At 36.9% G+C, this 72,089-nt stretch overlaps 1 protein-coding gene, 1 long non-coding RNA gene and 1 other non-coding gene across 3 annotated transcripts; 2 read left to right on the top strand and 1 right to left on the bottom strand.

The window, feature by feature from the left end:
• The first annotated feature begins 23,317 nt into the window (after positions 1 to 23,317).
• Positions 23,318 to 23,424, top strand: LOC141589284 (small nucleolar RNA R71). Its single transcript, XR_012520230.1, has one exon. It is a non-coding gene; the product is annotated as a small nucleolar RNA R71 (small nucleolar RNA).
• Positions 23,425 to 44,124: 20,700 nt separating this feature from the next.
• Positions 44,125 to 46,754, top strand: LOC141658726 (uncharacterized). Its single transcript, XR_012549375.1, has 3 exons — positions 44,125 to 44,328; positions 44,428 to 44,495; positions 46,666 to 46,754. It is a non-coding gene; the product is annotated as an uncharacterized LOC141658726 (long non-coding RNA).
• Positions 46,755 to 54,241: 7,487 nt separating this feature from the next.
• Positions 54,242 to 63,762, bottom strand: LOC141586762 (pentatricopeptide repeat-containing protein At3g59040). The gene is made up of 7 exons (XM_074408080.1): positions 63,548 to 63,762; positions 62,520 to 62,832; positions 61,419 to 61,709; positions 60,391 to 60,639; positions 58,340 to 58,464; positions 56,487 to 56,585; positions 54,242 to 55,016 (listed from the first exon to the last, which is right to left on the bottom strand). The coding sequence occupies exons 1-7, from the start codon at positions 63,604 to 63,606 to the stop codon at positions 54,458 to 54,460; spliced, it is 1,695 nt and encodes a 564-aa protein (XP_074264181.1). The 5' UTR covers positions 63,607 to 63,762; the 3' UTR covers positions 54,242 to 54,457.
• Between the last annotated feature and the right edge of the window lie 8,327 nt (positions 63,763 to 72,089).

Here is a 72,089-nt window from a genome sequence, read left to right as displayed (position 1 = left end):
CTAGACTTGGGCTCTTTAGCTTGAAAGATAGCCCCGCTATTATCACAGAAGATCGTGATAGGATCTTTGACGGTAGGAACTATCCTTAGCCCCTCTAAAAATTGCCTAATCCACACGGCTTCCTTAGCAGCTTCAGATGCTGCAATGTACTCAGCCTCCGTCGTAGATTCCGCAATGACCGACTCTTTGAAGCTTCTCCAGTTAACCACCCCACCATTAATTATGAAAACAAAGCCAACCTGGGATTTCAAATCATCCCTATCAGTTTGAAAGCTCGAGTCAGTGTAACCCTTCACACTTAGCTCGGAATCCCCTCCAAACACCAAGAATGAATCCTTAGTTCTTCTCATGTACTTAAGGATATTCTTGCCGGCTATCCAGTGACTCTCACCTGGATTGGCTTGATTTCTACTTGTCATGCTCAAAGCATACGATACATCAGGACGAGTGCATATCATGGCATACATGATTGATCCAACGGCGGAAGCATAAGGGATTAATTTCATGCGTTCAACATCTTCAGGTTCTGTGGGTGACTGAGACTTGCTCAATGTAACCCCACTACCCATTGGAATAAAACCCCTCTTGGAGTTGTCCATGTTAAAACGTCGAAGAACCTTATCAATATAAGACTCTTGACTTAGTGCCAATATCCTCTTAGATCAATCTCTATAGATCCGGATACCCAATATGCATTGTGCCTCTCCTAAATCTTTCATTTGGAAATGATTCCCTAGCCACCCCTTAACAGAGGTAAGCATTGGTATATCATTGCCAATGAGAAGTATGTCGTCTACATACAAGATTAGAAAGATGACTTTGCTCCCAATAAACTTCATGTATAAAAATGGTTCTTCGACACTTCGAGTGAAACCATTCTCTTTTATTACATGATGAAAATGATGATTCCAAATTCTCGATACTTGCTTAAGACTATAGATGGATCTCTTAAGTTTGCATACCATGTTAGGATTTTTAGGATGTACAAAACCCTCAGGTTGTGTCATGTAAACTTCCTCCTCTAAATACCCATTTAAGAAGGCGGTTTTGACATCCATTTGCCATATTTCATAATCATGAAATGCGGCAATCGCTAACATAATCCGAATTGATCTAAGCATGGCTACGGGGGCAAAGGTTTTGTCATAGTGTAAACCATGAACTTGGGTGAAACCTTTCGCAACTAGCCTCACTTTGTAGACATCGGCATGGCCTTCTATACTATTCTTTACCTTAAAGATCCATTTGCATTGAAGGAGTCTCACACCTTTAGGCAAATCAACCAAGTCCCATACTTGGTTTTCATGCATAGATTTTATTTCGGATTGCATGGCCTCTTGAAATAAAGTTGAATTTGGACTAGAAATTGCAGCTTTGTAGGTTGCGGGTTCGTCACTTTCCAAAAGTAAGACGTCCAATTCGTCGTCCATCTCGATGATGCCCACGTATCGATCGGGTTAGCGACTAACCCTACCTGGCCTCCTAGGTTTGGAAGGAACAATAACTTGATTAGACGATGAAGGAACATCTTCTTGCACCTCTTCTCCAGTTTGTGGTTCTTGAACTTCGTCAAGTTCAAATTTTCTCCCACTCTGTCTTCTAGAAATGTAATCCAATTCTAGAAAGACAACCTCATAAGCCACAAACACTTTGTTCTCATGACGGTTGTAGAAGTAATATCCACGAGTGTTCTTTGGATAACCTACAAAGTAACACTTGTCAGATTTGGGTGATAGCTTATCGGTAGATTTATTCTTGACATAAGCATCACAACCCCAAATTTTCATATATAACAAGTTTGGGACTTTTCCTTTCTATATCTCATATGGAGTCTTATCTGCAGCTTTGGTTGGACATTGGTTTAAAGATTTTATGGCCGTCAGAATTGCAAAACCCCAAAACGAATCTGGTAGATCTGTTTGACTCATCATAGATCGAACCATATCTAGTAGGGTTCGATTCCTCCTTTCGGCAACACCATGGAGTTGAGGTGTCCCCGGTGGAGTGAGTTGTGATACAATACCACAATATTTTAAGTGAGAATCGAATTCATTGCTAAGATATTCTCCACCACGATCGGATCATAGTGCTTTAATCTTCTTGTTCAATTGGTTCTCTACTTCTTTTTGAAATTTTTTAAATTTCTCAAATGATTCACTTTTATATTTGATTAAGTAAACATACCCATATCTACTTAAATCATTGGTAAAAGTGACGAAGTAGTTATAATTTCCCCTAGCGGTGATACTCATTGGATCATATACATCGGTATGTATTAGTCCCAACAAATCACTCGCTCGTGTCCCTTTACCACTAAAGGGAGCACGAATCATTTTGCCAAGGAGATAAGCTTCACATAATCCATATGATTGAAAATCAAATGGTCCAATAATTCCAGTCGACACTAGCCTTTTGATGTGTTTCTCATTTATGTGACCTAATCGACAATGCCAAATGTATGATTTATTCGGATCACTTATTTTGAGTCTTTTGGATTGTATGTTATAGATATTTTTGCTTGAGTCAAAAGTTTCAAGAATATAAATGCCATTAATTGAAGTGCCTTGGCCTATGGCCAAGTTATTCCTAGAAATTTCACAACAATTATTCTTAATAGCAAAATAAAATCCTTCCATGTCTAACATGGCAACGGAGACGATGTTCTTTGATAAAGAAGGTACAAAATAACAATTCTGTAAGTACAACTCTAAGCCATTAGCTAAAACAAGTACATAAGTTCCTCTTGAAGTGGCGGCTACCCTTGGACCATTTCCTAGTTGGAGATCTACATCACCCTTGTTTAGCTTTTCCACGTTTCTAAGCCCCTGTAAATGATTACAAAGGTGAGAACCACAACCGGTATCCAATACCCACGTTGAGGCGGAACTATAATTTATATCAATAACAAAAATTTCGGAAGAAATATTACCAAGTGGAACGTCAAGTCCATCATTGATATCTCTAAAAAAGATGGGGCAATTCCTTACCCAATGGCCCATGCCATGACAATAAAGGCATACATTATTGGTATTCCCACTAGCCAATAAATCCCTATGGTTTGAATTAGACCTCTTACTTCTCTTCCTCTTCTTGAACTTCCTCTTCTTGATGGCAAACCTTTTACGAAAACTCCCACTAGCTTTCTCATTTCTCCTTGCTTTCAAAGACAAGGATTCCATGGTGTTAGTAAGGTTGTTTTTACAAGACTTATTCACTAAGTTGCTAGTTATGATAGGAGGTGAGGAAGTAGTAATGAAGTTAAGACTACCATCAGAACCAATGCCAAAATGAAGTTCTCTAGTCGTATCAAGGTTGTTAAGAGAGCAAATTTCGTCGAACGATTTGTGACATGATTCAATAGTGATCGGTGTTAATGAGTTGGATGAATCCATTGCGGTAAAGATAACTACAAAACGGATATGAAGGAAATTAATTAACATTTATCGTTATAATACTCGTAAATATTAATACAAGTATAGAATTTATATAGTGACCTCTACCCAACTATAATAAATGATTCTGAGATCCGAAATTCATATTAACTTGGATGTGAGCCAACGGGCCCTCTACACCTTTACTAATATAACTTGGTGGGTTAACCCTCTTAACCGATTCTACAATTAGAACTCAAGGTCGATGAATTTACGCTAAGTTAATCTTTAGCCCGAACTTATTGCGGCTACGGTCGCAAAATACCTTCGTTGAGATCAACCGAACTTTTGAAGTGTAATAACTATTTATTACCCCACTTACTCAACGTCAATAGAAGTACCCCGAAAAATCGTATTGTACCCCTTATGAAATTGAGATTCATAGGCTTCTACTATTTGGTAAGGCTAAGTCTCAATCTTTTAAAAGTAAAGGCCTTGTCAATTTATTATCTATCAATTTTAAGTGAGCTAAAAGTCGAATTATCGATAATTATAATTGACACGGTCGAAGACTCGATAAGATATGCATATGTTGTTATGGCGATTTGGCAATACATGCAACATATTAAAAGAAATGGAAAGCAAAATAAAATTCCTAGTATGGCCTTCCTAAAATAGAAAATCAAATAATCTATTACAAATTCGGAAACCAACTCCTTTGGTTCCTTGAATCTTCAAGTGGCACGCCTCCCAAGAACAACGTCTTCGTCGGAATGCCTTTCCGAATGGCACCGTCTTGAAGGAACTTCGGAATTATAAATAATAATAAAATACATAGCTATTCCTATTATACATTTTTAATATGAAAAACTAGTAAAAATAAAAGTGATACGAGATCACATTAAATTACAACCGAATCAATATCCCCTTACATTACGGGAAATATCGATTAAAACTAAGGTCATACTAAGATAAAATTACATAATTCAAAATTACATAAATAAAATATGACATTCAACAATGAAATATGCAGCATTATCATATGTATCTAACATGCCAAATTATGTGCCAAATCGCCCTATTTAACTTATATTGATCATATAACCCGGTTTTATGGAAATTCACGATTTTTAACTTATTAAAATCGTAAAGTAATACTAAAATCTAATTTTAGTCCAAGTTAATTATCCTAACTCTCTTAGGACTTAAAAATTAGTCATTACTCAATTTTCGACAATAATTCAGCTTGATATAATTTTAAGCTCATTTTTTACCCTAAAATCATAACTTTTATGAAATAAATCCAAACTAAATTACAATAATTTTAAAACTTGAATTTTAAATTTTTGAACATTCTGGAATATATCCATGATACTCATAATATCAAAAATCATGGTTTAAAATTTTCGAATTTAGTTCGAGAAAATGTAGTTGCGGTTTATCGGTTTTATCAAATAAAATATCTAACACATACGAAAATTAATCTAATCAATTTTATAACTTTAGATCTGATACGTGGGATAAAAATTCAACCTAAAATAATTTTCTCATGCCATGTAATTTGTTTTAGCTATTTATGCTAAAATAGTCACTATTTATGTCATTTTTACACTAAAAATTCATAAATCATGCAAAATGAATCAAGTTCATCTTAAATTTTACGCATTGTGAGTAAAATGTGCATTTGACAACATATAAAAATTTTATGGCCTGTTTCAAAGTTTAACTATTTTTAACCATTTTACTTCTTTTTAATTCATTTTTATCTCATAAAAAGTATAAATCCATGCAAAATAAATCAAATTTATACGAAATTTTACATACAATAATTAAAATATGAATGTGAGGTCTTATAAAAATTTCAAGGTTAGAAACTATTTCTAACTATTTTTAGCATTTTAAATACCATTTTAGTCATTAAAATGTAATAAAATAACTAAGAATCATTAAAATGAACAATAAAATACCATAAATCATCAAAATGACCTAAATACATTTTAGGACCAGAATATATAACATGTAATATGATTTCGTGACTTTATCTAATAAATCAAAAAAAATTAGTTTTAATTAAGTTACTAATAACTCGAAAAAAATATAAATCAATTATGGATGCAACATCCTATACTCTGATACCAATTGTTAAGTTTAAATACCTCCTATCAGACATTTCTTATGGTGAACTAATTAACATTTTAACATAAGTTCATTATGATCTAGTGCATGCATAACTAAAGTAGAAATAAGAGAGAAAAACAATGTTCCTTACATTGTTAATGGTTCGAAATTATAGGCACAAATAAGGACACTTTCCTTATTTATTCTTGAGCTTAAAATATGGATGATCCTCCAACCTCAAGTATAGAGATACTCCTTAAAATTGCACCCAAGACTTTCCCTTAAAACTAATATATTAATAAACTAGATTAATATACTAGTTACCTCTTAAAATGATTCTAATAATATATATATATATATATATATATATATATATATATATATATATATATATATATATATATAGAGAGAGAGAGAGAGAGAGAGAGAGAGAGAGAAGAGATCAAGTGAGTCCACCCTTTTACATTGAGTCCATAAGTCCTCTTTAGGACCCTTGAAAAGATGAGATGAAGGGCTGAGATTGAAGGGAAAAAGGAAGGGATTATTGCAAAAAAAGGGATTAATGCTAATGTAAGACACACTCTCTCTACCTCACTAATCCACCTAATTAAAATTTAATTCACTATATATCAATTATTTTTCCATCCACTTCTCTCTCATCTCACAAATATCCTTCCTCTCATCTCTCTAAAAACCCAATAATTCAAAACCCAAAAAAATAAAAAACCTCACCCTCTCTCACAATACAAGCCCGCCACCACCACCCACCAACCACCTCGTCAACACCCCAATACGTGCAACCACCATCCCGACCTCCCTCACTTGCCCCACCGCTACTACCCCACCTCTTCCTCTTTCCTCTCGGCACCACCACGCTCTTCCACTCCCTCCACCAGACACACAACCCTTCTTTTTTGTCCAGATCTGGCCCCACCACAACCCGCACCACCACGGCTCACGCTCTTTCTGACCACCATTTCTGTCTACAATCCACCACAACCCGCCTTCCACCCAGTCCCCTTGCACCCTCCCGACCACCATTTCATTCTCGCACCATCCCCGACAACATAACACCACTGCAACAAACATATCCGACGACACCATTGCAACCACCAACGACGATCTACCACTCCCATGGTTGCCAGATCTGAAACAAAAAAACCATAGAAAAGCTTTGTTTTAAAGAAAGGAGAGGGGTTTGTTTTCTCTCTGATTTTTAAAGAAATGGCCTGGTGGACTAAAAGCTTTAATTTGTGTGCATTTTTAAGCTTTAAAATGCACATTTTTTTTGTGTGCATTTTTTAAGCTTTAAAGAAATGGTGGACGAAAAGCTTTAAAGAAATGGTGGACAAAAAACCATGTCTTCTCTTGATTCTTTGTGTGCATTTTTTAAGCTTTAATTTGTTGTAGACGAAAAGCCTTCGTGTGTCGTTCTGATTTTTTTTTTTTTTTTTTTAAAAAAATTTCTATTTTCGAGATCTATCATTTTTTAGATCTATAAGTATATTTTCTTCAAATATCGTCTTATAAAAATTCGTCTTGTATTTCGTGTTTGTGTCCTTGCATTTCATGTTGATCGTTATTGTTTTTATTGTTGTCCTTGCATTTCATGTTTGTGTCTTTTTTTGTTTGGCATTTCATATTCATTTTTCAAATTTACATTCGTAGATCTCATAAATATATAGTAGATTTTTGAAAAAAAATCGTACTATCATGATTTTTATTCTTAGATCTAATAAATATATTTATTATACTCATATTTCTTTACATTTACACTCGTATTCCTTTACATTTACACTCATATTTCTTTACATTTACACTCATTTTTCAGATTTACACTCATATTTCTTTACATTTACACTCGTATTTCTTTACATTTACACTTATTTTCCAGATTTACACTCGTAATTCTTTACATTTACACTTGTATTTCTTTACATTTACACTTATATTACTTTACATTTACACGCATTTTTCAGATTTACACCCTTATTTCTTTACATTTACACTCGTATTTTTTTACATTTACACTCATATTTTTTACATTTACACTCGTATATCTTTACATTTACACTCGTTAAAATTATATAGATTTGCACTCATATTTTTTGTGGATATGAGTTGGTGGTGGAGGACGACGGTGGTGGTGTTTTTTGGTAGTCGGACTAAAGTTTTACTCCTAAAGGACAAAAGTGACACTTATAAAGGACCAAAGTTACACTCAAAGGACCAATTTACTCTTAAAATACTACATTTACACTCTTAAAACATTACATTTACACTCGTAAAACATCACATTTACACTTGTAAAACGTTAAAATTATGTAAATTCAAAATTTCCGTCACAAAAAATCAAATTTACACTCTTAAAATGTTACATTTACACTCGTAAAATTTCACATTTACACTTGTAAAATGTTAAAATTATATAAATTCAAAATTTCCGTCACAAAAAATCAAATTTACACTCTTAAAAATGTTACATTTACACTCGTAAAACTTCACATTTACACTTGTAAAATGTTAAAATTATATAAATTCAAAATTTCCGTCACAAAAAATCAAATTTACACTCTTTAAAAATGTTACATTTACACTCGTAAAACTTCACATTTACACTTGTAAAATGTTAAAATTATATAAATTCAAAATTTCCGTCACAAAAAATCAAATTTACACTCTTAAAAATGTTACATTTACACTCGTAAAACTTCACATTTACACTTGTAAAATGTTAAAATTATATAAATTCAAAATTTTCGTCACAAAAAATCAAATTTACACTCTTAAAAATGTTACATTTACACTCGTAAAACTTCACATTTACACTTGTAAAATGTTAAAATTATATAAATTCAAAATTTCCGTCACAAAAAATCAAATTTACACTCTTAAAAATGTTACATTTACACTCGTAAAATTTCACATTTACACTTGTAAAATGTTAAAATTATATAAATTCAAAATTTCCGTCACAAAAAATCAAATTTACACTTTTAAAAATGTTACATTTACACTCGTAAAACTTCACATTTACACTTGTAAAATGTTAAAATTATATAAATTCAAAATTTCCGTCACAAAAAATCAAATGTACACTCTTAAAATGTTACATTTACACTCGTAAAACATCACATTTACACTTGTAAAACTCATACACTCGTAAAATATCACATTTACACTTGTAAAACTCATACAACATTACATTTACACTTCTGAAATCTTAAACTCAAAACTGATTAATTAGGGGCTAGAGAGAGAAAGAAAAATTAATTAGTGTATAGAAATTTGATTAGTGGTAATTTTTTTTGGTAATTTTCGATCTCAACCACCCATCTCAATCCAACCATCCACATTTTTTTCCTTTTCTTTTTAATAGCCCTTAATCAAATGCATCTCAACCATTCATTGAGCCCATCCAAAGGCCCTTAGAGGGACTTATGGACTCAATTTGAGAGGAGGACTCATTAGATCTTACCTCTCTCTCTCTCTCTCTCTCTCTCTCTCTCTCTCTCTCTCTCTCTATATATATATATATATATATATATATATATATATATATATATAAAAGAGAGTTTTTTCGAGCGAACTTAGAGCGTCCACATCATCAAAAATCAATTTAGGAAAGTATAATTTTTGATGTAAAAATAAAGTGGAAAATCTTTTAATTATTATAATATGTATATTTCCTAAATTATATTCAAGTGATATTTTCAATTTTTATATCAAACTTTTACATTTCATTTGGCAAAAAAATATCGTTAAAAAAATTATGAAAATAATATAATTAGCTTTGTGGTAAAAAATGCTATCATTAGAGTATAGATTTCATATTATTTGCACATATTAAAGATTGTGTACTTCTTAATACGTAAAATTGTGTACTTTTTAGTACGTTTTGTCCCACATTGGAAAATAAGTAGGTGTGGTGAATATACTACATATAAATAGTAGAATTGTCCTACATCGAAAGATTAGTATAAGTTGATGTGATCCTATGATTATAAATAGGAGGCATATTTTGAACTTATGTATCCACCCAAAAATTTTTGAGTCTCATAAATATTGTTTTGAAGAGCTCTTAAGATTTTCTATCATTATCTATGATATGATATAAAAAATAAAACTAAAAATGTTACTAATGGTTGTTTTCTGAATGCAGTAATAGAGCGTTAACGAGTCGTTATATGTACGATGAGAGATTTCTATCTAATGATCGAGATTAAGTGGTTTTACCTTCAAAGAAAAATAATATGTATACAATAGTGGTTTTTTTTAAGAAGAGACATGTATTTCTTAGTATGTTATATCTTTCACATTGAAAAATAATGTAGGCATGATGAACATAATACGTCTAAATAATTAAATTATGTATCTTACATTGAAATAATAGCATACGGTAAGGTGATTCTATAAATATAAATAGGAGGCATCCTTGAAACTTAAGTATTAACCCAAAATTTTAAGGTAAAATAGCAGAACATTTCATTCAATCATCGTCTCATTACACTATAACAATAAGGAGCAATGCTAATTATTTAGAATTACACATATAATTGTTCATCATTAAGCTATTATAAAATATTACGAGTAATACAATATGTAGAAGTTGTGTAGAAGTGATCTAGATAACCCGTCCACGAGACCACGAGTTAGTTAAATATGTAGAAGTTGTATAATTGATGTGTATTTCATTAATTAACAATAACGTACATATATAGGAGAGGCAATACAAAAACCTAAAGATACAAAAATTCTAGGGCAAGCAAAGCATACAAAATACAATAGGCTGGCATCTGTTCGTCCCCTCCCACCCCATAAGTCCATTCTATAAATATAAAAGATATGTACTTTTTAGTATGTTATATGTCTCACATTGAAAAATAATGTAGGTGTGGTGAATATATTATGTATAAATAATAGAACTGTCCCATATATATACATTTTCTATATTATATAAAAGTGATGTTTATAATTTTGATATCAAAACTTTATATTTCATTTGACAAATAAGTATCGTATGAAAATTATATAATTAGATTGTGACAAAAAAATGTTATCATTAGAGTACAGATTGTATTGTATTGTATTGTATTTTCTCATTATTAAATCGGGTTGATGTAAAAGTAGATGCATAAAAAATGGTGTACTTAGTATGTTATTTGTCCTACATTGAAAAGTAACGTAAGTGTGGTGAATATACTATGTATAAATATTAGAATTGACCCACATCGGAATATTACCATAAGGCAGGGTGATCTTATGATTATAAATAGAAGTCATAACACAAAATCTTTTGATTCTTTTAAGTATTGTCATAGAGAGCTCTTAAAAGAGTTTGTATTATTGTCTCTACAATAATGATTTCTAACCTAAGTTAATCTTTGGAAAATCTTTTAGTTATTATAATATATACTCTGTATTTCTTATTTTATATTCAAGTGATGTTTCTAATTTTTATATAAAAACTTTACATTTTATTTGGCAAAATAATGTCGGTAAAAAAATTATGAAAATAATATTATTAGATTCATGGTAAGAAATGCTATCATTAGAGTATATATAGATTTCATATAATTTCCACATATTAAAGATGGTGTATTTCATAGTATGTTATATGTCTCACATTGAAAAATAATATAGGTGTGATAAATATACTACATATAAAAAATAGAATTTTCTCACATCGAAATATAGCATAAGGTGGGTGATTCTATGATTATAAATAGTAGGCATCCTTGGAACTTAGGCATCAACCCAAAATCTTTTGAGTCTCTTAAGTATTGTCTTAGAGAGCTCTTAAAAGATTATATCATTATATTTTCTACCTATAGATTTTATATGTCTCATATTGAAAAATAATGTAGGTGTGGTAAATATACTACTTTTAAATAATATAATTAGAATTGTGTTAAAAAAAATTCTATCATTAGAGTATAAGTTCATATCACTTGCACATATTTTAATTATGATAAAAAAAATAGAAAATAAATGTCCATGGTAGCATGTGTAATCTATCAAAGTTCAAGGTTACCATGAGAAATTTCCAATATTATAATGATATAGTTAATTAAATTTTCATTTAAAAGAGAGAGATATCCGTACCAATAAAATAATAAATGGGGTATTATTTTTTAATTGTTATTTTATTGTCACGGCATCAAACATAACGTCTATTTAACAGCCTTTACATTAGGGAGTACCATGGGCAAAAAAATGAAACCTCAAGGGTACCATATGCAGATTCTTAAAAGTAGGAGTAACATGGAAAATCTGACAAAATTAAGGGGTACCACGGGAAATTTCCATATCTCAATTATGTTAATTTTTTTTTGAAGAAAAACAGCGTACAAATATTAATGGAGAGTACTTGATCATATTATTAAATTTAAATATAACTATTAGATATAATGAGTAGCAATTGTCTGTATTCGGTATTCGAGATCTGATTGGATGTTGAACTAAGTGCAAAAAAGATGGTGTAATTCTGAATATATTATTTGTCCCACATTGAAAAACAATGCAGGTTTGATGAATATATATTACGTATAAATAGTAGAATTGTCCCACATCAGAAAAAAATCCAAGTTTTGTGAATATATTACTTATAAATAGCAGAATTGTCCCACGTCGAAAGATTAGTATAAGGTGGGGTGATTATATGATTATAAATAAGAGTTAACCCACGTATATATTAATCTTTTATTTTTTTTTGAAAGAGATATTTTAATAATATGTAAACAAGTCATAAGACATAGAATGTACCCATCTACAATAGGTGGGTAGCATTACAACCTTAAGACATTTGATCATGACTTTCTAAGACATATAATGTAAATATTAAACCCTTATAAAGTTTTTTTTTGCATTATAAATACGTTAATTACCCCGTTGCAACGCACGGGCATTCAAACTAGTAATATATATATTACTACACTAGTAATTTTGTATTGTAATATTAGAATTTAGATGAACAATTTTAGAGATTCTAAAACTATTTTGGAGAGATGAGAAAGAAAACTATACCATCAATATTGTATGAATGAATCATATAAAAATAAGAGGCAAACCCATAATGTATATGGAGGGTGCCGGTGTTGGAGGGCCAAGAGAAGGCCAATACATTCCCTCATCTTTTTCTTTTGTTCTTCACAAGAAACTAGATGTAAGGCTACTTACAAATAGGTTATGATGGTGTTTTATTTAACAATTAAATAAAACATCCACTATCCTATAATCCCTCCATTTTTCGGTCCACTTATAAAATGGACTTCCATTTTATTTTGTCAATTTGTCATTTGTCACACAATATGTCTCATGTAGCATGTAACATGTTATTAATAAATTTAATGCATATTTAACAATTAAATATCATCATATACATTAATTAAATTACATATAACAAATTGTCTAGTAATTCATAATTACATGGTATAAAATGGGACATGTTAATATAATTCACAACATTTTGTAATTATAATTAACCATTCATTCTTATCTCAATTGTTTCATAAACAATAATCAATATTAGTAATGAAAATATTTCAATTACTAAATGAATCTTATTTAATCAAATTACAATAAGATACTTATTCTCACTCACAAATATAAATTGTTCAATTTTAAGGAATTAACTTGCATCATAATACAATTAACTAATTAGTCCATTAAGGAAATTGTCCTATAGGTGTGACCTTAAGAGATCAACTGATCACCACCGTCAAACGACAATAATGTCAAACTCTAGTTAGCCATTCATTACTGGTTAATGTTGATCAGTTGACTATATAATTGAATCATCCCTTACGTATTCTTATCATGAGATTTAAACATGTGATCGCACTATTGTTGAGGACACATACTCCAACATTACATATAATACGAGGTAAGGTTATTGGGTAGGAAGGGGCAAAATAAATTTTGATAAGTGGAGGTAGAGCCAAGCTAGTACAACCATAACCAAATAGTAGACTCATTCTGTTTCGCTACTCAATACAAAATGTAGAACCGTGCCATTGTGGCAAAACATCACTCACATCAACAAAAGACTCCCCATAAAAAGTAATGATAGGCATGGGAATACTATTCAATGATCTTTTTCATATGTGTTTTTTTTTCTTCATCATTTTTTTTTCTTCTTTTCATATTTCTTTTTCAAACTTTTTCATTCCATTTTTCCAATTCACTTCTTCAATTCACACCACCAACTTCAAGTTTTATGAAGCGAGCCAAATAGACATGGATAGCAGCATACCCACAAAAACCACTGAACTAGCTTGGCATGGCATGCTAAGTTTGGATGTAGTTAAGGGGTCAAAAGGCAAATTTGGCTATTGTGAAGTGTATGGGTAGTAATTAAAGAAGGGTTGTAAGTTACCTCTCCATGTGTGTCACCACCACAAACCGAATGCATACAGGTACCGAAAAAAGAGCGTCATGTACGTGCAAATTGATGTTACATGTCTTATAGAGAGTACTACTCACATCCTATATGAAACTGGTCATGAATGACACTAGTTTATCAGGCTCTAAATCTTAGAATGAATATGTAGCTTGCCGATATTAGAATCAAGTCTATTCGTTCAGATAAGTTTAAACCAAAAATTCGTAGATTATGCACATTACCATGCCAAGCAAAACGTTAAGAATGCGCAAGGCAAGGGTAAAAGACTCAAAATAGCGTAAAAGTTCAACGTTCCGACTCAACCTAAATGCAAAAATAAACGTGAAATTTTTTGAAATTTGTTTGAATTTATGAGATTTGTTGAATTAAAGCAAGAATGCATGCGAAAACAAATAAACGTGCAAACTGAAATGCAACAAAAACAACATGCAGACACAGATATGGATGCATACCTCCCCAAACTAAACCGTACAATTCCCTCATTGTACAAAAAAAAATAGGGAAAGGGAATTCAAACTAAAGAGAAAAGAAGAGCGGGACACGGAAACCTTACAAGATAACGTGAAGTGGGGACCTCCCCAAACCGACCAGCAACATGGGAGGTCATAATTAGCCCCATAACATCGCAGCATGCGAGGTATAGCAGCAGTACTCGATCGAAAGGCAGCAACATTTGATCGAGTAAAATAGGCAGCAGAAGTTCTCGATCGAGCATAGTAGTTACTCGATCGAGAAATGGAAAATGCGGGGTACTCGATCGAGAGGAATATGTACTTGATCGGGTAAAATGGGCAGCAAAACAATTCGAACGAAATCCAGCAAAGCTCGATCAAGAGAATCCACGCGAGGTTCCTGCAAAAGTAGAATAAACAACCCACGAAACTGATAAAACAAGTTCAAATTCAGTCTATTGTTCAGAAAACTAACAACTAAGGCACACAAAATTAACGAAAAGTTTTAACAAAATTATAACAAATTACAAGCCGGGTTGCCTCCCAGGTAGTGCAGGTTTAAGAGGTCCCGCACGACTTTTTTGACTTCATTTATCTGGCTCATCTGGATTGTTGGTCGGTTATTTTCGGAGCTATATTCTATTTTTCGGAACAATTGTCGTTGGAAGCACCTAGACCAAAACACAATTTATAACTTCACAAACAACTCTACAATTAGTAAAGAGGCAAGTAAAGGTCGGATCTCAAGGGACGGGAATTGAGATGAGATTTCTATTGAAACTAGAGGTGTCTTAGGGGTGTCACAATTTGGGTTGATGTAGAAGGTCACTAACTAAATAGCAATGAAAGTAAATAAACAAGATGAATTGAAAGAGTTGTAAACAATTGATAAAAAGCACTAGGGTATCATGGGGTCATAGGAGAATCATGGGAATTGATCATACAGACATGTTCTCAAATAACAAGCAAGCAATTATTGTTGTGATGGATTGAGTTGGGTTATATCTTACAATCCTAGGAAAGTTTGGGTCCCGGAGCCGAATCGATTAGATTGTACAACACCTACAAGTCGACTTAATCTTCCCTACTCAACAACATGCATGGTCTAATGAGACTCGAGTTGGTTTATGTCTTACAAGTCTCATTGAAAATATAGGTGATGGGTAAAAAATGCAAGGATTCATAGGCTCGCATTTCATCAAACATAACATGTGCATGAGTTGAGATCAAAACAAGCAAGCAAATAAACCATGAAAGCATATTAATTTAAGCATGAATCATTCCCCATGTTGGTTTCCCCTAATTACCCATTAACCCTAGCTAGGCCACTACTCACTCATTATCATGTTGATCATGCTAGCAAGGTTGTCAATCATACCAACAAAAGGAAACATGATGAATAAATGAAAGTAATTAACAATAATTAAAGAGGGATTAAGAGAATTATACCTACTAATGATTCCAATAATAAAGCAAAGAATAAAAGAAGTACTTGATGCTTGATTGAGAGGTTGTCAATCTCCCAATAATAACCCAAATAATCTTCAATTACCCAAAATAAAGGATGAACAAAAGAGAGATTAAGGAAATAAAACTTGTATTAAAACTTGATTAATTGTTGATTACAAAACTAAAGAGGGATTTGATTGATATTAACTACTCTAATAATTGATAAGAAGAACATGCTCTTCTAATTAGACTAATGGGGTATTTATAGTGGAAATTAGGTGGATGCATTAGGGTTAACTAAGAGCTAAACTAGTAATTACACTTTTTAGATTGAGCAGGGAGACGCCAGTATTTTTCGAAAGAAGGGCTTCTTTCTTTGAAGCTTGAAGAAACGGATTTGTGCTGGACTGGAATCCGTGCGTCTTAGGCACGGGACGGGCGGATTCGTGAGCCTCTGCCCGGGCGTCTTTGGGAGAAGACGCACGTCTTCTGGAGCTACTGCCCGGGCGTCTTTAGGGGAAGACGCATGGATTGTCGTGCTGAGGACGGCCGGATTCAGGACAATCCGTACGGATTGCTCCTCAGTCTTGCTTCTTCTTCTTTTCTTCCCTTTTCTTCGTAAAATCCTTGGGGATTTCCTTGGGGATGCAAGGATCTTTCCTTAACATTGCTCATCTACTAAAATATATACAAAGGCCTTCTAATCTTGTCTCTCCTTGATGCTTGGTCATTGAATTCAATCAATTTAGTCTCATTTTGCCATGAAAATGCAAGGTTTGCACTCCTTTCCTACCAAGGACACAAAACCTCAAAGAATATGCAAAACAAAGAACTAAAGACAATAAATGACCCAAATATGTACTAAAAAGCATGGGAACAAGGCTAATTCGGGGACTAAATATGCGCTAATTATGGTCACATCAAATATCCCCAAACCGAACCTTTGCTCGCCCCGAGTAAAGAGGTGACAAAGACTAGGACCATTATTTAAACTAACCTAATAACATAGCCGATATGAGACAATTAGCGGGTCTCACTCCGCCCCTTCAACTCACAACAAGACAACCATGATGTAGGATGCCTTCTTGCAAGGCAAGGTGGGTCTTGCCAAAATGGCGACACATCCAAACATTAAGCATACAAAATCAAATAATGGATGCATCTACAAAAGGAATAGCCACTCCCTCATCAAGTGGTGGAGGCAACTAAGAGAGAACAAATTTAAGAGTATATAATCCTCCACAAATACTAGTTCAACAAATTACTAAGGCTAAGAGGATGGCACTAAATCACCTCCAAATGGTGTTAAACTAGACTACTTTCGTCCTCAATTTCCAAATGCTTTTGTCAAGAGCGATCGGATGGTATGGAATGATGATCCCTATGATGCTAGTAGCATATGACATGAAAAGTCTCGAATTCTCTACAAAAGTAAAGGTCATGGATCGTCCCAAGCTCGACAAAGTGGCTTGACAAAAAGGCTTTTTGGGAATGAAATGCTCAAATCGTTATAAACAAGGGGTGGATATGACTAGTATTCAAAATTGACCTCATTCAACTTTCACATTTCAAAACTTAGAGATGGGGTTTGTCCCTTCCGGGCTAGTGTCCTTTGCTTTCGCCAATCGCTTATTAGGCAACCGGTTAACCTCTAGACAATAGCTTTTCGGGGTGATAGTCACTCTGTCTTTGGGCGGTCGAATTCACAACCGTGTGGGGGCCCAATTCAATGGATCCCTCTCCAAAGCACATCGAAGTGGTACGCCTCCATCAAAACAACTAAATTCTCAACATTTCAACATTTCATAACATTTGAGGTTTCCTTGGCAATAAATTACTTCCACATAACAAAATTTTCAAACTGAGCACTTCAAATTTATTGATAGAAAGTATTTTTGGGTTGCCTTACCACAAGGTCAATCAAGCTCACCTAGACAAGTTAACCAAGTCCACATCGCATCACGGGGTTGGAATAGGTGACTCACATGCAAACTCTTGACTAGGCTTTGGGTCATGGGTCAAAAGACACTAGTATGACACAACCTAGGGTGTTTTACAACCATTCTAGTAAGCAAAGTCTTAAGTTGAAAAAGTATTTGTAATGGCTTAGTTGCTCTTGTCAAAGTTCTCAATTAGGCACTTTTCAAAATATTTTATCTAAATGCAACTACATGCCATGATGCAACTAATATATACATCCTAATGCAAGTGATTCTACCAACTAATATGACATATAAACTAAATGCAAGTCCTAAGTTCACATTGTTATACCGCATCAATCAAAACAAAGCCACATAGTCATTAACATAAAGAGGAAAAAGGAGATTGGAAAGATCATACCATGCGGTCTTCATGATCCTCATGTCTCGGATGTGGCGTAGTCGATGAATGTGAACAAGGATAGAACAAACAATATATACAATATATACATGACTACACTACAAAAGAAATGAACATGTTTTTGGTTTTTCAATTTTCAAATTTTTATGGTTTTTCGAAATTTTTCGATTTTTTGGATTTTTGAATAAAAGTTAAGTTAGAATTCCCCATCCCCACACTAATATGGGCATTGTCCTCAATGGCCAAAATGATGGGAAATTATGCAAACATGATGCATGATTTCTACACTAAATGCAAGCTATACTAGTCTACACTACATGATGCATGGTTTTTGTTTATGACGGAGAGGATAATTTAGATTACCTCCCGTTGTGTATGCATTAACTTCCCCAAACCGATCTAGATATTATTGCGAATGTCCTAAGGTTGGGTGTAGTTCATGCACACACTATGCAATGCATGAAACTAATTTGTCATTTTGGATTTTGAAAGGTGGGAACAATAAAATGAGAACACCTCAATGGGGCCGAGGTGTTAGTCCTCTGTGGTGCTAGGACTACTCCAACAATGATCAAGATTAATAAATAAAACAAAGAGAGAAATAGACAAACCTCAAGAGGGTAGGAGCCTCTAAAGCTTGCTAATCTTCCATCATATCATCACTATCATCATTTTCCTCACTAGAAGTGGACTCGTCACCACTTTCTTCTTCACTTTCTTGTTCACCTTGCTCATCCTCTTCTTCTCCTTCTTCACTAGCTTCTTCATCAATGTTATCATCAACTTCTTCATTATCGACAACCTCATTATCACCCGGAACAACCCTAGATGCACTCGGAAAGAAGACTTCCCTATCCGCCCAACTAGGCAAAGGACATGAAGGGTTAAGTAGTCCTTGCCTAGCTAAGTGAAGGAGGGGTGGATATTGGGCTAGGTAAGCATTTTTCCGATCCTCGAAAGCTTGCTTATGCATCTCTTGCATGAGAAGAGTCAAATAATCATTTCTTGCTTCAACGCCTTCGGGCTTGAACTCTTGATACTCGAAAGGGTAGGGTGGTGTGAAAATGGAAGAGGAGGGCATTTCAATTTCACCCTTTTGTTATCGGATAATGTACTCGGCCTCTTTTGAAAGGGGAAGTAGATAGTTGGTCCGGTGGACACTCAATCGACAAATCTTTGAAGGCAAAGTGAAAGATCTAGCCTCACTAGTGAGCCATCCATACTTGGTGTCAAGAGGGTTATGGGTAACCCACTTGTACTTGTATATCATAGTATTAATATCCATGAGATGACCACCCTCTTTCGCCTCATACTTGCTATCCTTGTTGAAGTTTGGATCAAAGTATTTAGCTAGGATAGTGACTAGGCCTCCATTCACAATAACGGTGGTGCCTTTCTTCCCACAATCAATATTTAGCCATCTATCCACCAAAATCTTTAGAGAGTTGAAAGGCTTGGTGAATTCCCTTCCAATGTTCAAAGCCGACTCAAGAAGAACAAAATCGAGTTTGGTGAAATGGTTGGTGTCTTTTCTTGCAATGATGGTGTTCCCTATGACCTTGTGCCACACTCTAATGCCCGGATGGTGGACTAGTAGAGCGCGACTAGCATGAAAGTCCTCAAATTTCCTTCCGGAAATCGCCTCCCAAAGAGGGTCGGGGTCATACTTGCCAACATTCTTAAAATAACTCGGTGAATCACTAAGACCCAAAGCTTTACCCATTTCCTCAAAGGAGATGCGCCTACTAACATTAGTTAGACGAAACTCGATGGTCTCCATAGTCTCAACCTTGTTGACTTTCAAAGAACTCAAAAATTCTAAGGTAAGGGAGGGGTATGTCAATTATTTTGATTCAAACAATTTCTCCAACCCCATGGCTTTAAAGAAGGCTCTAGTTTGCTCAAGGACACCCAACTTATCTAAGGTATCTTCACAAATAAACTTGGTGGATAGAAATAATTTTCTAGAAAACTTGGCAAAAGTGTCCCTATGGGATTTGGAAATGAAAATTACCTCCGGATAATTCGAAAGTTGAGCAATTTCCGGAGTAGAAGATGTTGTTGCTTCCATGGGAGGTTGTTGTTGTTGCATTTCCAAGTTTGGGCTAGCTACCACCATAGCCAATGCTTTCTTTGCTTGAAGACTCTTTTGTCTTGATGAGAGTGCCTTTGCCTTTGGTGCCTTTGCCTTTGTTGCTTTTGTTGCTCCCTTAATCCTTGCCATTGATGAATAAACCAAGAAAATAGTGAAAATCTTCAATTTCTAGTGTACCCAAATCGATTTAAAGATGAAAGGCTTTGCCTTTATGAATTCAAAAATCGACTCAAAGGTTGAAGATTTTGTGCTTGGTTTTGATTTTTGTTGAAAGAGGAGTGATTGATTTGTTGTTAAAAGGATGTTTTGATTTGATTTTGGTGAATGTTGTTGAGAAATCTTGTTTTTGTAATGGAGAGGATGAGGGTTTTGAAGTTATGGGGTTTATGAGTAGTGTTATGAATGAAGGAATGAAGAAATGAATGTGGGAGGGGGTTTATAAAACCCGAAAAATTGGAAATGCAGGGGCAAGACGGGCGGTTTTTGCTCGGGACGGCCGGATTTGGCCTGTTCTGGGTTGGGAAAAACTCGCCGAAAGACGGGCGTCTTTCAGTGAAGACGCTCGGATTTGCAAACGCGGGACGGGCGTCTTTTAGAGAAGACGGGCGGATTCCTTTACAGGGATTTTTCTTGTTTTTATCAGCTAAGAAGACGGGCGTCTTCCTTTCAGGACGGGCGGATTTATGAAGACGGGCGGATTTGAATGCAGGACGCCCGGATTCGCTGACAGTCAGAAATTTCAAAAATTCAGCTCATGGAGGACGGGCGTCTTCTACCCAATATGCCCGGATTGCCTGAAGACGGGCGGATTCTCCTGAATCCGCTCGGATTCGACCCCTTTTTACCCGGATTGAGTTCCATCCGTGTACTTTGCATATCCCTTGTCATTTTTCATTCTTCTTCATATCTCGTGTTCTTCATTGTGGGGGCACTACTAAGGCATGGATAGCCTAGGCAATTGCCATCCCCGCACTAATATAAAGCACTACACATTAATTGAAATCGTTAGTCCCTCCCTCACTTCTCTCAAACATGATAATTATCTTGATCAAAATATAAAAATCCAAAAATGACAAAAATGCAATATAAGAATTGAAATGCAAGTTAGGGAGTTAGAAATATTTACAAATGGTGGTTTAGGGAGGACTCCACCAAACTCTCATTCTTGATGAGATGTCAAGGGGGCATGTTCAAGGTGTTGTTGATGTTGCTCAACACCTTGAAAAAGTAATCAAACGCTTGTTCATTATCATGATAGAGGTCTTCAATAGACCTTGGCCCTTGTTGTCGGTCTTGATCGATGGCATTACCAATGTAGGGATTAAAAATCCCTTCAAATTCGTCGTCCCAAAGACCACAAACTTCATTAAGTTGATCATTGAAAATCTCTTGATTTGGTGGAGACAACTTTCCCATTTCTTTTTCTTGGCCAATACGGCCATCTTCTTCATTGCTTGACTTTGGTGAGCTTTTCAAGCTCTCTTTGTCACAATTCACTTGTTCTTTGAATGGAGCATCTTCAATTTTCTTCTTCCATTGGAGTTCCGACTTCTTCCTTTCATCCTTCCGACTATAATGATCGATCATAAAACACGATTCATGTAAACGGGGAGCTCTCATAGTCTTGTCAAGATTAAAAGTTATACTCTCATCTCCCATTTCTAGAGTGAGCTCTCCATGTTTTACATCAATCACTGCACCCGTGGTGTGTAAGAAAGGTCTTCCTAGAATGATTGGAATGTTGGAATCTTCCTCCATATCTCAACAATGACAAAGTCCACCGGGATGAAAAACTTCCCAATTCGTACGGGAACATCTTCCCATATCCCTAATGGTGTCTTCGTCGATCTATCGGCCATTTGGAGTGTGATATTTTTGCATTTAAGCTCTCCCATCCCCAACCTTTTACTCACCGAGTACGGCATAACACTCACACTAGCCTCTAGATCACACAACGCTTTGTTGTTCGTGGTGTCGCCAATGGTACACGGTATTGAGAAGCTTCCCGGATCCTTGAGTTTTGGAGGTGAACTCCCTTGAAGTATTGCACTACTCACCTTAGTGAAGGCGATAGTCTCAAGCTTCTGGATCGACTTCTTCTTTGTGAGGATGCCAATGATTCTCCATCTTTGGAGTTTTGCACAATTTCTTCCTTATCACTAGCTTCCACAACTTCATCCTCAACTTGCTTCTTCGGTGCTTCATACCTTGTACCACTTCTCAAGTGAATGGCACTGACCGTTTCATGTCTTGCGGGATTACTTTGAGGTGGTAATTGCCCCTTTTGTCTTTGTGAGCTTGAAGATGCTAGTTGAGTCAATTGGGTTTCCAACATTTTGGTGTGAGCTAGAATGTTGTTGATGGTGGTCTCCTTTGCTTGACTATCTTTTTGCATTTGAGTGAAAAATTCTTGTTGATTCTTTTGCATTTGGAGGACCGCTTTTTGAACATCAAAACCTTGGTCATTTTGTTGATTGTATGGATTTTGATTTTGGTAACCTTGGTTTTGGTTGTAAAAGGGTCTTTGATTTTGGTTTCTCATGGGAGGTGGGGTGTATGTTGTTTGAGGTTTTGAACATTTTGGCTTTTGTATGAGAGATTTGGATGGAATTTGGTGTTTTCATTGTAATAGTTGGAATAAGGGGTACCACTCTTGTATGCTTGGAAAGCATTCACTTGTTCAATTGTTCCCCTACATTCACTTTGGTCATGTCCCAAAGTTCCACAATTCTCACATATCCCACTTGGGATTGATGAAGATGCCGTCATGGCATTAACATGATGCTTTGGTGATTTTGAGGCTTCTTCAAGTCTAGCCATAGCTTTTTCAAACTTCAAATTGATTGTGTCAATGTGAGCACTAAGTTGAGCACCCAATTGAGTAACGGAGTCCACTTCATGCTTTCCTCCTCTAGTAGCCTTGCGAGGTCTACTATATTGTGAGTTATGGACCGCCATTTCCTCAATTTTGTTCCAAGTTTGATTGTCATCAACTTCGGTGAACATTCCATTTGATCCCATGTTGAGAATGTTCCTTGAATCTTCATATAGACCGTTCTAAAATTGTTGTACCAAGAACCACTCGCTAAGTCCATAGTGAGGACATGAGCGACAAATTCCTTTGAACCGCTCCCAAGCTTCATACAAAGATTCTTCATCCCTTTGCTTAAAACCCGTAATTTGAGCTCTTAGCATGTTAGTCTTTTCCGGTGGGTAGAATTTTTTGTAGAAAGCTAGAGCCAACTTCTTCCAAGAATCAATTCCGAGAGTGGCCTTATCAAGGCCCTTCAACCATTGTTTCGCGGTGCCAATTAGAGAAAAAGGAAATAAGACCCATCGAATTTGGTCTTGAGTTACACCGGTTTGAGAAATCGCATCACAATAGTCACAAAAGGTTTCCATATGAGAATGAGGGTCTTCACTAGGCATCCCCCCAAATTGGCTCCTTTCGACTAATTGGATAAAGGCGGATTTGGCAATAAAATTTCCGGTTAAATGTTGTGGTGTGGGAGTACCATTGGGTAGGTTCTCCTCGGTGGGTACGGAATGTGATGAAAACTTAGGCATTGTGGGTTGGTTTTGTGCGGTATTTTGTGTTGGCTTCTCCTCACCTTCTCTTGCAAAAGGGTTGATGAACTCAATAGTTGGTTGAATATCTATCTCAAATTCCTCCTAGCAAGTCTTCTATTGGTTGTCAAAGTTCTTTCAATTTCACGATCAAAAAGTAACAAATCACCTTGTGACCTTCTAGACATGCAAAATATCGAACAACTCGAAAATAATTAGAACAAACCTTGAGGAGTTTTACTTCCCCAAGGCAAAGAAAGACACAACTAATAACAATATAAGAAAATCTAAATCAAGATAACACCGTCCCCCGGCAACGGCGCCATTTTTGGTCGGTTATTTTGGAGCTATATTCTATTTTTCGGAACAATTGTCGTTGGAAGCACCTAGACCAAAACACAATTTATAACTTCACAAACAACTCTACAATTAGTAAAGAGGTAAGTAAAGGTCGGATCCCAAGGGACGGGAATTGAGATGAGATTTATATTGAAACTAGAGGTGTCTTAGGGGTGTCACAATTTGGGTTGATGTAGAAGGTCACTAACTAAATACCAATGAAAGTAAATAAGCAAGATGAATTGAAAGGGTTGTAAACAATTGATAAAAAGCACTAGGGTATCATGGGGTCATAGGGGAATCATGGGAATTGATCATACAAACATGTTCTCAAATAACAAGCAAGCAATTATTGTTGTGATGGATTGAGTTGGGTTATATCTTACAATCCTATGAAAGTTTGGGTCCCGGAGCCGAATCGATTAGATTGTACAACACCTACAAGTCGACTTAATCTTCCCTACTCAACAACATGCATGGTCTAATGAGACTCGAGTTGGTTTATGTCTTACAAGTCTCATTGGAAAGATAGGTGATGGGTAAAAAATGCAAGGATTCATAGGCTCGCATTTCATCAAACATAACATGTGCATGAGTTGAGATCAAAACAAGCAAGCAAATAAACCATCAAAGCATATTAATTTAAGCATGAATCATTCCCCATGTTGGTTTCCCCTAATTAACCATTAACACTAGCTAGGCCACTACTCACTCATTATCATGTTGATCATGCTAGCAAGGTTGTCAATCATACCAACAAAAGGAAACATGATGAATAAATGAAAGTAATTAACAATAATTAAAGAGGGATTAAGAGAATTATACCTACTAATGATTCCAATAATAAAGCAAAGAATAAAAGAAGTACTTGATGCTTGATTGAGAGGTTGTCAATCTCCCAATAATAACCCAAATAATCTTCAATTACCCAAAATAAAGGATGAACAAAAGAGAGATTAAGGAAATAAAACTTGTATTAAAACTTGATTAATTGTTGATTACAAAACTAAAGAGGGATTTGATTGATATTAACTACTCTAATAATTGATAAGAAGAACATGCTCTTCTAATTAGACTAATGGGGTATTTATAGTGGAAATTAGGTGGATGCATTAGGGTTAACTAAGGGCTAAACTAGTAATTACACTTTTTAGATTGAGCAGGGAGACGCCGGTATTTTTCGAAGGAAGGGCTTCTTTCTTTGAAGCTTGAAGAAACGGATTTGTGCTGGACTGGAATCCGTGCGTCTTAGGCACGGGACGGGCGTATTCGTGAGCCTCTGCCCGGGCGTCTTTGGGAGAAGACGCACGTCTTCTGGAGCTGCTGCCCGGGCGTCTTTGGGGGAAGACGCACGGATTGTCGTGCTGAGGACGGCCGGATTCAGGACAATCTGCACGGATTGCTCCTCAGTCTTGCTTCTTCTTCTTTTCTTCCCTTTTCTTCGTAAAATCCTTGGGGATTTTCTTGGGGATCCAAGGATCTTTCCTTAACATTGCTCATCTACTAAAATATGTACAAAGGCCTTCTAATCTTGTCTCTCCTTGATGCTTGGTCATTGAATTCAATCAATTTAGTCTCATTTTGCCATGAAAATGCAAGGTTTGCACTCCTTTCCTACCAAGGACACAAAACCTCAAAGAATATGCAAAACAAAGAACTAAAGACAATAAATGACCCAAATATGCACTAAAAAGCATGGGAACAAGGCTAATTCGGGGACTAAATATGCGCTAATTATGGTCACATCAATTGTCGAAGTAGAGAACTTCAACTATGCCACCCGAGTCATTTGCTTCATAGTAATGCTTCATGTATTGGCCATTCACTTTAAATCTTGTTCCCTCGGAATTCTCTAATTCAATGGACCCAAATTTGGTGACAGCAGTCACTGTATAGGCGCAACTCCACCTGGACTTCAGCTTACCAGGAAACAAGCGCAGTCGGCCATTAAATAGCAACACCTTCTGCCCGACAATGAATTCTCGAGGTATGATCATTTTGTCGTGCCATCTCTTCGTCTTTTCTTTGTAGATGCGTGAGCTATCATAGGCATTTAGCCTAAACTCTTCCAACTCATCTAGCTGCAATAAACGGTTCTGACCACACAACTTAGGATCATAGTTTAGTTCACGAATAGCCCACCAAGCCTTACATTTTAGTTCAACAGGTAAATGACAAGACTTCCCATAAACCAGCTGATATGGTGAGGCACCAATCGGTGTTTTAAAGGCAGTCCGATATGCCCATAATGTGTCATTTAATTTAAGACTCCAATTCTTCCGTGATTTAGAAACTACCTTAGCCAAAATCTCTTTTAGTTCCCTATTAGGGACCTCAACCTGCCCACTAGTTTGGGGATGATACCCCAAACCACGACGATGTTGGACACCGACCTTAGACAGTATAGATGTAAGTTTCTTTTCTTTAAAGTGCATTCCCCCATCACTAATGACGACCCTAGGGACACCAAATCGGGGAAAAATAATTTTTTTGAACATTTTAATCACAGTCTTCGCATCACAGTTAGGTGAGGCAATCGCTTCCACCCATTTAGACACATAATCTACAGCTACCAATATGTACCTGTTACCTTTACTAGATGGGAATGGTCCTTGGAAATCAATGCCCTAGACATCAAAAATCTCGACCTCTAGAATGCCATTTTATGGCATCTCATGTCTCTTAGATATATTCCCAGAGTGTTGGGAAACATCATAAGCTGAAACAAACACTTTAGCATCGGCAAATAAAGTAGGCCAGTAAAAACCAGATTGAAGTACCTTAGCCACGGTTTACGACGGACCGTGGTGAGCACCATAAGAGGATGAATGGCAGCCTTCTAAGATTGCTTTGGTCTCCCACTGCGGAATACACCGTCTGTAGAGACCGTCTGCATACTCCTTAAATAAATAAGGGTCATCCCAGAAGTACTGCTTAGCGTTATAGAGAAACCGATTCCTCTGCGGATAAGACAGGTCAGGTGGCAGCTCGCCACTGACGACGTAATTAGCCAAATTAGCATACCATGGATCATGGTTAGTATTAGAAAAAACAGCAAATAAGGAATCATCGGGAAAAGAATCATCAATAGCTAAGGAATTCTCTCCCTCCTGTTGCGATAATCGCGACAGGTGATCAGCTACTACATTCTCTGCGCCCTTCTTGTCTTTGATTTGCAGATCAAATTCCTGGAGAAGAAGTATCCATCTCAACAGTCGTGGCTTAGCTTCCTTCTTAGCAAGAAGGTGTATCAGCGCTGCATGGTCAGTAAAGACAGTAACTTCTGACCCTATCAAATAAGAGCGAAATTTCTCAAGCGCATAAACCAAAGCTAATAGATCCTTCTCGGTAGTCGTGTACCTCACTTGAGCCTCATCCAGAGTTCGGCTTGTATAGTAAATCGCGCTCAAAGCTTTGTCTTTCTGCTGGCCTAACACCGCTCCTAGTGCATAATCACTAGCGTCACTCATAATCTCAAATGGCAACTCCCAGTTAGAAGGCTGGATAATCGGTGCTGAAATCAAGGCTTACTTCAACCTGTGAAAAGCAGAAAGACACTCATCAGTAAAAACAAAGGGGGCATCCTTAAGCAAGAGCTGTGTAAGTGGTTTAGCAATTTTTGAAAAATCCTTGATGAACCGGCGATAAAAGCCGACATGGCCGAGGAAACTCCTCACTCCTTTAACATTAACAGGAGGAGGCAATTGCTGAATCATTTGCACCTTTGCCTTATCCACCTCAATGCCCCTATCAGAAACTAAGTGCCCTAAGACAACTCCTTAGTTGACCATAAAGTGGCACTTCTCCCAGTTAAGCACAAAATTAACCTTAATGCAGCGCTGCAACACTTTATCAAGGTTAGACAGACAATTATCAAAATCACTTCCATAGACGCTAAAATCGTTCATAAAGACCTCTTAATACTCAGAAAATATCCCCATCATGCACCTTTGAAAGGTGGCAAGGGCATTACATAAACCAAAAGGCATTCTACGATAAGCAAAAACACCCTGGGGAAAAGTAAAAGTAGTCTTTTCCTGATCATCCGGATAAATAGGGATCTGAAAGAACCCTGAGTATCCATCTAAATAACAGAAAAACTTATGAGAGGCTAACCTTTCTACCAACTGATCAATGAAAGGAAGGGGAAAATGATCTTTCTTTGTGGCGGCATTCAGCTGTCTATAGTCTATGCACATCCGCCAACCAGTTACTACTCTAGTGGGTATTAATTCATTTTTATCATTCTTAACCATAGTAGTTCCTTCTTTTGTTAGAAACTAACTGAACTGGACTCACCCATTTAGAATGACCAACAGAGTAGATAATACCTGCATCGAGCAGCTTCATTACCTCAGCCATCATGACATCCTGCATTTTCTGATTCAGCCTTCGCTGACCTTGTCTGCAAGGCTTGTGATCTTCCTCTAGCTTAATTCTGTGCATACAAATGTCAGGACTAATGCCCTTAATGTCATCTAATGAATAACCCATTGCCTACCTGTTTTTCTTAAGAACAGCTAACAAAGCGGTCAGCTGATTATCATCCAATTTGGCATTAACAATGACTGGATATTGCTCCGTATTATCTAAAAATGCATATTTAAGATGAGGAGGAAGAGGCTTACGCTCGTGTACCTTTACCTCCATAGCACAAAGAGTATTTACCAATTTTTCCACTCTTTCTCCTTCAGCGTCGGTGAGTTCACGCTCATCTATCGCGGCTTCAAGCAAATCCAACATAGCGTCATTATTCTCTGGGTTATCTGCACACTCATCTAACAACATCAAAGCTTTCAATGGATCCTTTATCAAGGAATCTGACCAGAACTCATAAACAGAGTCGTCAACGATATCAACTGAATAACAAGTATCCACTATCATTGGGCGAGCAAGTGTACCAGGCAAACTGAAAGTGATTGCGACATTCCCTACTACAAGAGTCAACGCCTTTGTTTGACATCAATAATAGCCCAAGCTGTACATAAGAATGGTCTTCCTAGTATAATTGGGGCCCGGGTATCCTCAGCTATGTCTAAGACAATGAAGTCCACTAGTATAAAGAACTTGCCTACTTTAAGAAGCACGTCTTCTAGGATACCTAAGGGTCGTCTAACCGATCTATCAGCCATCTGTATGGTGATATTAGTCAATTTAAGGTGACTCATATTAAGTTTCTTACAGACAGAGTAAGGCATGACACTGACACTGACTCCTAAATCACAGAGAGCCTTATCTATCACTTCATTTCCTATGGTACATGTAATAGAGAAACTACCCGGGTCTTTCATCTTAGGTGGAGCTTTATTAAGAATTAAATTACTAGACTCTTCCACAAATGCAACAATCTCGAATTCACTAAGCTCTCTCTTACGCATCAAAATATCTTTCATAAATTTTGCATAAGTGGGTACCTGGGTAATTAGCTCGGTAAAAGGAACGGTCACCTGAAGATTCTTGACCACTTCCACAAATTTACCTTGCTGTTGCTCTACCTTAGCATCTTTCAGACGTCCAGGATAAGGAAGGTAACAATAAGTGGGTCTGCGACTTTCTCTTTACCTTTGTCTAAACGTGGCATCTCCACAGCAGGGGAAGACGACACAGCAGCAGGTTTAGACTTCGAAACAGCCTCTCTGCTGGTATAAGTACTCGATCGAGTACAATGTTTACTCGATCGAGAGCTTTCTTCATGGTATTCACTCGATCGAGAACTACAACCCTCTCGATCAAGAACATCAAATTGGGCACTATTCGATCGAGTATTTTCGGAGGACAAACCACTCGATCGAGGATAAGATTCACTCGATCGAGTAGTTGGACGATGCTCAGCAGGGACATCTTCAATTAGTTCCTCCAAAACAGTTTCCGGAATTTCGTTAACAATTATATCATAATTTTCCGGCATTTTTGGTCCATCGTATGTACGACCACTTCGGAGATTGATTGCATTGATCGGATCACAATGAGGTGAACGATTCACTTGATTTAATTGCTCGGATATAAGTTGCGCGACTTGGTCTTGCAACTTTTCTATAGAATTTTCAGCTTTGTCCAACTTTCTTTCGAGTTGAAGTGCTAAGGATAGCACCATGGCTTTCTAGGAGTCCAATCTAGGGTCACAAGTTAGCATAAATTCGGTCTGCAGGGTAATGAAAAAGTCCTCTCGGTCCGCTATTCGCCCTAAAACATTACTAGCTTAGCTTTCACCCTCACTAGCATGCCCTAATATTCATTGCAAGTCTTACCCCTTCCAATCTCTCGATCTAGGTCAGGGTGTACCAAAATTAACCCGCTAAATCCGTCGACTCAAGCAACTGATTACAATTAATTACAGTGATTAACAACACAAACCTAATTTACACCAAACCCTAATCCCTATCATAATTCCCTAATTACCATGGCTCCCCTATGTCGTAGCATAAAAGATTTAGCTATGCATAATCGAAGTTGAGGGAACAATAACAATAATCACAATAATTGAATTAGACATAATGAATAAATTGCTAACAAAGACAAGAGAAAGAGAAATCAAGAGAAGGGACAATAACAAGAATGAAATTGCAATAATAATTAATTAAAGTAAAGAGTAGAAATACCGAATACAATGGAGTAGCAATGGAGGAATTAGGTTTTAAGAGTAAAGTTCTAAGAGAAGGAATGAGAGATAAAAAAGGAGAGAGGCTCTGACTGCCGTCCTCTTTCTTATTTATTCCTAGGTACAATTAAAATATCCAAAAATTAACTAAAGATTGCGTATCAGGCTAAACCTCTCGATCGAGTAGAATGAAACCACTCGATCGAGGATAACAAGCGGCAATCCTCTCGATCGAGTATCACGAGTACTCGATCGAGGAACTCAACAAACACCTAACTCGATCGAGTATAGTAATAACTCGATCGAGGATCTTGAGTAGCATAAAGCATTCGATCGACCGGTTTCAGCAGACAGCTTGGTCGATCGAGCTGTATTAGCACGGATGAACTCTTGAACACCTTCCAAAGTCACTTCATGCATCTCTAAGTGGCAGATTCCAAGCTCCGATTCTTTGTTCTCCAAAATGCATGCGATTGGGACAGGTTCAGGCTCAATTTCGCTCCTTTCCGGTTCATACCTGCATTTAATACAAGACAAACCAAAGTCTAGACTATTCGGGGTACATTTGTAGCTAGATGCCACATAAATAACATAGAAATGCGTGTAAATATAGGGTAAAAACTTTATATAAAATACATGCATCACAATTCCAACAGTTTCGATCCAATAACCCCACAACTAGATCGAGTTAGGTCTACTCGGTCTTGTAGGCACTCGTACTCGGTCGAGTAAGATTAGGAATGTGATCAAAAGTAACGAGTTCGGTTAACGGTTCCTGCAAAACAACAACTCGTGTCGATTCCAAAGTATATTTAGAACTCGTCACTGATTATTTCTTCCAATTACGATACATTAATACTAACTCAAATGTAACACAACTATTTCATCCGAACATTACACATATCAATCCGTCCTATATCAAATATTATGCAAGACAATTCAACTATGACATCAATTTATACATATATACAATCAACACATTATTCTACGTTTACTTACGCATATGCAAATTCAGTCATTCGACATGTGATTACACTACACCAAGCATCCATTTAGCAATATAGTTACCACTTACTACTCAAGTTTGCTCAAAGTTCTAAACATATCACCACAATCGACAACAAGATATCTAACATAACTATGCCATGTCACAAGAGTACTCAAAAACACTCATCCATTGCATTCCCCAACATTACTTGACAATTTATACTAACTAGAACGCATATAAAGACTCACAACTCATTATCACCATAATATTATCTAATACTCGTATGCAACTCCTAGCACATTCACCATCTTTATCACATCCACACACACACTTTCAATGATTCACAGCCCTTCACGGTTCATCGTTACTATTTGCACGCACTAGACATTACCATAGACTCCATTACAAGTATTTCTAACCTATTTATCATACACATCTATGCACACAATTCCCGACTCGATATCCTCATACTCGGTGGCTGGCTTAAGCATATTAGAGCTGTGATTTTGAAATGAGGGCGCCTTCTTACCCAAAATCAAGCATCAGCGGGGGCTCCCAACATACATACACCATGTTCATTTTATTATACTCACTACGTTCATTAGCTCATTAGTTACAGGTTCCAAAATCGTCGCTCTGATACCACTTTGTAACACCCCCATCTACCAAGGAGCCTTAACAAGACCTTCCCCGGCAGCTAAGGATGTTACCATCTCGGTTGCCCGAGGATAGTAATAATCAAATGTCGATAAAAGAACAGTTATATTAATTAACAAGTGATATAAACAAAAATAAAAGATACAACTCGTGACCACTATCAACTATGTGGAACTATCTCCGCCATAACTCATGGTAGACTCGTCCCTCTAAGCACCCAGCTATGATCCTGACATCAACCTGCTAAGACCGACTGCTCACCATAGTGGATCACGGCATACACGACACAATAAGACAACACAACAACACCACACAAGGTCAGTAGCTGAAGGAACAATACAAAAGCAAACACAATAGACACAGCAACATACATACACCACCTCCTCCAATCACCCACACACCTCTGATTGCCAGAAGGTCCAGTCCTGCTAGATTACCAATCGCAACCAGTAATCCACACCTCTAGTGGGGGACCGCATCTGTTCCCACCTAAGCCCCACTCATCTAATCCGGGCGATAACCCATGTAACTTAATGTGTACATCCCCTTCTGTGGCGGGTTCCACTGAGGGCGAATCAAGGGCGTGAAGCCACTCTCGCAAGTGACTCCACTCAGTCGAGGGCGCACCTCGCGAATCACACACAATCAAACAACAATGACCAATCACAACTAATCCACACCACTAACAACGATACTAAAACTAATTATATAATACGACCGACACACTAAATAACCAGCAGTACTGAGTAGGAGAACCTACCTTTAGCAAACCGCAGCGATTCCGCACATGACCATAAGACAACAAGCAACCACCATAACCACCTATAACAAACAGTATAACCATCTATTACTACTACCCCAATCACAAACGAAACCAAGGGAGACGATGATGATGATGACAACATACCTATACCTAGCATTCCGGCGACAAGACCGCTACCCGACTCAAGCATCCCATCCCCATGGTGTCTCCACCCTCAAAGGCTCCAAACGGGTGACTCAAGGTGAAGGAGAAATGAAATGACGACATCTAGGTTTAGGAGAAAAGAAAAGGAAATGATTTGGGTTTCACGATATTACGATTTATAATTCCCCGCTGAACTCACGTTACTCGATCGAGTAAACAATTTACTCGATCGAGTGGCCTCTACTCGATCGAGTGACTAAGTTCCTCGATCGAGTAGCCTCCGCTAGATCGAGTTACCAACACTCAAAAGGGTTATAACGACACAAGGTTGGCTCGTAAGGTTTCCGAAGGTCTAAATAGGTGTCTAAGGTCAGTCAACGGGTCTCTAAAAGGACGAGTATTACAGTGTAAACTATAAATACCCGCTCCCTTAATCATCTGGACACACAAACCTAGATCTAAAATTACGTCCCGAATTTTATGCAAACTCTCTTAAGCAAGCTTTAATCTTTCCTTAATTACTTCATAAATTAGCTTAGAATTAGTTGTTCTCAATTGTTTACATTTAGTATTGGGTTATAAATTGAAGACTGGTGAAGATTGTTCTTCTATTTAATCCAACATTGCAACTTTGTCTTCAATTTGGTATAATTCCTCTCTTATTATTGTTCATCTTTGAATTGTTTATTGTGACACTCCCATACTCCAAGTGTCTTACCAAGACCACTTAAGGTATGAAAACGTCACCATCCCGGTTACCCGAGGCAATAATACTCAAATAGACAATAACGAAACGTATTTAAATGATAATAAAGTTTAGGTGATACAACAAAGTTCCAAAAACTGTCAAAAGGAATACAACTGTTCACCAAAAAACAAAGTACTCAAACAACTAAAAAAAACACAGCGGAAGACTCTAAGACCGGTGGTGACTCCATCCCAGCTATCCCTCGCATAAGCCATCATACCTGCTCAACAACTACTCACCATCCCCGAATGGATCACCACAGTTTTTAAAACAATTAACGGGGTCAGTACTAATTACATAAAACAAATGCCACAATGAAACAATATCACAAACAGCTCAAACAGCTCAAACCAATCTCCAGTCTCCATCTCCAATCTCCACACAACTGACTACACACTAAATTGTGTAGCCCTGCCGGAGTACCCATCGCAACAAGTACTCCTCGCCGCCAGTGGGGGACCGCAGCCGTTCCCACCTAAGCCCCGCTCATCTCCATCGAGCGATAAACCCAAGTTCATTAATGTGCACATCCCCCTTGTGACGGGAACCATAAGGGGCGAATCAAGGGCGTGAAGCCACTCCCGCAAGTGACTCCACTCAGCCAGGGACGCACCCCGAAGATCACAGACAGATACACAACCAATCATTAACATACTATCAACAATCACCAAAATCAATCCAACATTATAATTATTTAACAATCACAGCAACAATCAGCAACATATTATGTAGCCAATACTGAGTAGGGAAACCCTACCCGGAAAGCAAACACCAACAGTTGATCAAGCTGCTAAATCAGAATCTTTTCTCCGCCTCCTCCTATAACATACATACATGCAATTACTACCATATTCATATAATCACCCAAAACCCCCAATATCACCCAATTAGGGTTTAACCAAACTTAACAAAACATTATAAAAATTATATAAAAAGCTTACCCTCGACACAAGGATCACAATGGCGTAAAGAACAATGCAATCCGACACTCCTAGCTTCGGGATTTGCTAATAATGCGGCGAGAAAAATCAACGTAACTTCTAATCTTCTCTTTGAAAGGTTTTAGAGTGTAAAAGTGTTTTAAGAAAAGTGACGAAAGCTTTATATACTAATCCCGCATTATTAACAAAACCCGTCAATCATCACCCGTAAACTCACTTACTTGATCGAGTAAGTGACTTACTCGATCGAGTGCCCCTTACTCGATCGAGTCCCCAACTTACTCGATCGAGTACCCTACAGGCAGTCTACTGTTTTGCGTAAAAAGCTACTTACTCGACAAAGTAAGCTCCACTCGATAGAGTACCTTAATACACATAAAACCGTAGTATTACAGTCTTCCCTCCATAAAAAGAACTTCGTCCTCGAAGTTCAAACCACAAACAAAAACAAAACACACTAACATCACCCCGACATAACAACATAACCAAAACTGACCACAAAACTCAAAACACACCTCCCAAAACAAAACTCAACCCGACACAAGACAACTACTAACTGTACTAGAACCAACATAAAACATGCAAAAACTTGCAAAAACTCTATGCGACCATCTCCTACCCCCCTAAAATAAACAAGGTTACGTCCTCGTAACCACACATACCTGATCGAAAAGAGACGGATACCACTCCCTCATAGCCTCCTCCGCCTCCCAAGTAGCCTCCTCAACCTCATGGTTAGACCAAAGAACCTTTAGCAACACTGTCTCACCGTGTCTGGTTTTCCTAACCTTGCGATCAAGGATCTGTTTGGGCATCTCAAGATAAGACAAGGACTCATCCAGCTCGATGTTCTCTACCTCTAACACATGTGATAGATCACTAACATACTTCTGCAGCTAAGACACATGAAACACATTATGCACTCTATCCAAAGCAGCTGGTAAAGCTAACCGATAAGCAACCTCACCCACACGATTCAAAATCTCATAAGGTCCAATAAACTTCTGGCTCAGCTTCCCTTTCTTACCAAATCTCATGACTCCACGCATAGGAGACACTTTCAAAAGAACCTTGTCCCCAACCTGAAACTCTATGTCACGATGATGTAGGTATGCATAACTCTTTTGTCGATCCTGGGCCACTTTCATCCTTTGCCTAATCAGCTTAACCTGTTCAACCATCTCCTGTACCATCTGTGGTCCCAAAACAACTGCCTCAGCACTATCATCCCGGCAAATCAGACTCCTACATCTCCTCCCATACAATGCCTCAAATGGTGCCATGCCAATACTCACGTGATAGCTGTTTTTGTAAGAAAACTCAATCAAATCTAATCTCTGCTCCCAGCTACCACCAAAATCCATAACACAAGCTCGCAACATGTCCTCTAAAGTCTTGATGGTCCTCTCTGTTTGGCCATCTGTCGCAGGATGAAATGCAGTACTCATCTTCAAAGTAGTCCCCATTATCTCCTGCAACTCTTTCCAAAACCGTGATATGAACCTCGCATCTCTATCGGACACTATATCCTTAGGCACCTCATGAAAAAGAACCACATGCTTCTTATATGCCAAAGCCAACTGTATCTTGGTCCAATTATCTTTCATCGGCACAAAGTGAGCTGACTTAGTCAGTCAGTCAACTATAACCCATATCATGTTATTACCTTGTTGACTCCTCGGCAAACCCAATATAAAATTCATAGAAATGGACTCCCACTTCCACTCAGGCACCTCAAGAGACTGAATCTTACCTTGTGGTCATCGTTGCTCCCCTTTCACTCTCTGACATGTCAAACAACGAGCCACAAACTCATCTGTTTCCTTCTTCATCCCAGGCCACCATAAAGTCTGCTTCAAATCTTTGTATAACTTGTCACCGCCTGGATGTACCGAATATGGTGTGCAATGAGCCTCTGTCATGATTATCTTTTTCAACTCCTCATCACTAGGAACACACCATCTCCTATCGAATCTCACACTACCATCTGTATGAATAGAGAATCTAGACACTGTCCCTTTCTCTACTCCGAATCTCCACTCCTCAATCTTCGGATCCAAAGCCTGTTTCCTGTGAATGTCATCATAAAGGTCTAGCTCCATTGTCAAATCCCCTCTAGCATCCCCTTTCTGGATCATATGTATCCCCATCTTACCCACCTCATCTCTCAACCTTATCAAAGACATAGATGTGCATAGAGAATGCACACTCTTCCTGCTCAAGGCATCTGCAACCACATTAGCTTTCCCTTCATGGTATATAATATCTATGTCATAATCCCCAATCAGCTCCATCCACCTCCTCTGTCTCATGTTCAACTCCTTTTGAGTGAAGATGTACTTGAGACTCTTGTGATCTGAAAACACCTTGAAGGTCGCCCCATAAAGATAGTGTCTCCAAATCTTGAGAGCAAATACAACCGCACCCATCTATAGATCATGTGTCGGATATTTCTCCTCATAAGGCTTCAATTGCCTAGAAGCATAGGCAATCACTTTCCCATTCTGCATCAACACACAACCCAACCCATTCTTTGAAGCATCGGTATACACCTCAAATTTCTCACTCCCTTCAGGTAATGCTAAGATTGGAGCTGTAGTCAAACGCTCCTTTAATGTCTGGAACGCCGTCTCACAACTTCCATCCCAACGAAACTTTTTCTCTTTCCTCATCAAAGTTGTCATAAGTCTGGCTATCTTGGAGAAATCTTTCACGAACCGTCTATAGTACCCTGCCAAACCCAAGAAACTCCTGATCTCTGCAACATTCTTCGGTGCTTCCCACTTAGTAACTGCCTCAATCTTTGCAGGATCCACAGCTATACCCTTCTTTGAAATCACATGCCCCAGAAAAGCAACTTCCTCTAACCAGAACTCACACTTAGACAACTTTGCATACAATAGATTTTCTCGCAAAGTCTGCAACATTATCCTCAAATGCTCCTCATGCTCCTCCTTACTCTTAGAAAAGACTAACATATCATCGATAAATACCACAACAAACCGATCCAAGAACTAACTGAAGACCCGGTTCATCAAATCCATAAACATTGCATGTGCATTAGACAACCCAAACGGCATCACGACATATTCATAGTGACCATACCTCGATGTAAAAGCTATCTTCGATATGTCCTCTTCCCGAATCTTCACCTGATGGTAACCCGACCTCAAATCAATCTTAGAAAAGACCTTTGCACCGTTCGGTCACCGATCAAACAAATCATCTATCCTCGGCAAAGGATACTTATTCTTCACTGTAACTCTGTTCAGCTCTCTATAATCGATGCATAACCTCAAGCTCCCATCTTTCTTCTTCACAAACAAGACTGGTGCTCCCCACGGTGATACACTAGGTCTAATGTAACACCCGCGAATTTCGCATTTTTGACATTAAAAACTTATTTAACCGTTCAATTACCTTATTTTATATTTTTAAATTATTTAATTTTATTAATTCACTCTAAGCAAGATTTTAATGAAAAGAATATTTTAAAGTTTAATTTGTATAAAATACGTATTTTTGGTCGGATAATAATAATGACCATGATAATGATAATAATAATGCCCGTCTTAATTTCCGTCTAACATAAGACCGTCACATTTCTCTTGATAAGACTAGAACTAATCTGAACCAATCCAATCCCGACAACACGTACACACACTCAACAAATATCTTATTCTATGACTCACACTCTCACCCTCACTCACAATTCCCAACCACCCAATCCCCTTTCTTTTTCGAAAACAAAATCAGCAAAGCAACAACAACCAGCAGACCTCAAGACGCCATTTTTGTAGAGCTTCAATCCCAGATTTCGGCTCCATTTCTTCATCATTCTCCTTAATTTTTGTACCATTCTTCTCCTTATTTCCTCCTTCATCTTCCAAGGTAAGAAAGACTCGTTTTTGTGTTGGTTTCGAATCTCGCCGTCTTATAAAAGTTTCGATTTTTTCCTCAATTTCTTCGTTTTCTCGCTCCTTGTTGAAGGTTTCGAAGACCAGGTGGAAGACTCAAGCTTTGGAGACCGTTTATTCGAAGAATAAGGAGCGTTTAAGGTAACGGTGATAGGTTACTCGACAAAATGTCGATATTTCACCCTTCCTACTCGTTTTTCACCTTTGTGTGTGTAAAGTTTAGTCCTTTCTGTTTTCCTCTTACCTGTGGTTAAGTTCGTGGTGTTAGTAGTGATTTTTGCTGTTGTTTGGGAAGCTTGAATTCGTTTCAATTTGGAATCGAGTATGGGAAAGAGTTGTCGGGTTCACTGCGTGTCCCGTGTTTATGTGCTATCACTATTTCTGTTTTATTCCCTCCCTTAGCCTTCTTAGAAGAGATTTGCGTGGGCTGTCAGTACCCTGAGCTTGTTGAGTCCCGTCTCGAAATTAAGCGGGAAATGGACTGTTTACTCCTCTGTTTTGGCACGGACCTGAGAACGGATGTATACTACATCTTTGTACTATTTTTGTGTTGCTTTTACATGTCCAAAATCATCTGCTAGTACTCATTTCATTGGGAAAGCTTAGTCTGGTTTGCACTCATAAATATCGTGTCTAATTGTCACGGTGTAGTATGTGTTGGCGGGTCTGGTAGCCTGCTTTGTGACTCTATTTTGGGCAGGGATTGGTAGTGGTGCGACACGGTTGTCGGGCTGCAATAAAAGGCATTCGTGACTGTTTTTCTGCTTGCACTTGGCTGCCTTGTCTAGGCGGTAGTAGGTCTTGTTTGTTTATGGGGTGTTGCGGTTGGTTGTTTGGTGACGGGTATGGGCTGTCCATTGGCTCTTTTGAGACGTGGGTTAAGTGTTTTGGCGCAAGTTTGGATACTTGATATATTTGAATTTCCGTCTCGTGTTTTTATAACGCGATTCATTAAATATCATTCTTTTACTTGCTTATTTTGTTGGATTCATTTGTTTTGTTGGTTGGGCTCAATTGATTTAATTTGTTGGGCTTTATGTGAGTAAATAGTTGGACTTCACATGATTAAATATTTGGATTTTACATGAGTAATATGTTGGGTCTAACATGTCTTGTTTGTTGGGCTTAATGTTATTTAATTGTTGGACTCCCCTTTAATTTGTTTATTGGGCTCATAAATGAGTCCCTTGGACACGGTCACATTTTACCCCGTAAATTTCACATAACGTAAATTATGCATTATCACTCATTATATTTTATTTAACCGGCATGTTAAACTATAAAATGGAACATTCATTAATATAATACGAGTATGAGATATTCATTATAAGTACTTGTAAGAGTCACATTCTTGATAATGTCTTGTATTGTTCTGTTGTGAGAGTCTTGGTCCTATCGGATACTAGGGGTGAGCTATAAGCCCTCTAGTTGCGATATGATCGTCGGGATTGATGTTCCCATCCGTACTCATGGTGAGATGCAAGCCATGAGTATGAATGTGACATTAATGGTCCCGTGTCATATGATGTTTGCATGATCATTCTTACTCTTATTGTGACTCAAGTGTGACGTTTTACATTGTGTGACTACTTGACATTCCTTGTTTACCCCTTTCGGACCTTTGGTTACGAGTGTGTGCCATGTTTCCGGATTGGGTTATCTTTCCTCTTTCGGACCTTTGGTTACGAGTGTGTGCCATGTTTCCGGATTGGGTTATCTTTCCTCTTTCGGACCTTTGGTTACGAGTGTGTGCCATGTTTCCGAATTAGGATATCCTTCCGCCTTTCTTCGGACCTTTGGTTACGAGTGTGTACCATGTTTCCGATTAGAGGTTACTCGACCTTTGGTTACGAGTGTGTGCCATGTTTCGAGTCTTGGATACGATTGGTATATCGTTTGTCGAATCGGGTGACGTCCATCCCGAGAGTCTGGATCCAGGTTTAGACTAGGACCGTATTATGATCGTCGTCCTACCAAGAGGTTGGAGTCTAGATGGTTTGTCTTGTGAGTTCATACTAAGTATATGTCTTACACTTGTTGAGTCGAGTCAATATGAGTTGGTTGACTTGATTGTTCTATGCCCTTGATCGCATGTTTATTCTATCGTATCATGCCTATTTCATTAAGGAAGTATTATGCCTATCTCATTATGATTATCAATTATATCCTCTCTTGTTCTTTGTTGTTCATATATGATGTGTGATTAATATGTTTTTATTAAGTGGTTGTTTACTTGCATTTCGACATATTGTGGCTGGGAGAACCTTGAGTTACTCCCCACTGACTGTGGCGTTCATGTTTACATGAATGACAGGTGGTGAAGATGCTTACGTGGGGAAGACGTGTGGGCTAGCGAGAACTAAACCCTTGGACCTTAGTTTGCTAGTTATAAACCCTTTATTTGTTTATTCGTGGGATATCTTTTCCTCGCTTTCTAGACTTGGGTTGTAATAACCTAAATTTGTCTATTATCGTATTTGTTTCATTTCGTTTTTGGCATCCGCGTGTTAATCTTTAGCTCGTAATAAAAAGTTTTAAAAATATCACAAATTCCACTTTAATTTATTAGTTATATTTTCCGCTTTATCGCGGGGTGTCACAGTTGGTATCAGAGCCTATGTTGCTCCCGACGCACACACGTGTACCCCAAATTTAAATTGAACTTGACCTTGAATAATGAATGAGAGATGGGTAGATTTAAGGACCTAAGGTGGTAGTCTGTAGTGTGTTTGCTCTTTGTTAGGTTCTAACATGTTTGTTGATTGCCATTTTAATAATTGTTGTGCCCTTAGATCAATGATCGTAAGCCTACCAACGTGAAGATTAAGATTTGGTGCCTATTGCCAGAAATGGAAGATTTGTTCAACTTTGAAGAATGCTTCTACTTCCTTAAAGATGTTTCTCAATCTTTGTGTACCTTGCCTTATTCTTTAGTTCTTGATGCTTATTTCCTCTTCTTAACCTTCTTTTCTTTTCCGTGGAAGTTACTCTTGTACCCTCCTACCTTGTTCTTTGTTCTTTGCTAATTCTCCTTAACGCCCTTTTATAGTACTCTTTCTTTTGAGGGATGTTGACCTTGGTTGGGGATTTGACTTTTGAGGAGATTGCTTGTGGTTGACCCTTAATCCTGGTTTTGAGAGGATTTGATGTTGGAAAGACTTAGGTAATGTGATGAGACATACTTGGGATTCTTATACCTAGTTCCTTGATAAAGTGATTGCGGTTGTTTAGTGGGATTATTTGTGTTGTCAAGTTTGAATTGCATTTGTTAATAAGTTTATAGAGTTTGGCTTTGTTGTTTATGTCTGGGACTTGAAAGGCTTGGGAAATGTAGTGAGACGTGTCATTGGATACTAGTGCTTAGTACTTAACTTAAAATGGATGAAATTGGATGGTGGATTTGAGGATGTAGGATTGACTAACTAAGTCGAGTTCGTGATTGGCTTTCGTAGTCGCTTTGGATATGAGGACCTTGTGGAATATTTGAGGAACCTTTTCTGAGAATTTAGAACTTGAGATTAGGACCCTTGATTGAGGATTTTACCATTTTGGGAAACTTATAGATGACACCAGTTGGATATGAGTATAGCTTTGCTGGAAACCTTGACCTTGATCTTGTGGAAGTTGTTTGTGGATGTTGGAAGATTTGGAGTGATGAGATCACACTTATAGTGGAGTACCTTGTTTCAGGGAGTAGATTAGGATGAAGTAACATGAGTGTTTTGAGGAAATCCTTAGGAGTGCTATGTTTATAAGTTTTGTTGTTAGGAAGATTTCGGAACAGTTCTGGATGATGTTGTTGTTGAGATATGAGTACCTGGCGTTTCCTTCTTGTCTAATTCCCTTTCTTCTTTGGCCATAAGCGTTATCGTTCATACCTCTTTTCCTCGCTTCGTCTTGCCCCCCCCCCCCCCTAAAATTTGATGCTAGTGACCTATGAAAACTCTACCCTTGACATTCTTATTGTTTTGAGTTCAATTCTTACCCTATGAAGTTCATCATAGCTCTTTTTGTCGGTTAAGTTAGGACTCGTTAGCGTACACTGGTATTTATCTTTGTCTAAATTGCTTTTCATTTCATACAATTTCTAAACATTTCAAGCTACCATTTTTGTTTCGTTGTCAAAAGTTTATGTTACTTTTACAAAACCCTGCCTAATTTAAAGGTTTGAAAATAAAAACTTGGTTTAATTCCCTACTTGCTCTTTAAATATAAACTTATCTATCATGATTTTGATTACTAAACCCGAGATTTCTTAGAATTTTATCAAATTTCTGTTAACTTTGATCTAATTATGACTTCTTTGTCAAAGTTTAAGATTTCATTTTTAGAAATTCGACCCCCTTTTGAGTTTAAAAGTGAAACTTCTATTTCCATTTTTGGCTCTTACAAGAGAAATTTGAGTAAATTACCTTTCTCTTTTGATTTTAACGTTGATCGGATGATAGAACTCGTTATTGGAGACGTTTGATAACTTGTTCTACGCTTGTCGGTGAATGATTTTGTTTTAAATTTGTCTTTGACTTGGAGAGTAAGTGTTCTTGTGTGCACGACAAGAGAAATTTTGTTCCATGAATGAGACTTACACTTTTGAAAACTCATCATTAATGTTTATGAAAGTATTTTGATTTTCGATTTATACAAATGATTTGCCTTTTGACCTTATCATTGATTTGGAATGTGATGTTCTTGAATACGTAACGAGAACACTTTCGTTCCTTTGATGAGAATCTGGTTCTGTCGAAAAATTTTATTTGAAACTTTTGAAAGAATTTTAATTCTTACTATTTGTAACCTTTTTAAATGCTTTGGTTACCGATTCCAAAATTCCAGTTTTATTTTATGTAACCTTTCATTTCTACTTTCAAGTTTCGAGGACGAAACTTTTTAAATGGTGAGGTGAATGTAACACCCGCGAATTTCGCATTTTTGACATTTAAAATTTATTTAACCGTTCAATTACCTTATTTTATATTTTTAAATTATTTAATTTTATTAATTCACTCTAAGCAAGATTTTAATGAAAAGAATATTTTAAAGTTTAATTTGTATAAAATACGTATTTTTGGTCGGATAATAATAATGACCATGATAATGATAATAATAATAATGCCCGTCTTAATTTCCGTCTAACATAAGACCGTCACATTTCTCTTGATAAAACTAGAACTAATCTGAACCAATCCGATCCCGACAACACGTACACACACTCAACAAATATCTTATTCTATGACTCACACTCTCACCCTCACTCACAATTCCCAACCACCCAATCCCCTTTCTTTTTCGAAAACAAAATCAGCAAAGCAACAACAACCAGCAGACCTCAAGACGCCATTTTTGTAGAGCTTCAATCCCAGATTTCGGCTCCATTTCTTCACCATTCCCCTTAATTTTTGTACCATTCTTCTCCTTATTTCCTCCTTCATCTTCCAAGGTAAGAAAGACTCGTTTTTGTGTTGGTTTTGAATCTCGCCGTCTTATAAAAGTTTCGATTTTTGCCTCAATTTCTTCGTTTTCTCGCTCCTTGTTGAAGGTTTCGAAGACCCGGTGGAAGACTCAAGCTTTGGAGACCGTTTATTCGAAGAATAAGGAGCGTTTAAGGTAACGTTGATAGGTTACTCGACAAAATGTCGATATTTCACCCTTCCTACTCGTTTTTCACCTTTGTGTGTGTAAAGTTTAGTCCTTTCTGTTTTCCTCTTACCTGTGGTTAAGTTCGTGGTGTTAGTAGTGATTTCGCGCGGCTGTTTGGGAAGCTTGAATTCGTTTCAAGCTGGAATCGAGTATGGGAAAGAGTTGTCGGGTTCACTGCGTGTCCCGTGTTTATGTGCTATCACTATTTCTGTTTTATTCCCTCCCTTAGCCTTCTTAGAAGAGATTTGCGTGGGCTGTCAGTACCCTGAGCTTGTTGAGTCCCGTCTCGAAATTAAGCGGGAAATGGACTGTTTACTCCTCTATTTTGGCACGGACCTGAGAACGGATGTATACTACATCTTTGTACTATTTTTGTGTTGCTTTTACATGTCCAAAATCATCTGCTAGTACTCATTTCATTGGGAAAGCTTAGTCTGGTTTGCACTCATAAATATCGTGTCTAATTGTCACGGTGTAGTATGTGTTGGCGGGTCTGGTAGCCTGCTTTGTGACTCTATTTTGGGCAGGGATTGGTAGTGGTGCGACACGGTTGTCGGGCTGCAATAAAGGCTGTTCGTGACCTGTTTTTCTGCTGCACTTGGCTGCCTTGTCTAGGCGGTAGTAGGTACTGTTTATGGGGTGTTGCGGTTGGTTGTTTGGTGACGGGTATGGGCTGTCCATTGGCTCTTTTGAGACGTGGGTTAAGTGTTTTGGCGCAAGTTTGGATACTTGATATATTTGAATTTCCGTCTCGTGTTTTTATAACGCGATTCATTAAATATCATTCTTTTACTTGCTTATTTTGTTGGATTCATTTGTTTTGTTGGTTGGGCTCAATTGATTTAATTTGTTGGGCTTTATGTGAGTAAATAGTTGGACTTCACATGATTAAATATTTGGATTTTACATGAGTAATATGTTGGGTCTAACATGTCTTGTTTGTTGGGCTTAATGTTATTTAATTGTTGGACTCCCCTTTAATTTGTTTATTGGGCTCATAAATGAGTCCCTTGGACACGGTCACATTTTACCCCGTAAATTTCACATAACGTAAATTATGCATTATCACTCATTATATTTTATTTAACCGGCATGTTAAACTATAAAATGGAACATTCATTAATATAATACGAGTATGAGATATTCATTATAAGTACTTGTAAGAGTCACATTCTTGATAATGTCTTGTATTGTTCTGTTGTGAGAGTCTTGGTCCTATCGGATACTAGGGGTGAGCTATAAGCCCTCTAGTTGCGATATGATCGTCGGGATTGATGTTCCCATCCGTACTCATGGTGAGATGCAAGCCATGAGTATGAATGTGACATTAATGGTCCCGTGTCATATGATGTTTGCATGATCATTCTTACTCTTATTGTGACTCAAGTGTGACGTTTTACATTGTGTGACTACTTGACATTCCTTGTTTACCCCTTTCGGACCTTTGGTTACGAGTGTGTGCCATGTTTCCGGATTGGGTTATCTTTCCTCTTTCGGACCTTTGGTTACGAGTGTGTGCCATGTTTCCGGATTGGGTTATCTTTCCTCTTTCGGACCTTTGGTTACGAGTGTGTGCCATGTTTCCGAATTAGGATATCCTTCCGCCTTTCTTCGGACCTTTGGTTACGAGTGTGTACCATGTTTCCGATTAGAGGTTACTCGACCTTTGGTTACAAGTGTGTGCCATGTTTCAAGTCTTGGATACGATTGGTATATCGTTTGTCGAATCGGGTGACGTCCATCCCGAGAGTCTGGATCCAGGTTTAGACTAGGACCGTATTATGATCGTCGTCCTACCAAGAGGTTGGAGTCTAGATGGTTTGTCTTGTGAGTTCATACTAAGTATATGTCATACACTTGTTGAATCGAGTCAATATGAGTTGGTTGACTTGATTGTTCTATGCCCTTGATCGCATGTTTATTCTATCGTACCATGCCTATTTCATTAAGGAAGTATTATGCCTATCTCATTATGATTATCAATTATATCCTCTCTTGTTCTTTGTTGTTCATATATGATGTGTGATTAATATGTTTTTATTAAGTGGTTGTTTACTTGCATTTCGACATATTGTGGCTGGGAGAACCTTGAGTTACTCCCCACTGACTGTGGCGTTCATGTTTACATGAATGACAGGTGGTGAAGATGCTTACGTGGGGAAGACGTGCGGGCTAGCGAGAACTAAACCCTTGGACCTTAGTTTGCTAGTTAGAAACCCTTTATTTGTTTATTCGTGGGATATCTTTTCCCCGCTTTCTAGACTTGGGTTGTAATAACCTAAATTTGTCTATTATCGTATTTGTTTCATTTCGTTTTTGGCACCCGCGTGTTAATCTTTAGCTCGTAATAAAAAGTTTTAAAAATATCACAAATTCCGCTTTAATTTAATAGTTATATTTTCGCTTTATCGCGGGGTGTCACATCTAATGTATCCCTTCTCAATCAGATCATCCAGCTGCTTCTTCAGCTTCTCCAACTCCTTAGGACCCATACGGTACGGTGCCTTAGAGATTGGCCCCGTCCCCGGTTTTAACTCAATGCTGAAATCTATCTCCCTCTTCGGTGTCAACCCATGTATCTCATCTGGAAAGACATCTGGAAACTCTCCCACCACTGGTATCTGCTCAACTGGCGGACTCTCAACTCTATGGTCTCTCACATGGCATAAGATCAACGGACACCCCTTCCTCAGATAGGACTTCAAGGTCACTGCTGCAATCAACTTAACTTTGGCTTTGACAACAAACCCACGATAAGACACACTAATCCCCTTAGGACCTCTCAAGGAAAACCTCTTTTAATGACAATCTATCTTAGCCCTATACTTACCCAACCAGTCCATACTAATTATCATCTCAAAACCTTCCAAAAGAAACTCTAACAAGTCCACTGGTAAGTCAGCCTGCCCAACTATCATAGACACACCTCTATACAACCGCCCACAAGATACAGACTCACCTGAAGGTATAAAAACTTCCTCTTTTACAGACTCATACTCACTCAAACCCAACCGCTTAGCATGACTCGATGATACAAACGACTGTGACGCTCCCGAATCAAACAAAACACAGGTAAAGACTCAATTAACAAGAAAAGTATCGGTGATAACGTGAGCATCATCCTCGGCTGCCTTCTTCTCCATCATAAACAGCTTACCACTGGTCTTCTGCCCACCTCCCTGGACAGTACTAGCTGAGGTAGACGGCTTAGCAGCCGACCCCTGGTTGTTGTTGTTGTTCGTTGCCAGTTTCTGGTATAAATTACCGCCATTGCGGTTAGCCCCACCATTGTTGTTACTATGACCACCCCGATTATTCCACGACCCAGCCGGCCTTTTACTAGCATAACTCTGCGAAGGACCCTGAGAAAAACCCCCCTGCGACGGTCTCTGGAAACCCTCACTCATAGCACCGGTGCACTCATGCCTCTTGTGGCCCATACCGCCACAGTTAAAACAAGTCATACCCCAACTGCTACTACCACCCCCACGACCACGCCCGTAAGAAGCTCTAGCACTAAACCCCGAACTTGATGAGTACGCTCTTGCCTGGTTATGGCCGCTCTTCTTGTAACTAGACTGGCCACCACCCTCACTCTCAGCTTTCCTCTTCTCAGAAACTCTCTCCTTGGTCATCTCAACTAACCTCTCAGCCCTCCCATCACGCTCATAGACCTCCTTAACATCAGTAAGGGCTCCTACCGGTAACTTCTCCATGATCTTGGGGGTCAACCCCTTCTCAAACCTCAATGCCAAATTCTCTTTGCTCAGTCCCATGTCCTCAGCATACCTAGATTTCTCATTAAACTTATGGTAGTACTCAGCAACGGTCATGTCAGATGTCATATAAAAATCATCGAATTCCTCCCTCAGCTTACTCCGCACATGCTCTGGCACAAACTCTCGCCTCATAGCTTTCTTAAACTCTTCACACGAGATGGCAGGTAACCCCTGTTTCACATACAAATCCAAAGCATTCACCTTAACCTTATCCCACCACTCACCGGCAGCTTCCCTCAAGTAGAACGCAGCTTATTCCACTCTCAACTCCTTTGGTCAATGAACTAGATTGAGAATATTCTCCATATCTCTATGCCAATTATCCAGCAGAATTGGCGCCCATATTCCCAAGTAGTCCTTAGGATTAAACCTCGCAATATGCACACTAATCTTGGAGTGATCTGACCTCTCATCCTTATCTTTCCCCACTCTCTTCAAAGCCTCAGTAAGAGCATCTTGGTGCTCCAACATCTTAACGATCTCATCAATACTCATATTCTCTGCCCTGGCATACAATGTTGTTCTCTTTGGCGGCATCTTTGAAACTATATAAGAAAAGGGTAAACATAAACACACATCCCATAACTCAAAACACGACAACGACCTGTACAGCACCTACTAGATCGAGTACCATCCCACTACTCGATCGAGTTGAGGTCACTCGATCGAGTTATTCAACTTACTCGATCGAGTACCCCGACTCCAGAACATGACCAGAAAGCTCCCAAAAACGTACTCGATCGAGTCAACAACCCACTCGATCGAGTTAGCCCTACTCGATCGAATCCCCTATCCTACTCGATCGAGTGCCCAAAAACAGACTTCTGCCCAGAAACTAAAAACTACCTACTCGATCGAGTCTCTCACCTACTCGATCGAGTGCCCCCCACTCGATCGAGTCATGCAGACTCGTACACTACCCGCATGTTCTTACTCACACTTCCAACTATTATACTTTTATGCAAAACGACAAATAACAACATATATATACGTATCTCATTATATAGTCAAACAAAACAACCTTCCTTCCGTATTTCTAACATGCCACGTTATAAATCAAATATCATGCTTTCATGCTTTCAACCAATCAACATACAAACCACATAATCATCACCTTTTACTTCATATCTCCTATCCTCCACATGCATGAATCCACCGATTCATACCACACATTACTATATAGATACACAAGCACAAAGTAAACACATAACGATCCCGAGACACACCCCTTAGTGACCGGTTCAAAATTGTAGGGCGAGTTCGCGACTTTAGGACGTCTCCCAAGTCTTTGCATTAGCTCCTACAACTCCTACCCGGGTTCATTTTAGTTTGACTCCCTATGTTCATTAGGTTCATTGGTTACAGGTTTCAAGATCATCGCTCTGATACCACTTTGTGACACCCCCATACTCCAAGTGCCTTACCAGGACCACTTAAGGTATGAAAACGTCACCATCTCGGTTACCCGTGGCAATGATACTCAAATGGACAATAACGAAACGTATTTAAATGATAATAAAGTTTAGGTGATACAACAAAGTTCCAAAAACTGTCAAAAGGAATACAACTGTTCTCCAAAAACCAAAGTACTCAAAAAACTAAAAAAAAACACAACGGACGACTCTAAGACCGGTGGTGACTCCATCCCAGCTATCCCTCGCATAAGCCATCATACCTCCTCAACAACTGCTGACCATCCCCGAATGGATCACCACAGTTTTTAAAATAATTAACGAGGTCAGTACTGATTACATAAAACAAATGCCACAATAAAACAATATCACAAACAGCTCAAACCAATCTCCAGTCTCCATCTTCAATCTCCACACAACTGACTACACACTAAAGTGTGTAGCCCTGCAAGAGTACCCATCGCAACAAGTACTCCTCGCCGCCAGTGGGGGACCGTAGCCGTTCCCACCTAAGCCCCGCTCATCTCCATCGAGCGATAAACCCAAGTTCATTAATATGCACATCCCCCTTGTTACGGGAACGACAAGGGGCGAATCAAGGGCGTGAAGCCACTCCCGCAAGTGACTCCACTCAGCCAGGGACGCACCCCGAAGATCACAGACAGATACACAACCAATCAACAACATACTATCAACAATCACCAAAATCAATCCAACATTATAATTATTTAACAATCACAACAACAATCACCAACACATTATGTAGCCAATACTGAGTAGGGAAACCCTACCTGGAAAGCAAACACCAACAGTTGATCAAGCAACTAAATCAGAATCTTTCCTCAACGAAACCTCCTCCTATAAAATACATACATGCAATTACTACCATATTAATATAATCACCCAAAACCCCCAATATCACCCAATTAGGATTTAACCAAACATAACAAAACATTATAAAAATTATATAAAAAGCTTACCCTCGACACAAGGATCACAACGGCGTAAAGAACAATGAAATCCGACACTCCTAGCCTCGAGATTTGCTAATAATGCGGCGAGAACAATCAACGTAACTTCTAATCTTCTCTTTGAAAGGTTTTAGAGTGTAAAAGTGTTTTAAGAAAAGTGACGAAAGCTTTATATACTAATCCCGCATTATTAACAAAACCCGTCAACCATCACCCGTAAACTCACTTACTCGATCGAGTAAGTGACTTAATCGATCGAGCGCCCCTTACTCGATCGAGTCCCCAACTTACTCGATCGAGTACTCTACAGACAGTCTACTGTTTTGCGTAAAAAGCTACTTACTCGACAGAGTAAGCTCCACTCGATAGAGTACCTTAAGACACATAAAACCGTAGTATTACATTTACATTTCAAGTTACTTGATTAGTTATCTTATAAACATGATTTCCTCTACTTGTTTCATGCCAAAGTCTTCATCTTTTGTATTTGTTATTACAAGTATGTGTGACTAGTGTCTTACTAGGATGGAGGGGGATATCTTGTAGTATTGTAAGGGTGGATTAAGACATAAGAAGAATGAAATTATTGAATATATGCTTGTTTATTTTATGATGCACACAAGGTGTTTGTGAGAATGCTTGTGTGAGAATTTGAGCATTTAATCTATCTTTCTACTTGTTGGGTGAGAGCATGACTAGTAATTAGGAAACGCGTGTTAAAATCAACGTTGGGTTAATTAAGTGAGGGCTTAATCAATCTTATCATAGGGGTTAGTCTCACATCGAGAGATTGAGTCTTTCTCTTGCATATGCTCTTGGCTTTGTCTTTCCATGCTCTTGTTCTCCATTCCCTACTTGAGTGAACCTGATATCCTAGTTCCTTTAATTATCGTCTTTTACCATCTTATGCTTTTAATCGTTATTCTATTGTTATAGTCTAGTTTCTTAGTTAGCTTAAATCAACCCACTTCCTTTTATCGAACTAAACTACTAGTTTAAACAAACGATCTTAGAACCATAATTTCGTCCCTAGGGTTTGACCTTTGCAAGCTACAACGTTCATTCGTACACTTGCGAAGCTAATACAAATAAAAAGCACAACAAAAATAGAAAACAAAAACATACGAACACAGTATAGTACTAGTACAAAAAAGATGATGTATTTCTTGGTATGTTATTTGTCCCACATTAAAATATAATAGATATGGTTAATATATAAAGTATAAAGAGTCGAATTAGGGTGATTCTATATTCTCATGATTATAAATATGAGTCATTTTTGAACTTACGTGTCAGCAACCTAAAATATTTTGAGTCTCTTAAGTATTGTCTTAGAGGTCTCTTATTAGAGTTTCTATTATTATCTCTACAATAACGGAATTTATTTATTATTTGTTTTTCTCGCATAAATAATAAACGGTAGGTGTGTATGTATTTATCTTCTATTTTCATTGAAAGAAATATTGTAATCAATATTTTTTTCATTATAACTAAGTTAATTACCTCGTGCAACGCATAGGCATTCAACCTAGTTTTGCATGAAACTTAGCTTCTAAGGACATGTATTCTTAAGTGTAAATAGTTAAAGACTATTTCGGTTAAAAATTGATGGTGCGTGAGACAATAAGAACGGTAACTCTATAATCCAACTATATCTTTGAAAGTTATACAATTAGGGATGACAATGGATCGGGTTCGGGTCGGGTGAAGCCTCATCCGTCATCCATCTGTCGCATTAAAATCTCATCCAAACCATTCGCCATCCAAGAAAATTACCATCCGTCATCCACCCATCCATCATTCATGGATGAAACAGGTGGATCGGGTGATAAATGGGTGATAGTATATATGTATGCTTAAAAATAAAAAAAAAATGATAACTTTTTATTCTTTACAAAAATAAAGTTATATAATCATTTTAATGTAACTTTTTAGTGTGTACTTTCAAAAATATATATTTTGAGAGAAGAAAAATTAGAGAAATTGAATATTTTATATCTTAAAAATGTAATACATATATTTTTTTTAAAGAATAAAACATAATAAAATCGGGTGATGGATGGATGATGGGTGAAATTTCTTCATCCAACTCATCCGTCATCCGTGATCCGTTATCCGTTTCATCCATCATCCATTCTTCATCCATTTAGGTCAGGTTTTCGTCCGTCTTTTAGGATAGGGTGGATCGGATTTTGATTGGGTGCGGGTGAAATTGACATCCCTATATTCAACTGATATAGTTAATACCAAATGCCACAACGTTTTTGATGCATTTTGTTATAGAACTGAAACATCATCTAAATCAACTCCCAGATTTTTTTTACTCCCATTTTCAACATGGTTTTGACTATTTGTTAAATTTAATAGTTTTATATTACCTAACCATGGTAATGTAAGCCAACGGTTTCAGCTATGCCCTAAAATACTAACTTGGTAGCTTGATGATTTTAATGATGCCATAAACTACTAACTGATGTTGTCACGGCTGATACTACTAGGTGACCCTTGCATTCTATATGATAGAATCACAAATATTTTTTTTATTGTTGTTTAGAGACTACTAATTCTACTGGAATTAAGTTTGGATTCGATTTTACGAGAAGTTTATAAAGATCAAATACTTTTAATTGTAGATAGTCAAGGTAAAATTATGTTGTAAGAGATCTAACATTTTCTTTAAACAAACTAAATATATATACTTATTATACATGTTGTTTTAAGTAACATCATTCAGTATTATGTAGTTATAGGTGAAAATCATTTGTAAAACTCATAAAGGCATATATCCGTTATTAAGGGTTTATTATGTATGGTGAGCTACAACATGTTTATAGACATAACGTTTTGTATTTAATTAAAAACCGGATGTGCCTCTAACAACGAAAAAGCTAACTACATACTACAAGTATATCACTTCATGTTATAGTAATGAAGGGCAAAACTTTTTTCATCGGTGATAAACTAGACAATTACTAACACTAACCACAAAATTTTTTTCATCAATGATCTACATAGTATAAAAGCCAAGTTTTTTCTTGGCTTTTGATTGGCTGATGAGTTTCTATATGTGGGACCCTCCATATTTTCTATTCTATTTAATTACTCTCTCCTCAACACAATTTCTATTCCTAACTCTTAATCCTATTTTAATTACTTATGTTAAAACATAAGTTAAAATGTCGCAATTTACATAAAATGTTGTTATTTACATACATTCAACAGGTCTAACATGTCAAATATCTTTAATATAATTATAATAAAATACGATTGTATATTATCTGATATTCAAATCTAATATTTATCAAATATTCGAATCTCTAAATATGGATTATTTATATTATCACACTATTGAACACTTAATCACGCTCAATTATTTGTTCATGTATCTAATAATAGTGAATGCTATTACGACCCGTGCATTTTTTGCACGGGTATAAAACTAGTTCAACATAGTTGAACTTTTTTATCAATTTAAGAATATATTTACTGATAATCCTAAAGGAAGTCCCGTGCATCGCACATGCACGGGCTTTCAACTAGTACAAGTAGAATACAGGAAATAAACGTTTCTCATTAATTTGGGTGTACCTAAATTTGATCCAAAGCACTGTACAAGGGCGTTTTTACTATCTTATACGGAATACAAAATTTAAGATGGTCCATATTCAAGCTCCACAACCTTTCAAAAATTATTTGGTAGGAAGATCTACACAAAATATATCTTATCCCCTCCTCCCAAGCTTCTAAGATTAAATGGGGTTCATTCTTCAGGCTTTGCGAACTATCACTGCCTCCTTTTCTTCATAAGACTCTGAGATAAGTGTCTGATCATCCAGTTCATCTTCACCAGAAAATTCTTCTTCTTCTTCATCATCATCATCATCTGACCCGGAAACATGAGAGATTTGATCAATGCCCTTACTTTCCACAAGTTCATTAGCTTCCTTTTGTTCTTCTTCAGTTATAGCCAACGAGAGGAGGATATTATTTGCCTTTTGATCAGGAGGACATCCATGAACCACCATCTCCTTAAACCAGTGGAGGGCACTTCCAAAATCTTTATTCTTACCATATGCGTCCATTATGGTGGTGAAAATCGTTTGATTTGGTTTAATTTGACATTTTGCCATCTCTTCGTATTTTTCCATCATCTTCTCAAAATTATTTACTTTAGCATAGCCTTTGATCAATGTTCCATAAGTAACAACATTAGGTTCAAATCCGTCTTGTCTCAGTCTCCTGAAAAATTTCTCAGCACCCTCCATGTCGGATGCATTGGTATAAGCTGATAACAAGGTTGTGTAAGAACAAAGGTCTGGGGTAAATCTGCAATCTCACGACAGAATAATAACCGACAATAAAATTATTCCAGGAAAAACATACAGACCAAAAAAGTCATCTGCTTTCGTACTTTCACTATTAATAGAAATACCAAAGCAAGTGTAAAGATCTCGGAAGTTTGAAACTCTGTAAAATCGTATTTTTGAAACCTACTAACTTATAAAATAGTTCTGAAACGTAATACCATCAAAACTTCAAAACCACATTCGTTCAAATCCGCCAAAAAAATTCAGGAATGACCGAAATACTCCTGTTATATACCCTAATCCTCAGCTGTGAGCACCCAACCCACCACCACCAGCCCTCTCCAGCGACCACCTAGATCTCTCCCCCACTTTCTTCTCAACTGGGCCCCTCATTCCAACTATCACCACACATTTGCCACCACACCACCATCTACGACAGTGTATCCTCTGATCACCCAGACGTCGATGAATTCCGCCACCTGCGCCACTCCATTTCTCTCCAGAGATAGTTCTCTGCGTCGCTCCAGTTCTCCACGGCTACGGCCATCACTCCTCTTCTCCGGTGAGTCATTCGTCACACCCTCGTCGTCCCTTCTCAACTCCCACCGTGTCACCTTCACCGCAAATCTCCCTTCGCTGTCGTTCCCATCCTGGCTCCACTGTGTTGTTTTGATATAAATCAGAGATTTTGAAATTCATTTTTTAAGTGATGGAGGCTCGTCGGAGGAACTCCTCAAGGTGGGTAGGGTTGGTGGGGTGGCTCGGCATCTGATGGTGATTGGTGGGTCCGCGTTGAAGTAGTGGATCAAGGAGGGTGGGTGGGGTACTGGTGATGGGTAGAGAGAACAGTGGATGGAGGTAGAGCAGAGGGCACGACGGTGGTAGTCATGTAGGCTGTAGGTTGGAGAGTCGGGTGATGGGTGGTAGGTTATGTCGTGGTGGTGGTGGTGGTGGTGTGTTGGTAGGTTGAAGGATGGATTAGTAGGAGTTGTCTTTATTATAATTGAAAGGGCAAAGTGGTCATAAAAAAAGAAATATAAACGGAATATTCTTTTTTTTTTGGCTGAAAACACATTTTTGTATCAAGTTTTGAACATATATGGTTTGAAGTTCCTAAAATTTTTGATTTTATAAGGAGTAATGTACAATTTTTCGTAGATCTTATGAAGAAAGTAAACGACTGCTAGCTTCATATTTCTGGTTCTCTGGTCAAGAGAGGTTTTTAATTATTTGCGCTATTTCTGAAGAACAATGAATGACGCGTAAAAGAGAGATGTTTACTCTTGCACAAGGGCAGGTAACATAATTCATACTCCCTCCATTCCCAATCATTTCTCTACATTTGTGGAATATATGTGAGTTATATTTTTTTAATCAAATGTATCGAATTGATTGGAATGAAAGGAGTATATCATAAAGCCACAATAAATAATGGCAAATTGGTCAAATCTTTTGTATGAAATGACTTCCCTAAAATGAATGATTGTACCTGTCTCGTCTCATGCACTTGAACACATCTCGAGCTTCATCCACCATTCCAGAGATAGCAAATGCATCAAGCAGTATGTTGTAAGCTTTATGTGTTGGCCTGAAGGAAACACATGAATCAATCTTAAAAATGAAAAGAAAATTCAGAACTCCCACCTTTTCTATACCTCATTTCAAAACATTCCCAGATATTCTAAAGATTTCCTCCAAAACTCTTACTAAAAGCAAATTTTCCCAAAATAAAAGATTTATCATCCATATCTATCATGTATGCTTTTCTCCTTCTACCAAAAGTCGTTTTTAGACCAAAAAAAAAAAAAAAAAAGATATATCATGATTGATATTCACTAAAATGAAAGGTTGCCCATTCAGCATGAAAGACCAATAGCAAAATTTCATAACTAACAATAATTCCAGTTCTAGCACTTTGATCATAGAGCGAAATGTGAGCTCACCAATAATCGATTCTGTAAAAATGATTGAGAAATTGAAGAATGAAATACAGATAGGCAGTTAGGCACACATGTGACCCATGTTGGGCAGGATCAAAATCACCAAGTTTTGCTCTAGAACATGTTAAAAAGCATGCAAAATTTTGAAAGACAAGTAGTTTCATACGATCATGATCTTGAACAAATTTAACCACACTTTTACTACTCAATCCACAAATTAGGCAAAAGATCAAAGCATACATACATAGCAGCACAAAATGCTTTATCTTTTTATAAAGTAGTGGCTTAGAAACTTAATTTGCTAAAAAGAGAACAAGGTGAAATTGTGTAATATAGTCTGCCGCACAATGAAGGCAGCTGGGCTTTTACAACCTGCCATTACTATGTTCATTGAACTCTCTACTGAAACAGTGATTATTCTTGAAACAATTGGCAAAGAAGAACGGATTAGTGAGTACGATTTATTCAAGTTTATCTAATATTATTTTTAATCTAATCATTTCAAAATCGAAATATTAATGTTACTACGCATATTAAAAACTCAAGCATATTCATATTTATTGTTATACTCCATTGTAAAGGATTCACTATCAAGAATGAAACAGAATCAGAATCGGGCGATTATTGAATCTGGTAACCGAGATGTGTCCCTTTACTTGTTTTCAGAGGCTTAATCTCGTTCTTTGTTTCATAAATGCACAAACACCACTTCGAAATCTGAGTGCACGTTGGCCAGGAGGCAAGAACACGTCTTCAAAACATTCGCTCCCTCTGTATTCGTGCATTTGTAGAACAAAGAACAAGATTAAGCCTCTGAAAACACATATCAGAACCGAGATGTGTCCCTTTACTTGTTTTCTTAATTATAGAAAAAAATCATACTATCTCTAAACTAAATCGTGGCCAGTCCAACACTTGAATATGTAGGCATGTAGCCATGTCTGATAACCATACCTAAGTACGAGTACTATAGGTGAAAATGATAATAAGTTGAAAGCCATATTTAGCCATCAATGATCTCCAACTCAACATCAAACTATCAAAGTAGCAAGTCAAAAAGAAGAGCTTACAAAAAAACATCAAGGTTTTCTGCTTACTAGTAGGAAAGCACCACAGTATTGAATGTCCTCTTATAAAGGCTTAAGAAAATCAAGAGGAGCGTTGTGCACTAGTATAATGGTCATGTTACAGAAAATATAGTTGCGCAAGAGCCTCACCTTGTTTCATTGAGGTAATAATTTTACCCGTCTGATTTAGGTTGGTCCTATTCTAGAAGATTAGAGGATCAACCTAGTTTCTTTTCCTTGTGAAATAAAATGATGTAACAAATGGGCTATATCATATCAGATTAAATTTTTGTGAGTGCTGTAATGAACCAGAAGATAAATTGAAACCCTGATACCTGACACCAGCATCCAGCATCTCTTCAAAAACTGCTTTTGCTTCCTCCTCGCGTCTAGCTTTCCCATAAACATGGATGAGTAAGGCATAACTCACAACATCTGGTCTGAGACCTGCTCTTTGCATCTGATGAAATATCAAAAGAATTCACAACCCATAATTAAATCATTACTGGGTGAAAGATAAGGAAAGCCATGTAAGCTATACCACAAAAGCTACTGATGTTAGGTGCAGAAGACATGTGTGCGGTTCCAGTATATAAGTCTAAAGAGGTACTCCGTTAGAAACATATAGCGAATTAATTTTAGGATAGAATCTCAACGAGCTTATCAGTGTGGGCATGTGTTCCTCCATGTTACTTTTCAAACTAGTGCCACCAGAGTCTTGGGCTTGAGTGCAACCAACCAGAGGTAGGCTGATTGCCTTTCTACGCTCTTTGGCCCTAATTGTACATTGATAAAAACACATTTGCAAATATAAAGACAGCACACTAAGTAGCAAAAGACAACGATAAAATTGGTAATTTAGGGAAATAATGTAAGTATGGGCTGGCACATGTGAAAAAAAGTAAATAGTAGCTAGCCTGCCCATTAGAGCACGTCAGCACGGTGCATTTGCCTGACCTTAGGTGCCCGAAACCCAATCCAATAGAACTAGAAAATTGGGTGAACTTAAACCGGCTCGACGTAATCCGAGGTTAAATTGATAGCCGATAGCAACCTTATTTACCCCAACCCGAACCCGACATGAACCAACCGCGAACCCGAACCGAATCGTTTCTTGATATTGACTTAACCCGATGGATTACCAGATAAACTGATTAGCTTAATAATTTTCAAAATAAGACAAAAACACATTCATCTTAATTTTTTTCGATTAAAACTAAAATATCTACACCTGAAAATTGTTTTAAAGTGAAATTATCGACCTAAAATTAAATACATAAGATAAAATTTATGTTGATAACCTGACTCGGTACTGACCCGAAACTAACCCGACCCTACTTGTCACCCAATGATGGCGATGACGACCTGACTGACCCACGATTCAACATAAATGGTAACCGGCCCGATACAACCCAAACCTGATATTATCGAAACTGCTTATACCCAACCAATAACCGACCCGAGTGACCCGATTGGCACCTATAGTGTACAGTGGTAATGTATAGATGAACAATGGCTTGATGACTAGCGCACCAGTTTAGACCAAGTGTAAGGTTCACTAGTATGGCCCCTCACACAAACAAACCATCTTATTGTTTTTTTTTTTTTTTTCCTGAGTATTGTTTAAAATTGTATACTTCAAATCGGCCTTCGTAACGTGAGTTGATAATTTTCTCTTTCTTTAGGGAAAGAACACTTCTACAATACACTCATGAAAAGTTGATCCCTAGAGTTACATTTAGATGGTCTGAGATTTCTACAGCTCAAATGTGAGCGAACTCATTATTTATGTTATATTTTACCAACGTGATTTGACTTTTCTTTGTTTTTTATTTCATACAGAGTATTAATTAAAGGATACAAAGGGTGACACCCATGTACAAAAAGACGTCAGAGGGGTAAAATCCACACAACAAGACACCATGAGGCTGAGGGTGACCGGTGACGGCCATCGGCCCATGTACAAAATGAGAGCCGGATAATCATGCTCTCAACCTATCGTGATTCATGAGTAATCTTATATACAATTATATGATATGATGAATTTCCAATATTGTTAAAATTCCCGAAAATTAATGGCAACTCTTAGAGAGACTCCTCAAAGATCAGACCCTCACAGAGTGCACACAGACATGGTTACCTCAGCCACTTAGGTATGACATAACTTTATGACATGTCTTATACAGTGGCTCAAGTCACTTTAGCGGTCAATTCCTATATGTCTCTAGTAACCATATGGTTCTTATGCCATTCTTCTAATAAGCAGCTATTAAAAAAACAAAAAAAAATGTGTCGTAACGGAGCAGAGACAACCAACAGGAAAAAACACCAACACAATCTAAAAAAGATATTTAAGTTAATTTTGTGTTTAAGCTATTATCTTTACCTGGTCATAAATACGTGAAACTTCCTTGTAATTTGTTTCAAAAGACATGAGACTATTAAAAGTCACTGTTGATCGTTCAATTCCTCTCTCAGCCATCAAACAAAAAAGCCTATGTGCCTTCTCATAGCTTCCAGCCTTCCGATGCATATAAATCATCATATGAAACATCTTCTGATCCGGCTTAAGAGGAGACTTCTCATCACTCATCAAAGCCTCGAAAATTCGTTCAGCTTCATCAAATTTGTTTCCCTGTAGCACGGATATTAGGGAAGTTGATTCAGAAACAAATATAGGAAGGTCATAGAAGCAAAATAATCACAACTACCATAATGGGGTATACAAATGGAAAGCAGATTAGAATGTTAAAAGTATAACAAGTGATAATTTCAGGATCTTCTCCCGGGGATGCTGTAATCAATAATCAGGGTTCAGCCAAGTGATAGAGAGTAATATTTTCTATGATCTTCTACTTCATGCAGCAACTCAATTTCAGAAATAGTAATTACAACTTTAAAGCGATTTATATGAACAATTGAACATAGCTTTAAAGAGAAGGCAATGTTACTACTATCACCATAAACATGGAAAGGAGACTCATACTGAATCATACAAGTGTCTTTACAGCTTCATCTGCTCATTTGAACATAAACTAAGATTAAAACTTTCATTGCAAGTAACTACAAGCAGACGATGTTTACAATTATGAAGAAACGGCTAGTGCAACTTTGTTACATTTCCAATGTGAGAAAAAGAAGAAAGATGAAAATATACATCAGTCAGGCCCAACATCCTGGCATTTATGTGACACTTTAAGCAAAAACAGCATAGGAAAAACAGAAGTTGACTGCGAGTCTTTTGCTTAAGAGATGCATCATAATATCATATGGCAATATGCACCTATATTTTTGGTGTTTATCTCTTCTCCAAAAGAAAATTCCACAATGACAAGAAGCAAACTTGCAGGGATGTACTTAAGCTGTAATAAGTTGAAGTCCCTGATACAAAAAATCATATGAAAAATACATTACCTCAACAAATATCTTAAGGATAATTTGGTAAGTCAAAGCAGATGGTTCAGGACCGGATATTTGCATCCTTCTGAACACAGACTCTGCTAAACTATATTGACCTCCTCTGCCATATGCCTCCATAAGAGCAGTGTAGGATACAACATTAGGAACAAAGCCCTTCTTATTCATGTAGCATAATACTTTCTCAGCTTTTGCAAAGTTTCCTTGCTTCCCATAAGCAGTAATAAGCATCACGAAATCCATCTCATTGAAGTCCCACCAGTGTTGAGTTCTCAGCCATTCAAGAATCTTGAAGAAAATGTAAAACGCAAATAGTCACACAAGTTCAACCATATGCAATATCCACAACGGTGATAAAATTTATGCTCTTTCTATCTTTAATGTATTGTCCTCATTTAACTTTGGAGGATACCTCATATAAACTTTGACGCTTGATTTCTCAAAATAATGTAGATATAAGGTGATTCTTGTCATGCTTGATTTACCAAACCAAACTATTTTCATATTATCATTTTAAAAAGTTGCAACGGTAAATTGTGAAAAAATATTAACCAGACCGACATCGTTTGACCACCAAAGCAAAATATGAATGGGATAGAGGAAGTATATTAGTATAAAGAACGCGATATCAGAGTTCATCAGCCTACCATACCATCTCATCATGGAATGTAATTAACCATGGTACAACCCCAACAATAAATTTACCTGGTTTCAAAAAAAAAATGGAGAGAAGAAAAGGCCATACATAAATAAATACTCCATCCTATACACTATATTCTTCCCTATTTCCATTTTCTGATTATTCAGGTAGATAAGCGTGCACAAGAGAAAATAAAAAGAAACACAGACAATGGGAAAAGACAAAAGTAAAAAAGAAAAAAGAAAACCGGTAAAAGGGAGGGGGTACAAAAAGAAATTGCTTTGAAAATTTAACCAAAGGAAACTAGAAAGAATAAAAATGACAAAATATATATTAAACCCTAGGTATTCAAATGAATTATTTCCCTCCATTTTTCTAACACATAATTTCTTCGATCTAAAGTAGACCTATACTTTATTCCGTCTCCCTAAAATATGAAAATCAAAGAAAAGAATCACCTCACCGACAAGATTCCATTTCTTGAGCTGCTTCAACCTGACCAAGGTACCCAGTACAAGATCTTTGGGAAGAGATTCATTGGAAGCCCTTCGGCTTCTGAGTACAGGAACTGCAGAGCCAGTTTCATGAATTTCTAGCATCAGCTTCCTCCAGTTCTTCTGATCTGCTTCATCAGCAGCATCTTTAAAAACTTCAATTTTCCTCCTCCTCTGCATAAACTTTCTTGGTGACAACATACCAAGACAGACAAATTCCAGCCTTCTATGGTTGGTAAAGTTGATATAGCAAGAGTCTGGGAGTGCATTCTGTTTACTGAAGCAAGGTTACAATAAAGGTTGATGATGTCATGATCCTTGATATCCAAGTACAATGATGATATATTTATGAATTTTACGCTCTTGGCTAAAGCTAGGTTTTAAAGTCTCACTTCCACTAATTAGGGAACCTCATATCTGATCGCATTATCCCTTGATGAACTTTAATGAAGGATTTTTCACAGACAAGATGAGTGTAGCGACGGAAATTTACAATATCATATTCTCAATGTAGTAAAGATACATATGCTCCTTTGAGTATTTGAGAATACAGAGAAGAATCAATTTAGAGATATTGTCTTGAATATTGAGTTGTTTCTTGTCTATCTTCTTAATCGCCATTATCGAGCTTTTTTTGCTTTTAATTAGTGCATCGCTAGGTCTCAGTATCACAAGCACGCAGCTAAACCACTGTAAGCAAGTCGGTCCTATTCTTTATTAATATTCAAGAAGCCAACAATAGTCAATTTTGTACCTGGAAAGACAGTCACTAACACTATATTCTGCTATAGAAACATGTATATAAGTATGAAACAGGCAAAACAAAGAATCATATATGTCTAAAAGGACATTAACAAGTTCATGATTGTCCTCAATTTTCGCTGTCATTTTTCCAAAGTAAGAACCCTAATTTTCCAGAAATTATCACAAAAAAAAAAATCACAGGACATGACAATCCAAGAGTAATTGAAGAGTACAACAATCATATATACCTGATACAGATTTGTGGTTTCGAAGAACAATAAAGCCCCAAATCGAAAACTCTCGACATAAGCAAATTGCAAATTCTTGACAATCAAATTGATAATGTATTGCAAAACATAAAATTGAATGTGAGATTGAATCAGGTAAAAACAAGGATAAGCGTGAATGTGAGGTCACAGCACTTTTGCAAATAAGTGGGGGGATAACGGTTAAAATTTAACAGGATTTGTTGTAAATTCAAAACCACCTTTTATTTACGAAATTACTTTTTCACACACTTTTTTATTAATTTTCCATATTATATCATATCCTTTTCCTAAATCTAAACAAATTAACTCTTTACGAATTTTGCTTGTTCCCCCAAAATCCAATCTAATTACTCTAAAAACTTGAACAATATTGTTCAATTAGTGAACTAGTTTATTTGTTTATCAATTATTAATATGTTTTATCCAAATTAATATTTAATATGTTTAGTTCTTTATCAATTAATCCGAAAGAAACTTCGTAACGAACAATTCAAAGATCAAACAAATTCAGAGGTCTTAATCCCGATATACTCCTGAATTGTAACATCAGCACATAAAAATATAATATTAGGATTCACGAATTTGTTTTTAATCTCGCCATCGCAATAATATTTCCCTACATCAAATTCAAACATAAAGGAATTATAGTGAGTGTTAATTGCATCAACGATATTCATGTACTTCAATTCAATACACAAGATTAAGCATTAAGGCACATAGAATGGAACCTCGCACAAGTACTTCGCATAATTAGTAAATAAGTTATAGTTTCTTTTACGTAGATTTATTTCCTGCACATTTAATACGCTTGTCATATAGAAGGATGGATAAGGATAATAGGAGAAAGGGGAAGCCGATGCCGGTTGGAGCAATGTCGGCCGGAGTGGGTTGCCGGAGGGAGGTGAAGAAAAGGGAGATAAAAAATCAATAGGGCGTAGGAGGAAAAAATAACAAGGGTAAAATTGTAAAAATCGTATGTGAAAGAGTAAAATTCATATGTGAAAAAGCACAACTCTTCATCTAAGGTCATTTGTGAACAACAATCTTTTATTTTATTTTTTTATTTTTTTTCAAAAGACGGCCTAAAATCCACTTTCCGATGAAAATAAGTCAATTTTTCGGCGTTGATTTATCATTTCATGTTGAATCTAACTCTTTACTTCATAACCCTAATAATCGACGATAAAGATTGATTAAACCCAATATTAATCAGCTCAATTTGTCTATCTCTTACCCGAATCAAAGCCCTAATCACCGAAACAAAATCACCATTGATATTAATCTGAACATGGTAAATAATTATTTAACAATAATGATCTACATTTGAGACGAAAATTGCGCGGAAGGGGTTTAAAGAATAACGAACAATAATAAAAAGGGGATATTTGACCGATCTAGACTTATAGATCGTTCAATGGTGATCAATTTCACAAGACCTAATGCTAGTTGATCGAGTTAATGTTTGAAAACGCGTCAAACAAGAACTAGGGTTGGAACGAAACGCGTCGATCCGAATAGCACAATTGCAACAGCAATTCTGTTTCTTTTCTTATTCAATATTCAATCTGACTGAAAATAACAAACTAAACCCCCTATAAATAACTATAGTCTTCTTAACCAACAAGAAATCTATTAACTAAAAGATAGTTAAAAGATAACTAATAAACTAACTAAAAGATAACTAAAATTTTAAACTTAATCAATAAGATCTAACAACTAATAAAATCTAATCTATTTCTAATTTTATTTTGTATCATACTCCCTTTGTTCAAAAGAATCGTCCCGATTCTTAGAACCATGGAATCCGCCGGGATCAAATATAAGTCTTATGAGTCTTGATGCGAATTTGATGTTGAACATTAGCAAGAACCCCGAACACAGTGTTCGACCACCTTTTATGCAACCCTGTAGCTCGTTTATTGCCTAGTTTTAAAGTCCTCCCGTGCCTTCCACCCCTCCACGCACCCTCCTTGCACGAGAATAACTTCAGCATTAACTTCAACAGTTTCCTCATCATTATAATCATCAAAAATAGGAGGCAATGTTGGATCAAACTTAACCTTCTCTTCGTAGCGGCTCTCACAGAACACTCCTGCCATGTCTTTTTTTTTCTTCTTGGATAAACAGTACACGTGAATAGTTTTTTTTTTTCACACCTTGAATAACAAGTTACTAGAAACTTGCTCCTGAGATACAAAATCGATTAACCCTCAAACTACCTGCTTGAGTTTAACCCTTGAACTCCAATCGCAATTAGAAATTCAACTAACAACTTGGTTTTGACACGCCTAGGACCGTCTAGATTTAGGGAAATCAAGAGCCGAAGCTCTGATACCACTTACGATACGAAAATTGCGTGGAAGGGGTTTAAAGAATAACGAACAATAATGAAGGGATATTTGACCAATTTAGACCTATAAATCGTTCAATGGTGATCAATTTCGCAAACCTATTGCTAGTTGATCGAGTTAATGTTTGAAAACGCGTCAAACAAGAACTAGGGTTGGAACGAAACGCTTCGATCCGAATAGCACAATTGCAACAGCAATTATGTTTATTTTCTTATTCAATAATCAATCCGACTGAAAATAACAAACTAAACCCCCTATAAATAACTATAGTCTTCTTAACCAACAAGAAATCTATTAACTAAAAGATAATTAAAAGATAACTAATAAACTAAGTAAAAGATAACTAATATTCTAAACTTAATCAATAAGATCTAATAACTAATAAAATTTAATCTAATTTCTAGTTTTATTTTGTATCAATATTGGCTTTATAGGCAAAATTAACTCCTAATGTTAACTATTCGAAAATAATCATGGATTCATTCTAAGAATCACTTGTGTGCTACTACCTCATTAATTTTCTTATACCCACCATCTTTGCTATGAAGAGAGAAAGAGGGTACTTTAATATGACTTAGATGAACAATAGGTTGATGAATCATGAGTAGTGTATAAGGTTGCTGAAATGTAAGGGTGGAGGTGAAGGTGGTACTAAAGGTGATGGCGGAGATGAAGATGAAGATTGAGATGGTACGTTGGTATTGCTTTGAAGAAACTTCTGATAAGGTGTTGGGCATGGAGAGGAGTCTTTTCGAATTTTGTTGGGTTAACAAAGGAAGAAATATGGGTTATATGTGTGAAAAAGGGAGAAAAGAGCAAGTCAACCCCAGAAAGTTGACTTTTCTTCGCCGAAAAGTGTATTTTTGGTAGTCTTTTGCAAAATGAAGAAATAAAAGGTAGTTAAAAGCCAAAAAAAATTAAATTGAAAGGTAGTTGTTCACAAATGACCCTAAATAAAAGGTAATTTTTGACAAAAAAACGCAAATCCAAATGTGGTGAAGTTTCCAAACAATAAATTTCGCCCAAATGTGGATTTCAAAATAAAACATCCTTGCCAAACAGGCCATAAATAAATTTGGCATCTACTTTTATCTATTTATGGAAAGGCTAACTCGGAGTTTCAAAAACATACTTCCTCCCCTCAAAAGAATTCCACATGTTTGTTTAATACTAGTTCGTTGCACGGCGCGCAACGCACCCCGTCCCCGAAGTTATTTTAATCGTCTACGTTTCAAATGCATAGTGGCGAATCTTGATTTAGTTTGGTTTTGTAGACATTTTAAGTGGTGATCACAATGAAAATCTTGTCGTTATAATTTTATGGATGTTCGAGTCGATTGCAAACAAGATCACATTCATAAATATTTCGTATCTAACTTTGTTGGGAGCATGAACCTACGATCTTGTTCGGTTGTTTGTACATGTACATTTACATGTTGAGTATCGAACACAAAGAAACTCTTGTTGTTATATTATTGTGATGGTTGAATCGATTGGAAACAAAATTCTAACCATTCGTTAATAATTTGTATTTAACTTTGCTGAGAGCATGAATATCCGAATATAACTACACTTTTTGTTTAGATGGTTAATTGTTAAAGAACACAATTACATGGAATACATACGACATTAGTATTATATTGTACTTTGGGAAGTAACGTAAACATCAAACCTCCTCCCCCCTTCCTCCTCATACTAATCGCTCTTCTGACATTAGCCCTCCTTACTCCTCCTCTTCCTTCTTTCTTCCCCAACCTTCCTCACCCTCTACTTCGTCATCCACTTTATCTACTTCTTTTCTCTTCAACGACGTCGCATCCTAAACCACCTTCTCTTCTTCAACCTCGTAGTCCTCCTTCCCTTTCACTTTTCTCCTTCCTTATACCTTCTATCTTTCCTTATCCTCCTCTTATGTATTCTTTATTTCCCCTTCTCCTACACTTGCTCTCATATTACTTCTCCCATTTTTCCATTTTCCCTTCTCCTCCACTTGCTCTCATATTACTTCCCTTTCTTCTCTTTGAAGGAAATGTAGATCTATATACTTGACATACTCATATATGTTTTGTTTTAATTTGTCATAAAATTAATGAGTGATCTTATGCATGCAAACTAATAAACAATATAAAGAAGAAACCATCATCTTACATTGTGATTTTCGGATTTATGGGCACAAGTGAGTTCACCTACTCACTTGTTCTTGAGCTCTCCAAATGGAAGAACAAGGATTCAAGTATAGAATCCCTCCCAAAAGCATATACCCAAGGAAATCTCTTAATAACTAATATTATTTAGATCTAGTAATAATATTAGTTTTACTATAAAATTGACACAAAATAAATTGCATTTTACTCTTGAAAATCTCGGTCAAGAGGGAGTATATGAGAGTTTATTTCTCTAGAATTATCATAAATTGTAGAGAGTTTTTATTGCATTTTCTTACTCTTGAAAATTTTGAATGGGAAGAATGAATAATGATGTAAAAGAGAAAAGCTCTTCTCTCTTTCTTGTGGGATGGCCGAAAAAGAGCATTGAGTAGTATGCCCAATGCCTTTTGTTTTTGCTCTTCTCAAAAGCTTAGGCTTGCAAGGCTAGTAGGTAGTCTTTAATCATTATGTTTTCCACTAATATGAAAACACAATATTAACCCAATACTCCCTCTAATTTCGGCACTTTCATAATAAAATGGATGGTACATTTTATTTTGTCATTTGTCAATTTTGTCACATGTAACATGTTACATGACATGTCACAATGTAATGTATTTTTAACATATTAAAAATCAACATACTCATAAAATATGTCATTTACAAAATTGACTAGTAATTCGTAATTACTCGTGCCAAAATGTTTCCAAATTATAAATTACAACATTCTGTATTTATAATGATTTATTCATTCCGTTCCAATTGTTTCTGTAAACAATGATTTCATCTAAGTAATAAACCAATTCGATTACTTAGACCGTGTCTCATTTAATCATATTTACAATAAGATACGTAAATTATACTCACAAAATTATCCGTCAATTTTAAGCAATTTAATTAACTCGTATCGGTATACGATTAATTAAATAATCAATTAAGAGTATTTCCCTATAGGTATGACCTAAGGGGATCAATTGATCACCACCGTCGCATCTACGTAATGTCAAACTCTAGTCACCAATCATTACCGATATGTGTGGACCGATTGGATGTAAAATATTACATCCCACATGTATTCTTAAAATGAGATTTAATAATGATATTTAAATCATGTGATCGCACTATTGTTGAGGACACATTTTCCAACAATCTCCCACTTGTCCTCGACAAGTGTGCGTCACCAATTCTCTTATCCTATTACTATCTCCCACTCAATGCAAGGTGTCTTTCAGGTCGTACTTGCAAGTGATCATATTGAGAGTGGTTTCCTCGATCTGGAGAATAACTGATTGACCGGATTTATCTATCATAGATACCTTTCGAGCGTGGCCACGCATTTCCAGTTCATTACTCCTCGAGTGGCCCTGAGATATTGTTATAACCCTGACAAGGGGGTGGACAATTCCTATCGCACTTATTCCCTTCGATTAGCCACAACCATCATAACCCAAAATATGCCCATTTGACCCCATTTACGAAGGTCGTAGTAACACAAATCAAAGTTAATCAAACTGTGCCATCTTAGGCAGTCTTTAGTCAAAAGAATCGACTCATTAGAATACTATAGCAGCTCTCGCCACGACCAGGCTATATAAATTTGCCAGAACTCTATAAGCGGTCATAAGGCCCGACAAAGTGTTCCTACAATGATCTGCCTATGTGATCGACTAGTCATCTCACATGACTCTATGGCACTTGAACTTGCCATCAATCGCATCACACTCTAGTCACTTCGAGACGTCACCTCATACAAGTGACTATGGGCGAATACAATGTTAATCCGTGTTCACTTTAACGGGGTTCAATTGTCACTACAACCCGTTTGGATGTAACAAAGTATAAAAGAAGTTTTTAAAGAAAAACTCGAACGACAAATGCGATTATCACATATGAATAGTCAATGCCTGATTACTATTTCATATTCTATAATCTAATTTGATCTTGTATGTAGTTGTTCATTTCAATTCAATTGAAATGACATGACTCATCATGTTAAGCCTATGAGAAGGCTTTGGTTAGTAGGTTTTATCAATTTCTTGTACCTTACTTAACCCTACTACATACTCGTTTTCCTTTGTAATGTATACATTTGCATTACAAAACTTTCTGAGTACGTGTCGAGATCCAATCAAGACATAGGCCCTCTAGCCTAAGAACATCTCCCACTGTTTTCATAGTGTGCGGGACTCATCGTTCTTGCACATCTCATGATTGCAAGTGTACTTAATTTCCGTTATAAATATCTCTCATTGTTCTTTATTGCCTAGAACGATTCTAGAAAATCTACTTCTTAATTAACATTGCCACAATGGTATCTTAACCATCCTAATGTGTTTTGATTATGGTTTTGTCGGAAACCATGCGCAATCTCAATTGTCAATTGTCACTTGTGTAATACCTTTACACAAAATTGCATCATAAACACTTTGCATCATAGCCTTAATGCTTCTGCAAGCACTTAAGGGTAATATTTATAGCTTACTAGGTAAAGATTACTTAAATTCGATTTTGAAAACAATTCATCATACTCAAAGTATATGAAGTGTTATACATCATTACTCATTTAATTGATCCCGGCAGCGGAAGCAAATGGAATCAATCAAATATGTTCAAATTAATTGAACTAGTCATGAATCTTATCAACATAAGACTTCTTATTGACGCTAATATCATGTGGATTTATCTTCATAAACCCGGATAATAAAGATGTATTATAATACTCCAAAAGTCTTATATCATTCGCAATGATCAATATGTCATCCACATATAAGACTAATTAAAACTTCCGTAACTCCCACTAAACTCCATGTATAAACACAACTTCTCGACTTATCGAGAAAAGTTTTATCACATGATCAAAATGTTGACTCCAACTCATTGATGTCCTACTTAAGATTCTCTCTTAAGTTTCACATTATCTTAGGATTGCAAGAATCTATAAAACTCATGACATGTATTGAATACATTCCTTCTATTGAAGAAGTGGGTTTTAGATTCACTCGCTATGTATTTCATAATAATGAAACACAATCCCTAAGAAGATCCAAATAGACTTAAGCATTTCAATTTGTGCAAAACTCTTTGCAACCAATCAAGCCTTGAAAACTGTCTTTATTAGTGCAAAACCCTTTGTCACTAATCAAGCCTTTTATTTCGGATTTTCATGGCTCTAAGCCATGTATTGAGTTGTGACTTAAACACTCTTATGTAAGTCATATGTTCATTACTTTCTAGAAGTAATCAACTTGAATCAAACAATTTCTTTTGTAAGTTATAAGCTCTTTACTTTCTTAAAAGTAGCATGAATTCATCATTTTTAACAAGTGACGAATTTAACCTCCTAGGTTTGAAGAAACAATGTCTTACACGAAACGTCTCATCTAGCCAAGAAAAAAACAGTTTCTTGCGACATAAAATTCTCTGTGGCATTCTTTGTGGCTCTTGAATAATTTCTCCCACTCTGTCTTCTAGAAATAAACTTGTATTTTAGAAAGACAGCTTCACGAGCCGCAAACCCGTCGTACTCGTGATAATTAAAAAAAAGAGAAAAATGAGCATTTGTTCCTTTGTGAAAACTTACAAACATGGTACCCTTACCATTTCATATCTCATATGATTCGATTTAGTGGAAAAATAATTTAGACAAAAAAGATAAAATCCCCAAAAGGATCAAGTAACTCAAAGTAACTTGATTGAAGTCCAAACCATATCGAATAGCGTTTGATTTCTTATCCAACCACACATTATTCCATAATGCGTGCTAAGAGAGATTAACTTGTGGTACTATATCACATTTCCTTTGGCTTATATCAAAGTCTTCACTTTGATAATCCCATCACGACTAAATCGTGATTTCTTGAACTCTTTGAAATTCTTCAAAGATTTCTCTATTTACCTTATTAAGTGAACATATTAGTGTCAACTTAAATCGTTGGTAAAGATAATGATCAACCTATTTGGATCGATGATTTACAACCTCGATCTCCTTTTCAACCAAAAGGCACGAGACATCTTGCTTTGAAT

This window comes from Silene latifolia, chromosome 6 (assembly GCF_048544455.1).
Source record: "Silene latifolia isolate original U9 population chromosome 6, ASM4854445v1, whole genome shotgun sequence".
Taxonomy (NCBI): domain Eukaryota; kingdom Viridiplantae; phylum Streptophyta; class Magnoliopsida; order Caryophyllales; family Caryophyllaceae; genus Silene; species Silene latifolia.
The sequence above is the reverse complement of the archived record's forward strand: the minus strand, read 5'-3'. Positions and strand labels throughout refer to the sequence as shown.

Bases quoted from the DNA above. Each gene is read 5' to 3' on its own strand.
- LOC141586762 (XM_074408080.1), bottom strand. From the start codon at position 63,606: ATGTCGAGAGTTTTCGATTTGGGGCTTTATTGTTCTTCGAAACCACAA. The intron at 58,465-60,390 runs GTAAAGATAATA...ATATTTCATCAG, and splicing joins TTTCACGTATTTATGACCAG to ATGCAAAGAGCAGGTCTCAG. The intron at 56,586-58,339 runs GTATCAGGGTTT...TGTTTCCTTCAG, and splicing joins ATGCTGGATGCTGGTGTCAG to GCCAACACATAAAGCTTACA.